General features: G+C 39.7%; 1 protein-coding gene across 1 annotated transcript; it reads right to left on the bottom strand.

Moving 5' to 3' along the window:
* Window positions 1-1,440: 1,440 nt before the first annotated feature.
* On the bottom strand, window positions 1,441-59,872 carry LOC120528092 (C-type lectin domain family 4 member E-like). The gene is made up of 5 exons (XM_039752115.1): window positions 59,703-59,872; window positions 15,902-15,991; window positions 15,148-15,299; window positions 11,325-11,452; window positions 1,441-1,756 (listed from the first exon to the last, which is right to left on the bottom strand). The coding sequence occupies exons 1-5, from the start codon at window positions 59,800-59,802 to the stop codon at window positions 1,561-1,563; spliced, it is 666 nt and encodes a 221-aa protein (XP_039608049.1). The 5' UTR covers window positions 59,803-59,872; the 3' UTR covers window positions 1,441-1,560.
* Window positions 59,873-72,089: the final 12,217 nt, after the last annotated feature.

Below are 72,089 nucleotides of genomic sequence, written 5' to 3' on the forward strand. Positions count from 1 at the left end.
CGATTAACTTCCTTTTGTTGATTATACCACTGTTTAAATCAACAAATAGTATGCTTGTCCTGTGCCTCCACTTGGTATTCGCTGAAATTCTTATATTTTCCCCCGTGCTTTTCCCATTGTCTTTTCACAGAAGGCTAAACTTAAGGGCGATTTATATTGATTTGCATATTCACAGAGGCATAATTCTGGGAGGAGTTGGGGCGGGACAAAAGGCGCGTGCACGAGCCTTACTTTTCACGCTGACGGGATTTATGAAGTAGAAGAACGTGAAAGTTTGAGTACGCACAAATTCCTGCATCTGGATTTTTCTGTGTGTAAGCACATTTCGGCTTTTGTGGCAAAGAGTTGTGGTACTCTGGAACAAACTACCGAGACAGATAATTGAAGAAGAAACCTTGATAACTTTTAAAAAGAATCTGGACGAGATTTTGGGACAGCTCTGCTATTAGCTAAAGAAACTAGCTTGATGGACTGAATGGTCTCCTCTCATTTGTCAAATTTCTTATGTTCTTATATTGTGCTATAGCCTCCCGCTTCTGGTGTCAGAAGCCTAAACTGTAAAAGTGTCTGCTTTTGCCAGCAGGATTTTAATATTTTGATGGCTTTGAGCCATTTTAAAGTTGCCTTAGGGACAAGACCATACCTAAGTATGGCTACATTATGTAAATTAGATCAGACAAGTGAGCTCTTCCAAGGAGAAGGGAGATGGTCAAACCTACTGCCAAGGCTTCAAGAAACTGTGCCACCTGGACACTGGCATGCATATTAGATGGGTTTCTGGTCTTCATCTGCTTACAAAACTACTGAACAATCAAGATTGTATGGTCTAAATTGTTACATTGAATTTGCTTTTGTTTATGGCACCCTTTATTTCAATCAAGCTTAAAGATTAAAACTTATTAAAAGAGCTTTCCTGTTTGCATATTCTCTATATTTCATCACTGGGTGCTGAAAACTGAGTTCATTCCTTTGGTGAGGTCAAACAGAAGTGTGGAACGAAAAAGTTATAGTGACAGTCACACCTGGGTGAAATCCAAATGAACTATTCAAACAAGGTATTGGACAATAGTTCTGAGTAGCAATGCATTGCAACCGTATATCTCCAAGTTTGGTAAATGTATGAATAGGCAAATTAATGTAGTAATAGTGAATAAAATATTATACCGTGGGTCCATATTTAAAAGAATCTGTGCTTTTGAAAAAGGATGCATGTTTTAAGGAGAGGTTTCCTCAAAGCCTTTCTAGAGTGCAACATTCATCATGATGTATATTTTCATTAAATAAAAGAAGCCATCCCCTGTGGATGATTCTGACATATTCAGAAAATTAACAACATGCCATAGTTCTGAGTATCTTATTAAACAAACTCAAATATTTATTTTTAGAAAAAAATTCAGTCAATAAAATATATATAGTAGGTCTTAGGAATTGCATTTTTTATCTTCACAAAAACACTACATTCACAGTAAACAATAGTCATTAGAAGCCACAATTGGTCAATTCAGAGAAGCCATTTAACTCCACTGATGTGCTGACTACTCAGCTGCTCCTGTGTACAATTCAGACATGGGTTGGCAAAGTTAATGCTGCTGCCTCACAGATCCTTTTCTTTTCTGATACACAGTTTTGATCATACCAGCCACTGTAGCGCTCTAATTTTTTTAGCTCCACACAGTCCTCTCCCATGTACCCATTCTTCCGATGAGTCCAGTTGTCTGGCTCTAGCCCATTGTCATTCTCTCTTCTTCCCCAGAACCTGCAAAAGAAAACTAGTTGTTATTCTGACACTTGACAAAAATCTATGCAAGACAAATACAGTTTGAAAAAAATGAAAGAAACAAGATGTGGGTAATGTGCTTAGCCTCCTTTCCTCAGCTGGTTATACCAAGGTGATGTGTTGTGAAGCCCAAATTTCTATTTTCAACTTCAAAATGTAAGAAAAGAAAGACAATGACAGAAAAAGGCAAGTCACAGAATTAACTAACAGTCAGTCATCAAGCTTCCAAAAAGTTATACATACAGCTGACTGCCATAAATGGATATTAAGACTAGATGACGTACTAAATGTACCACAGAGAGCTCAAGGAAAACCAAATTAAAGAAAGAAGTTTTAAAAAATTTAAAAAGAGAAAATCATAGGATTTCCAGTGATTGACCAAACCTCATTTAGCATTGGTGATGCCCAGGGAGAACAACGTTGAAAAGAAGAGCAGAGATGTCCATAAGAGAAACACTTAAAGTGAAAAAATAATGCTAAAAGAAATAATTGAAAACAAAAATAAAAAAAACAAATACAGCAGGCAAAAATAAGAGATGAAAGGCAATCACTGAAAATGAAAAATATATAAAAGAGGACTGTGATATACTGTATAAAGAAAGTGAAGGAGAAACAAGTAGCTGTTTATTTCCTTATATATATATCTAACTAGAGCTTTCTCTCACATTACATTATGCAGACAACACTTTTGGGGACAACACAACAGCAACCCATGAAGGTCAAAATATACATGAAAAGATATTAGATTATTTTAGAAGTCAGCTTCCAAGCCCATAGCACCAACATTTACAAGGAGTGGGATAAGAGCAATGCAAACATTTTAAACTGAGAGTGTTAACTGCTGTAAAGACAGACTGCTGATTATCAAAGTGAAAATTGTTATATGTTTTATATTTGGTAGCATTGTACTCCTCTAGTCTGTGTTCTATTAAACAGTTGTTGCCAATGTCCTCTACTTTCCTGCCGTGTGTTGGGGGGGCAGTATTATTGATAAGAACATGAAGAAGCTGGACAAGTTGGTAAAGTAGGCTGGCTCAGTGCTGCGTAGGACTTTGGAATCACTGGGAATTGTGGGGGAAAGGTGCATGAGGAGGAAGGTACAGGCCGTCCTTGACAATAGCAGTCACCCTCTACACACCATTTTGGCAGGTCAGAGAAGTAGACATGGCAGTCGTCTTATCTCACTCCACTGCAGTACAGAACACTTTAGAAAGTCATTTGTATCTACTGCTGTGAGATTATACAACTCTGTTGTCAATGCAAGTGATTCATGACGTGGGGCCTCATTTATAATGCTGTGCGTAGATATTACACTTAAACATGGCATATGGACAAAAGTGCAAATGCACGTACACACAAAAAAATTCAGATGCACAAAACCATGTATAAGTAAACTTCCATACCTTCCAGTCCATAAATCCTGGTCAGCACAAAATGTAACGCACTTGCATGCATCTGTTGCCCCACCCCGACTCCTTCCAGAATTTTGTATATTTTATTATGCAATTCAATATAAATATCACCTTCTGTTTAGTATTTGGTTAAAAGACAACGGCAAAACTACATGAAAAAAAGAAGAATATCAGCAAATGCGAAGTGGAGGCAAGGAAAAACGCAGTGATTTTTTGGCTTACGCAGTGGTATAACAACAAAAGTGTGACAGAGACATTCGAAAGTTCAAGTTCAGAAAGTGCCCGAAATAAAAAAAGAAGTGGTCAAAGTCGACATGAAAAGGCGAGTCTCAGCCTTCCGTCTGTTTATTCAGTTTCAGACAATATTGCAAAAGCTGACCCCCATGAGATTGTTGGGCAGTGATGGTGCTGCTGTGTTGAGTGCATCTTCGGGTGTTGGCTGCACACATACCTCTGCCTCGGAAACTGCTGGGCGACCATCTGGTGTGCGCTGACGGATACTGTTCTGAGTCACAAAATGAAATAGTGCTGTAAGAGATGTGACCAATGAACTAAGGAATATAAAGACTGCACTATGTGATATTGACCATAAATTAAATGAATTGGTTAAAAAATAAATGCTGCATCTGATTACCTGTTTTTACATTCTGCTAATTAATTCAAACAAAGTTGTAACGCTGTCTGATTTGGCTGATCATTTGGTGGGTCAGGTTCATCATACCGTATCTCTTCAGGTACAGGCAAGCCACAATTGTGTGCCACATCATGAAGCACTCTAAATGCGAGACACATTCTGTGCACTATAAAGCAGCACATTAATTGAGTGGAAATGTTTTCTATTTACATAAGCAAATTCATTCTCTGAAAGCACCTTTATAGTGTAGCATTGGCATTGAGCACCACAACAGATCAATTCTCTGATCTTTATCCTTAAAAGGACTTCTTGCCTAGTTGGAAAAAGCACCTGCCACTGTGCAGAGCTGTCATTTTATAGATTTTCCACCTATATATAAGGTGAGACACAAAAGAAAATGGCACTGGGCTTAGGTCTTTCCTGGAAAATCATCTAGTTGGCTGAATGTGAATCATAGAGCTATAGCCCCTCCTACACAACCTTTCAAAATGCAGACTGTCTAGGTATATCCTGTGAATAGCCCAGTCAGTATTTGCACAACAATCGCTAATTTAGTTGCCGCTATAATGTCATGTGAAAAAATCGACTCAACATGAAATTAAACAAAACGGCCACAGAAACTTATGAAATTTTAAAAACACTGTACAGTTTGTCTTACATACAAGTTTTTGATTGGCACAAATGTTTCAAGGAAGGACAAGAAAATGTGGAAGACGTTCAAAGCCCATTTCGAGAGCTTCACCAAGACAACGTTCCTGCACACAATGCTTTTTCCATAAAGCAGTTTTTGACTGATAAAAACATTCCTGTTCTCGAACATCTTCCCTATTCGCCCGATTTAGCTCCCTGTGATTTTTACCTGTTCCCAAAAATCAAAAGTGACCTGAAGGGAACACATTTTTCTTCAAATGATGAAGTGAAGACAGAAATCGCAAGCCTGTTGAAGAGCCTCAAGTAAGAAGACTTCCAGTACTGTTGCGATCAATGGAAGATATGTATGGAGCGGTGTAGAGATTGGGAGAGGGAGTATATAGAAGGCGACAATGTTTAGAATGCTGTAATTCATCAATAAATATATTTTTTCTTACCAATCCGTTTATTTTTGTGTCTCACTTCATATGATGTAATACCAGCTGTTCATGATTTATCCCTGACTGATGTAACTTGTACAGCGCTGTTGCAATAGCAATGTGTGTGCATTTGACCATTTCAAATACATTTGAAAAACCTGACATTACTGTGAATTGCACTTTGATCTTTCCCAGTTCAACTACAGTGTAAGAAAATCTCATATATCTGGATGACAAGCAGATAATACCATCCTATACAGTTGGCATGGTGTGACTCAGTGATGACTGTGAAATACACAATCAGTCAGCAAGTTCACACTGAAAAGCTCCTGTGTCTAAAAACCTGGGAGTGGACAGAAGCTGCAAAGGAGCAGGTAGAGCAAAATTCCTTAAAGTATGCTTTTGTAAAGCCGGTGCCAGTTCAGCACCCAGCAACAAGAGGAAAACAATTGGAATTCAAAATTGACTTAAGAGCTTCTCATCATCTTCTATAAATACTCTCTTGTAACAATGCTAAAGCAGCTATGGTATTTGGAATAGTTTGTCCATTCTGTGCACCATTATATTGTTACAGAATGATTATAATCAAATTAATTAAATTTGTAAATTATATGCAATTAATTTTGGTGTGTTTGATAAAACCTGCATCATACATGTGAATCTAAAAAAGAAAAGCAGACCACAGAAACAGTAGCACTGCTTTGATGCTGGGTACTGCCAGTTCACAAAATCCAGGAGAAACTGGGTGGAGGATACCGTGAAAATGTGCGTGGCTTTATGCCAAGTTTAGTTTTTATACATCTCGAAGTGAACATGGAAACGCGTGTACGCAACATTTTTCAGCGTGCACACCATTTATACATGAAGTCCCTGGTCTGACATTTTCCTACTACCTCCCGACATTATAACAATTGACTTTTTCCTATTTACAGTGCATCCAGAAAGTATTCACAGTGCATTACTTTTTCCACATTTTGTTATGTTACAGCCTTATTCCAAAATGGATTAAATTCATTTTTTCCTCAGATTTCTACACACAACATCCCATAATGACACCATGAAAAAAGTTTACTTGAGGTTTTTGCAAATTTATTAAAAATAAAGAAACTGAGAAATCACATGTACATAAGTATTCACAGCCTTTGCTCAATACTTTGTCGATGCACCTTTGGCAGCAATTACAGCCTCAAGTCTTTTTGAATATGATGCCACAAGTTTGGCACACCTATCCTAGGCCAGTTTCGCCCATTCCTCTTTGAAGCACCTCTCAAGCTCCATCAGGTTGGATGGGAAGCGTCGGTGCACAGCCACTTTAAGATCTCTCCAGACATGTTCAATCGGATTCAAGTCTGGGCTCTGGTTGGGCCACTCAAGGACATTCACAGAGTCGTCCTGAAGCCACTCCTTTGATATCTTGGCTGTGTGCTTAGGGTCGTTGTCCTGCTGAAAGATGAAATATCGCCCCAGTCTGAGGTCAAGAGCGCTCAGCAGAAATTTTTCTGTAACCTTCCCCAGATTTGTGCCACGAGACAATCCTGTCTCGGAGGTCTACAGACAATTCCTTTGCCTTCATGCTATGTTTGTGCTCTGACATGAACTGTCAACTGTGGGACCTTATATAGACAGGTGTGTGCCTTTCCAAATCATGTCCAATCAACTGAATTTACCGCAGGTGGACTCCAATGAAGCTGCAGAAACATCTCAAGGATGATCAGGGGAAACAGGATGCACCTGAGCTCAATTTTGAGCTTCATGGCAAAGGCTGTGAATACTTATGTACATGTGCTTTGTCAATTTGTTTATTTTTAATACATTTGCAAAAACCTCAAGTAAACTTTTTTCATGTTGTCATTATGGGGTGTTGTGTGTAGAATTCTGAGGAAAAAAATTAATTTAATCCATTTTGGAGTAAGGCTGTAACATAACAAAATGTGGAAAAAGTGATACACTGTATTTATGTTTTGTTCTCTTTACCTTTTTTAAAAATTTGAAACAGTTTTTTTACTAATGTTCTTGATCTACTGGAAACCGGAATTGTCCTGAGGGGATGAATAAAGAGGCTATTTATCTATCTATCCACCAAACCTCTCCTCGACTGCCTATCTGACATTAAGGACTGGCTGGCTGTAAACTTCCTTCACCTGAACGATTCAAAAACCGAGGTCATTGTTTTTAGTCCCGACTGCAAACAGGCTCCACCCCTTGGCCTCGTTTCTCTTCCCATTCCAGTAACTTCGTCTGTCTCCAATCTTGGAATCAAAATGGATACGTTCCTGAAAATGGATGCTCAAGTCAACAGCACAGTAAAATCCTGCTTTTTCCATCTAAGGCGAATCGCCAAACTCAAGCCTATTCTTTCTAACCACCTCCTGGAATCAGTAATTCATGCATTCATTACGTCCCGGCTTGACTACTCTAATTCCTACCTTTTTGGTATCAGTAAAGCCACGCTTTCTAGACTCCAACTGGCTCAAAATGCGGCTGCAAGGCTTCTAACTGGAAGTAGCAGAATCCAACACATTTCACCGATTTTGAAAACCCTACACTGGCTGCCGGTTAGATTCAGAATCGATTTTAAGATTCTCCTCCTAACCTATAAGGCATTAAACGGTCTAGCCCCCACCTATTTTAGTGTCTTGCTCCATTGTCACAATCCCCCTCGTGTTCTTAGATCCACAGATCAGCTGCTCCTAACCGTTCCCAAGGCACGTTTTAAAGCTCGTGGTGAAAGGGCTTTCTCCGTCTGTGCACCCAGGCTCTGGACCTCCCTGCCCTTAGTGGTTAGGCAAGCCACTTCAGTCGCCACATTCAAATCTCGCCTAAAAACGCACTTCTTCACATTGGCTTTTAATTCTTAACCTGTTTCATTTTCCACTTGCCTTTTGCTATTTTCTCTATTTTATTTGGTCCCTTGACCTGTTTTTAGTATCTCTGTTTTAATTCTCTCTTAATGTTTATTTTTAATATTTTGCTTTTAGTCCTGCTTGTTGTAACTGTACAGCGCTTTGGTCAGTTGTAATGCTGTGTTTTTAAACGCTCAACAAATAAATATGGTATGGTATCTATCTATCTATCTATCTATCTATATATATATTTATCTAGTAGATAATTATAAAAGTCAAGAAGCAAATAAACCCTGCAGTCAATACTCAGATAAGCTCAAATCATACTCTGTTTCTAATTGAATCTGCCATTTCTCAGGGCTCTTATTTGGCTTGTGTTGCTGAGGTTGATGAGGTGAAGTTCATTCTGATAGATTCCAGGATTAACTCTTCTTCTCATAGTTCGAGGACTATCAAATCAAACATTGTTATTTGTTTTAATTTTGACAGCACTTTACTCTTTTTGTCAAGCACTGCTGTGAAGTGAAATATCTGATTAGTCAGAAGGAGTTTGTGGAGCCCAGCTTATGATTGACACGTGTTGTGAAGTAGTTTGTCCATCTTTAACCATTATAATTAATATGCCTTTGATTCTGGCAAAGCAGCCACTTCCTTCAAGCTCATTGCAATAAAACCAATTCTGAAATAGTCAAATCTTGATCCTGTACTAATGTTATGTACTGTCACAACTTTCCTCTTCAAACTAAGGTCTTTCATAAGAGTCAGAAGAGGTCCTCTGCAGTTACAACCAGATTTTGACTCTGACTCTAAAAAGTTATATAAAGTTCTCTAGCCTGACTTGCAAGCATTCCACAATTCTGTATTACGTTGGGTTGTTAATGAGCTCCTTATGGCAGTCAATATTGGTAATCTTCAAGTCTCCTCATTTTATTAAATCTGAATGCTGTGATTTATTTGAATGGCTGTAAGAAATTGTAGCTGTTAGTACTGCTTTGGAGTGGTTTTCTTTTCAACTCATTGGTCAGGATAATATTGAACACTGCAGAAACACAAATCGGATCACAGTCTTGTGTCCTTTGAGTTCCTAAGGGTTCAGCATGTGAACCATCTTTTTTTTTGCTTTGCTCCCTCCAAAACCATAACTTACCATCTGTCAGGTAGGAGCGAAAGCTTTAGATTCGTGAAAAATTTCAATCTTCAGTTTTCAACCAATCTTGATGTTTCAGGGTACCCTGATACCAAAAATATCAATATCTCGATGATGGGTGTGTGTCTCTGTGTGTGTGTCTTGAGGACAGTCTAGAGCTAAAATGGCTGGAAGGAAAAATATCAAACTCGAAAACTCAAGCCTGTTATGAGATCGCGATGTGCTGATTAGTTTTTGAGCCAAATTGTGCAAGGTTAGGCACTCTAGAGGAACCCACAAATACTGTATTTGTGCAATTAATAATGAATTCTTCTCGTCAATTGCTATTTTAATGACCTATTTTATGATAAGAAAAATCAGAATGGTAAATAATGAATGAAATGTTATAGAATAGTTTGGGTAACGGTTCCTAGGGCGCAAAGCCTATTGATGCTCACGTCTGTGGAAGACGAATGTTCTCTTCGTTCCCTTGTACTAATTCATGTCTGAGAAGTAAGCTTTACAAAACCATGTAATAGCATGCTTTGTTTTAGCAAACAGAAAAATGTTTGTGCAAAGGACTCAAGGTCTGAGCATTCCACACATGAGTCTGCCTTATCACGTTTTCCCTTAGCTTACATCTGAACGCCATAACAAAAGGAGCCAAGAAATCAAGTTGCACAAGGGGCGTTGAAGGGGCTAAAGGTTTGTGTATAATAAATGTGTTGACTGTTACATTTTATAATGATATTAAATTACGCATTCTAGGGGTATAAAACTGGACCCCACCCAACAGGTGGGGTTCAGAAGAGCCCTGACGCTGTCATGTATATTTGATTGTCTGCTTTTCTGAAACTCTTCTCACCGTGACTCTGAAAATAAAGCTGCTTTATAACCACACCTGCTGTCGGGTCTGAGATTTCGTCCACACGTCCAAAATTTTTATCGATATTTTACACAAAGACAAAGTTCTATGTCAGCATATATGTCCTTTCCTACTGTGATGATGATTTACTTTTAGACATTTTCCAATGCATATAATGCACCCATGTCTTAATTGTGCCAAAAATAAATGAAATCAAATGACCAATCAATGTCAAGAGGCAGCAACAGGGGTTTAAGTAAAAACTTTCAAAGATTCTGCCGCATAGGTCAAGAGTTGATCAAATCATGACAGTATATTCAATAGTCATCAAAAAATACATGATCTGCAATAAGCAAACATTGTAAATACCCCAAAGTAACTGAAAACACAGAGACATTACATAGGATGCACAGTTTGAATCAAATCAGGCAAGGGCCTTCCTGGAACCCCTTTCATACAGGAAATGCTAAACTGCTTGTAAATACTAAAGCCATAATTTAAATCACCCATGATACAGAATAGTTGGGATTTATTGAATTTCAAACCGTGATGAATATTGTGTGTTACATTAAAAAGCAATGAATCATTTGATTAACATGGAGTATCATGCCAAAAGTAATGTATTTTACATGTTGGCTTTCATTTAATTACAGTACAGATGATTGTTCATAATAATACACTTTGTCAAGCAACTCAATGTCTGGATTACATCTTGCCTGAAGAAGGGGCCTGAGTTGCCTCGAAAGCTTGTATATTGTAATCTTTTTAGTTAGCCAATAAAAAATGTCATTTTACTTGACGTTTCTTTTCTAGTTAAAAACCTTAATGGGTAAAAATTGAAACAGAAGAAATGGCAGCATTCAAAATGTGTAGCAGTTTTGCAACAATGCACATTTGCACACCTTTTAATTTTGTAATGTTAAGAACACTTTATTAAAAGTCTTAATATCATCACTTTCAGAATCTTTTTATAGGTGGTGAACAAACACATGACCCTAAATGCAGTAGAAAATCTATTAAAGTCAATAGTGGGTCAAAACTAACTAAGGAAATGGCAAGGTAAAATCAAAATTTGGGAGCTGTATAAAGTATGGGATTTTTACATTTTTTAGTATTTGCTAATTGTATGACATGTAAGAAAAGTTACAAAGCGTCCTCCTGAATGCCTGAAATTTACTTTCTGATTTACTGATTTTAAAAACAAAACCTTTTTAAATTTTCATGCAAGTACACTGTAAGGATTAAGAGACTTTCAAAGTTAATCTCAGATGCTGATATATACACAACAACCTCTTATAAACTAGTGATGATGTAAAGCTTCTGGGGCATGTCCTCTGGCAATGGGATGTCATATTTTGTAAACAATGCTGAAAAATGTCAATGGTTGCAAGAAACAAAACAGCATTGTGTATATTGACAAAACCAAATGCTAATAAAAAAATGAAAAACAACCAGCTTTAAATACATAATGCAAACAATAATTCCAAAAAATTCTGTGATGTTAACAACCTCAGAAAATGTGTCTATGTAAAGTCAAGAAAAATGTATTTCGATCAGACAAGAAACAAAAAAGTAGCATAACCGTTTGCATTCTTACTCATTTTTTATGTCCAGAGGTTTATTGTCCACCCATAAAAATTGATTTTCGTTCACTTGATCTGTCAGTCCAATCCAGTAGGTTTTCTCTTCTTCACCTTCAATTTCCACCAATGCTGTTAAAAAATTCTGAAAAAAGAAAAAGGTTTATTAGTGAACCTAATGCCTGACTATGTAGATTTCCTGGTTATAATGGAGAGACATACTTCATGTTTGATTTATCCTCTTCCTCTAATCCTCATATTTTCCTCCTTTTTTTATTGTACATTTTCCATTTCTCTTAATTTCTTTATCAGCCTCCCTTTTTGCAAAACAACATAGTAAAGCCAAATTATTATGGTACAGCCAGGGTTGTTGCTGTAGCTTAAGTTTACTTCTTGTTTACTTGCTTCTTAAATTATTATTTTCTCATGTTTTTTATTATGTAAATATTGTTAATATTGTTGTGTTTATTTATTATTTTCTATTTATTTATTGTATATACATTTTATTTTCTTATAGTCCTTGTGTGTTTTAGGTGGAACCCCCAAGAGTAGGTACCACCCTGTCTTTGCTGCTGAAATACGATCCTCAACATATATATTTCCTACTGGGAAGAAGGTCCATCAGTAGTTGTAGTTGGAGAGTGTTAATTTGTGTGTGTGCTTTTTTTTGCTAATGATAATTGGATTATGATTTGGACTTTGAGTTGCTTTTTTAAGCAATTTTGCCATTTTTCTACAGTTTGCAATTTTTTATTCTTCTGCATAATATTAATAAATCCTTCATTTATGAAAATTCTATATTGGATGTCTCTCATAAGCTAGAGGTTTTATGATATTCCTCCCCCTCAAAAGGCATTCTTTTGTGTATTTTGGGACATTTAAGGTAATATTTGAACTTTAAAAGTGAGTTCCCCATTTTGGGCCCTTACAGCCTGAATCCTGATAGTGAAATTTTGGTTAAGGCTGCCTGGGGTGAGGCCTATTTTTAGGCAAGCCAGTGAAGGTTCTGGCCTGGTTTGTTTTTCTTATTAATGCCTTACATTCATTTTTGCAATTTTATGCTGCTGACATTAAAACAATGTGCCAAAGCTAACCAAAAATAAAAAGTGACATAATAGCTTATTACAAACTCAACCATGGATTTTAGCGAAAATGTTTGTAGATTGTAATAAATCCAGTCCTTGGTGGTGTGGTACAGTGGTTAAGACTCCAGAGGTGATGGGTTCAAAATTGCTTCTGACATTGTGAGGCAAACACTTATCTTGTCTTGGGATGTTTTCACAGTAACAAGACTATTGTAAGAGCCATTTTCCTAGTTCTATAAGATTCATGAATATTTTACTAGATGACAATGCATAATCTATGAGAGGTTCCTATAACCCCTGTAAATAAAATTGTATTGGTATATTCCTGCTATTTCTAACAGATTTGAGTAAACAATATTGTTCAGTTAGTGACAGCCTTGCTTTGAGTATGGTATGGAAGGCATAAGGCATCCATCCATTACATCTTGCCCAAACAAGGGGCCTGAGTTGCCTCGAAAGCTTGCATATTGTAATCTTTTCAGTTACCCAATAAAAGGTGTCATTTTGCTTGACTTTTCTCTACATTCATAATGGCTAACACGGTACAACACCCTAGTACTACAGTATTATTCCAAAAATGCACTCCAAGGTAGAGGGGAACTTTATAACCTCTGACTTAAGACCCAAGTCCTATGGTGAATTTTTATAAATGATTTACTTTAAACTAATGAAGAGCAAAAAAAATATCAAGAAAGGGAAATATCTATACTAATAAAAGGCAAAGCCCTCACTGACTCACTCACTGACTGACTGACTTACTCATCACTAATTCTCCAACTTGTTGTGTAGGTAGAAGGTTGAAATTTGGCAGGCTTATTCCTTACAGCTTACTTAAAAAAGTTAAGCAGGTTTCATTTCGAAATTCTACACGTAACGGTCATAACGGTCGACAACGTCCGCCATGTTGAACTTTCCAACGTCACTAATTCCCCAACTTCCCCTGTAGGTAGAAGGCTGAAATTAGGCAGGCTCATTCCTTAAAGCTTACTTACAAAAGTTAAGCAGGTTTCATTTCGAAATTCTACTCGTAACGGTCATAACGGCCAACAACGTCCGCCATGTTGAACTTTCTTATTCATTGCCCCATCTTCATGAAATTTGGTAGGCGGCTTCCCTGCACTAACCGAAACCAATGTACATACTTATTTCGGTGATATGACGCCACTGTCAGCCGCCATATTGAACTTTCCAACGTCACTAATTCTCCAACTTCCCGTGTAGGTAGAAGGCTGAAATTTGGTACTTATTTCAGTGGTATGATGCCACTGTCGGCCGCCATATTGAACTTTTCAACTGTCTTTGTTACTTATGGGCCCATCTTCAAGAAATTTGGCATGCGGGTTCCCAACGCTAACTGAATCCTACTTACGTACATATATATGTCAATAGCTTGCAGCTCGGTCACCGTGTGAGGCGGCGGGTCCCCATCCCAACGCCTCCCACGTTGTTGGCTGCCTGCCTGCCTATATAAGGCAGTCCATCGCTCCAGTCTCTACCTTCCCTTCCTTGCTTTGCCACGGGATTCACGTCTCCCTGCTGATAACTACAGCCTTTTTGTTTAATCCACGGCTTCTCCGCTATTTTATTGTTCATTTATTACGATTACAGTTATTGTTTAGGTATTTTAGACTCACTTTACATTGTTTAGGTACCCATTTCCTTTATCATTTCAACCATACCCCCATTAACATGTCTATTGAGGTGATAACCATCGATCAAAGAACTGTCACTTACTGAGTGGTTTCCATACCCAGAGATGGCACCTGCCTTTTCCATTCTCTTTGTTACATATTGCACGGCTATATCAGGCTCACTCTTGATATCCGGAGGAACATTGTGTCTTATGTATTGAATGACTGGGACAGGTTCAAGGTGTGGACTGATGACGGTACAGGAGATGATTATACTACACAGGAGCACTAGAAGAGTGAAATGCTTAAGCCCTTCACCTATGGTTCTGCATGTGAGTTGATGGCTACCGCTGAATTGTTCGGTTGTCGCTTTCAAGTGTACCGAAATGGCCAAATATTTTACACCTTTCAACAACCGCCAATTCATCTTAAACATCTTAGATTGACAGGTGACGATTTCAGTAGTGCACACTTTGATGTTTATGAATGTTTAAACTCTCAAAAGCTGGATGTGAAGTTATCGATGAAACCAGTTGTATACTTACAACGCTTGACAGATGCCGAATGTCTCTTCAACACAAGTCCTACAAATACTGTCGTAATTGAAACAAACCATGAAACTTAAACTGATTATGACAGCAGCAATCCAAGCTGTGAGATTTGAAACAAGATTACTGTTCACATGGCCAACTGTACGTTGCATGCTCAAGAGTAAACTCAGTGCACAGCTTGGTCATATTACAACCGGAGGGTCAAACTCACAATGTGGTATACAAAGAGATCCTTAACAAATAATTATTGGTATATTTTCCCTTAGGTTAAAAAGGTTTAATTTTCTTCTTAATAAAAATTTTAAGGCAGTACTTCGCTGCTGCGAAGCGCGGGTATTTTGCTAGTAGCAAATATAAGGCAAACAGAAATACAAAATTATTAATCAACAAAAAAAGAAGCAAAATTCAAAAAACCAGAAGAAATCCTAATAATAATAATAATCACACGAAAGATCTTTAGAACATTAGCAAAATCTATATAATAACAAAAACATATGTGAGATAATAATTGAACATAAATAAATAATTAAATTTAAGCCAGGGCAGTAACCCTGGTGAAACTATAACACATACTTGCTCCTTATTGCTCTCTATAATCACAAGATGTCCCCCAAGTAAGGTGCAGTTTTTTTGACTGTTGTTCCAGTTGAATTTATCAGTGGAGAAGAAATAACATTTGGAGTTAAACAGCAGCCAACCCTGTGGACAAGTGAAACATGTTTTACCTGAAAAAAGGAAAAAAATAAAGAAAGTGATGGAGTTAAGTAAACCACAGGCAAGTCTAATTAATACATATCTCAATACTGAAATTCATTTTTTTGACTGCATGAAATAAATGACTGAGATATTGATAACTTTTGTGCTTCCCTGGTGGAAAAAGATAAAAATACATAAATGGTGAGTCAGAGGACCTGTATTTTTATTTACACAGATGTTTCCTATTAATATATTTATTTTTTTATGTTAGCCATATGTTAGCTATTTCTATAATTATTTACTGCTCTCTTGCTTATCTTTCTGATCATAACATAGGTCATTATGATAGCAATTGACAAGAATAATTCATAATTAATTGCAGAATTACAGTATTTGGGGATTCCTCTAGAGTGCCTCTTTCTCTGGCACAAGACAGACACACAACCATCATTGAGATATTGATGTTTTTGGTATCAAGGGACCCTAAACGGTCGAGATCCATTGAAAATTGGCGATCAAAATTTTTGATAAATCTAAAGGTTTCACTCCTCCCCCATAGATGATAGTTTATGGTATATAAAAGGTATATATTTGCTACAAAAGTGAAAACTGAAATGGACGCATTACTTACCTCTCACCAATGTGTCTCTTACAGGACAGGATTTGTCCATTGCTGTTATTCTATCATTGGCAGAGAGTTTAGGACAGGCCAGGTTTACAACTGTACATAAAGGAACAAAAACTAATGTAACAATAAAATGCATACTAATGGAAATTCAAACCCAAAGTTTAAATGCAAAAGTAAAATGAGTAACACTTTTAAAGTAGCTTGCCTTAATACTAGATGTATCAAAAATAAAACAAGTAAGTTGGAGCTGTATAAAGCATAGCATAATTATAATATTATTGCAATAACAGAAACCTGGCTAAATAGCAATAATGAGGGTGTTTGTAACATAAAGGGATACACATAGATACAACGGAAAAGGAGGTATAGTTGCTGGTAATATCAAATAGAATTTAAAGTCCTCTTCAATTGTACGATGAGACCCATCTTAGTGAGGGCATCTGGCTTCATCTGGAAAGCATTAGGGAAAGAGGCCTTATTTTAGGAGTGTGTTGTAGACTGCCTAATGCTGACAGTAATTTCAATACACATCTTTTTAGTAACAATGATAAAACAAGTTTATGTGGTAATATTATAGTCATGGGAGACTACTACTACCCAGTTATTTACTGGAGATAGGAGGTTAGGAGCATCCATCACATGACAAACCAACTTAGGGCCCGAGTGCAGCCATGCAACAGGTGACATCTCAACACCACACTAGTTCAGATGGAATGGAACTAGTGTAAGATTTTTTATGGTGGCTGAAGTGCCAGTTCTGCCACCAACCCCCAAGTTTTTCCCTGCAGGTTGGAGGGCCTACATGCAGGGTTGGATGTAGATTAACATCATACACAGGACAGAGCAATTTCAGGTTAAAAGCCTTGCTCAAGGGCCCAATGTAGTAGAGTCACTTTTGTCGTTTGCAGGATTCAAAATGGCAACCTTCAGATTGCCAGTGCAGATTCCTACCTCTGAGCCACCACTCCTCTACTGGGCTAACCTTTAAATTAGAAGAGCACAAGAGCAGGAGTTTTTAGACATAATCAATTACTGTTTTTTAACTCAGTATGTTAAAGCACAAAAACAGGGGGAAGCCTATCTAGATTTAGTCTTTTGTAATACTCAGTATAGTATTACAGTGGCTGAGTTAGTTTATTATGCTTTATATTTTTTGAACATTCTGAAAACTATATTTTTTTATACTGAAATTCTTCTGTTTTATATATTGTGAATTTTGTTTAATGTGAATGCTATCATTGTACCTTTTGTATATAGTGGGGGGTGCTTTAATTTATGTAACAACCATAGGACGCACATGCAGTGTACAGCAGATGAAGTTTGATGACGCTTAAGGCACTACTCAATACTCTCCGTCTCTCGTGTAAGCTGACAAGTTTTGAATTAGTGTCTTCTGTCTGAAACCGCATGGGAACATCACGCAATATGGTTATTAATGTATTTTGAGGTTCTGTCGTCACTTTTGGTCGGCAGAAATGGATTTTAAAAGTGTTTGGTTTAATGGAGATCCAGCCTCATTAGCATATTGTTTGGCTTGTTATAGGAGACTGAGAAAGCGCCTGACGCTGCTTGTGCTAAATCTGCCCCTTACTGCTTGTTTTGTAGGTATGTTGCAACGATAATTATTGCCCTTCATTGTTATTGTTTATATGCATGTGTTACATTTGTATTTATTGTATGTGTGTGTATATATGTAAAAAAAAAGTTTGGTGACGCTTTTGCAGGAAACTGAGAAAGCGCCTGACGCTGCATGTGCTGACTGTGCCCCTTACTGCTTGTTTTGTAGAATAAATGGTAGAATCCAAATATTCCTTTAAAGCATCAGCAACCATTCTAAAGCCGCTACATAAAACTGGTGCCGTGACCCGGATTCACTGATCAGCCGCTGCTGATCGCAGAGGTCAAGCTGTGTGCTCGTGACATTGTGGGATATCAAGTTGGTGGAAGTGTGGATCTTTTGTAACTGCTGAAGTGGTTTTTGATGTTTTGCATAAGTGCAAATGTGGTTAATATAAGTTCATGTTAAGAGCTACAGTGACATAAGTTGACATATTTCATGTAAACTGCTTAATATTTCTTGCTCACTGTTATTGCAACTGTTTTGTTCCTGTCTAAGATATGGCAGGCAGAGGTCAACATACCTTTGATATTTTTACACCGCTCTCAGGCGGGGGAGGGGTTTGTTTAAGGTAGATGAGGCGGTTGGTAGGACCCCAGTGCTAACCCATGATTTAAATGAACCATTTGAATCAGAAATCATAAATGTTATACCTGTTCTTGAACCTCAATTCTCCACTCCTGTACAAATGACAACATTGTACAACAGTTACGTGTGTTAATTGGTGAGTTAGGGAGCCAGATAGGTGAATCCATAGCCAGCTGTTTGCTTGCTAGTCAGCATCCATTCACACCATGTCAGCCACCACCAGCTGAGTCAGCTAGGGTTGAACCACCTGACACAACCCTGAACTTGTCCAAAATGAGCTTAGTAGTGAGGCCAGATATCAAAGAGCCCCCGATGTATTGTGGCGATGGTGCAGACAGATACTCCATTCAGGAGTGGATTGAGCTGATGGAGGTGTACCTGAATAAAAAGGGCCTTCCAAATCAGGGACAGGGAGATGAGGTCCTGAACCACCTCCTTGGTAAGGCAAAAGGTATAGTCAAAGTGGGACTGAAAAGCAACTCCTCACCTGGTGTTACTGTTAGCCCTGAGACAATCTATGCAATATTGAGATGCTACATTAGTGAGAGCCCTGCTTCATGTCCACCACTGGTCGATTTCTATGCCACCCAACTGACAGTAACAGAAACGCCAATAGATTACTGGGTCAGGTTGAACACAGCTGCTGAAGTGGCCAATAGGCACTTGGGACGTCAGGGTGGTAAATTTGAGAATATGGATGCAGAAATAGCCATGATGTTTATCCGAAACTGTCCTGACCGTAGTCTCGCATGTGTGTTCAAGTGTAAGCCTACAAGCAAGTCGTCAATCACACAGGAGCAAGAGGCTATTGATGAGCATCAGTGAGAATGCCGAGATAAAAGATCAAGTGCAAGCATGACCAATTCACATGCTATACAAGTGGCCACTGCCGTAATGAGTAGCAGTTTGCCAGAACCTGAAGTTACATTTGCTCATGTAAACCCAGCCAGGTGCAGCCCACCTAATCCAACCAAGTCAACTGAGGCAGTCATTTCAGAGCCAAATGCTCTGGTATGTGTTCTAAGTATGCTGGAGAGAGTGTTAAAGCGTACCAGCCAGCCTGTTCATGCTACACCTAGATCACAGGCTTCAATCCCAGCACGTTTCCCTCCATGCCAAGTCTGTGGGGATGCCTCTCACTCAACACAAACACATTGTATGCGGGAGAGGAGATATCTAACCTGTCTAGAAATAGGGCATCAGCGGAGAGACTGTCCCAAAGCCATTATTGCACAGAATGTTAGCTCACCTGATCAGGGAAACTAAGTTGCTCACACTCGGGAGGGGACAGTGTGAGTTAAAATGTTGAAGCCCTCAAACTTGATGAAGATGTGCAGTTTATGTATACGAAGTGCCTGAAATCTGCCCCACCTGGAATTACTGTACTGTTTCAGAACATGATTAGACTTGATAAAGCTGACAGTCTTTTTTATACCAGTGCAAAGGTGGGTGATAAAGTCTCACTACAAGTGTTGCTCGACACTGGCTCTATGGCTTGCACCATTAATGAAGAAGCAGAGCAGGCGTTAAAGAATGCTGGATTGGCTCTGGAGACTAACAGTATCCAGACTGATGTTGTGCTCATTGGCTGTAGTGGAGTTCAGGTTAGGCCCAAAAGCATTTACAATTTAAGGATGGAGGTGTATGGATGTGCATTCATTGTGCCTGCCTTGGTGGTCCCTGGGCAAAAATGTTATAAAGTACCTTCTAAAGCAGTTCAAACAGTCTCCCCAGTTCTGGCATGTTGTAAGCAAACCTGAGTCCACTAAAGCACCTGGAATAATGCAGTTTCTTAATATGCTGTCTGGCATTAACAGGTGGAGAGGTGAAACAATCCCAGATACCATTGAAACTGCCAGGTTGGCACAGGCAGTGACTCTTCTTTCTAAACAAGAACACCTGGTTTGGGCCAAATTACCTGCAGCCTCACCTCTTTCTGAGAGCAGTACCATCTAAGGCACAAACTCACAAGAAAAACATCATTGTCTGCAGGTCTGTATGCTCCATGAGTGGTGATAAGTGGGTCCGAGTAAGTATTTTGAACACCTCTGACAAACCTATCATCTTAAAGCGCAACACCAAGGTTGCAAATGTGTCACCCTGCATTGTTGTTGATGATCTGGATGTAACCACTGGGCAGACACCAGCCAAGGAGCTTGAGTTGCAGAGAAAGACGCTGTGCGATGCAGTGGTGAGCAAGCCAGGCAGCCCTCCTTGTCCCAGTTTTCATGACAGCCTACACAAGCTGGGGTTGGAAGATCTGGTATATTGACTCCTGTGAGGTGTCCCACCACTGGAAATCTGAGATGCTGCAGCTGATGCACAAGTATGAGGATGTCTTCTCAAAAAGTAAGCTTGACTGTGGGATGGCTAAAGACTTTGTTCACCACATCCATCTGTCTGATGATCGACCCTTCAGACATCCATATCGACGTGTCCCACCAGGGCAATATCATAAGCTTCGTCAAGTGCTCACAGAGATGGAAGAGCTTGGGATCATCCGCACGTCTAACAGTGAGTGTGCCTTCCCACTAGTGCTTGTCTGGAAGAAGAATGGTGATCTCACGATATGTGTGGATTATAGCTGGTTGAACATGCGCACAGTCAAAGACGCACATCCCTTGCCACACCAATCTGACTGTCTTGCAGATCTGGGAGGGAGTGCCATCTTTAGTGCCATGGACCTTACCTCTGGCTTTTATAACATTGCTATGGCAGAGGAACACACAAAACTAACAGCTTTCACCACACCTATGGGGCTGTATGAGTTTAACAGGCTCCCGCAGGGGCTCTGTAATAGCCCTGCAAGCTTCATGCGCCTCATGATGGGTATTTTTGGTGACTAGAACTTCCTGATGCTGCTCTGTTACTTGGATGATGTGCTGGTGTATGCACCCAATGAAGCTGAAGCCCTCAAGAGGCTGGAGATTATCTTCAGCTGGCTGTATGCTCATGGACTGAAACTGGCCCCAAAAAAATGCCAGCTGCTCAGAAGAACTGTGAGGTTCTTGGGACATGTTGTGGATGAAAATGGTGTCTCAAATGACCCTGACAAAGTCAAAGCTATCACTGTTACGACAGAGACCGACCTTATGATGGAGGATGGCTTAACATCATCACAGAAGAAGATCAGGGGCCTCAAGTATAACGCCGTGCGTAGAACTTGCACTATAACATGGCGTTAGCACAAAAGCCGAAATGTGCTTACGCACAGAAAAATCCAGATGCAGGAATCTGTGCGTACTCCAACTTCCATGTTCTTCCGCTACATAAATCCCGGTCAGCGTGAAAAGTAACGCTCGTGCACATGCTTTATGTAACGCCCCAACTCCTCCCAGAATTACGCCTCTTTGAATATGCAAATCAATATAAATCGCCCTTAAGCTCAGCCTTCTGTGAAAAGACAATGGGAAAAGCACGGGGGAAAATATAAGAGTTTCAGCGAAATACCAAGTGGAGGCAAAGGAAAAACATACTACTTGTTTAATTAAACCGTGGTGTAATCAACAAAAGGAAGTTGATCGAGTGACATAGCGTGTTGTAGAAACTTGAAAGCTCATGTTCACAAAGTCGCACAGTGCCGGAAATAAAACAGAAGTCACATATCAAAGTCACCGTGAAAAGGCGAGTCGTAGCCCACTGTCTGAGTGTCATATGAAAGCTTTTTAGGGTGCAGAGAATAAAAGGCACAGAGTGGGGAAAAAAGCACGAAATGTCAACTTCAATCTCGAAATTTCCACTTTAATCACGTAGTTTATTTTGTCATTAAAGTAGAACATCATAAACGTCGTCTTAAAATTGTTTAATTAACCAGTTTCTCAAATCACATCGTAATTAAAGTAGCACGTTAAATGCTTTGTTTTGTATGTGATCTTCTATGTGCTCTATGTGTGCGGATCACTACTTGCTTCTTAAACTGGCTCTCTTCCTCCAACTGGACACAGAATCCATTACATTCGTGATATTACAGCTCTCTGAATAACTAAAATACTGAGATGTATACGTGATATCATTTTCATGATGATAGGAGTTAAAGCACGTTATTAAACATGGGTTTCACACCGCAGTGATTGTCCACGACCTTCGATTAAATTATTTATTGCAGCAGTACTCAGGGGGTGCTCTAGGCTTGTGGCGGCCCTGGGTAGAGAAAGAATTGGTGGCCCCATCACCCGCCCATGTCAATATGGTATCTTATGCACGGCGGATGGCCACGTCCGTTGCGGACACTGCATAGCCGCCTCGTGCTTATGACACAAGCCTTTAACTTTTGTCGAAATTTGCCACTGCGTTTTTAGCGGTGTCGTTATTTTCTCTTTCTGTTTCAATATATTCAATATATATTGGCGTGGCCGCCCCTGCAGTTCTTGCTTTTCCTTCTCCAAGTAACTGATCGCCACACAATCAGTTCTGTAATAGAAGTTAAGCCATCTGTAAGCTTAGAGCTCTGATTCTTCAAAACATTTAAGGAACATTGAAATATCTTCCTAGTACATGTTTAATTATTCTATCCTTCACGCCAGTCCCAGTGAAGAATATAGATTATTTAAATGAAGTTAAAGTTTTACCTGTATAATATAATAAATATATTTTGCTGCATTTCATCTTAAAAATGATATCGTCATCATATGTATATACACGCTTTATAAAGTGGCTCAGGTTGTGCGATATTATAACTATAGTGCAAGTTTACAGTGAGGTAATTGTACAGTACATATATGTACAGACAGGTCTACAAGGAGCACTTGATTGAGTGCATTTAAAGTTCTTGGGATGAAACTGTTTCTGAACCGCGAGGTCCGTACAGTAAAGGCTCTGAAACATTTTGCCGTGGCTGAGACAGCGTGTTCTTGAAGCTGTATACCGATAATTCTCTTTCCGATCAGCTGCTGCTGTGACTCACACTCAGATACAGTGATATAAATACTCCGAATGGTGCAGTGAGAGTAATATGGAAAAAGATGATCCGCTGTGGCAAATGGGAGCAGCTGAAAGAAGAAGGTGCAGTGAGAGTAACAACGCTAAAGCAGTTATGGTATTTGGAATACTATGGCTGTTCCCTGGACCATTATATTGTTACAAGTTAATTACAATCAGATGCATTACACTAATAAACAATATGCGGTTAGTTTCAGTGTATTTATAAAGCTGCGTCAGGAAAATAAGGAGTAAACACACAGGAACAGTAGCACTGCTTTGACGCTGGGTGCCGCCAGTCTGCAAAACCGAGCGGAGAACTTGCGTACGACAAGGTATGAGGTACCGTGGTAAAGTGCGTGGCTTTACGCCAAGTGTAGGTTTTATACATCTCGATTTGAACATGGAAAAATTTCTTACACAACATTTCTGTGCGTACGCACCGTTTATACATGAGGCCCCTGGTCATTCTTGGGCATGGTCATGTACTATCAGCAGTTCATCCAAGATTGTTCCAGTATAGCTAAGCCCTTGTTCACCCTGACTGCTGCACCTAAGGGGAGGAAAGGGAATGCATGAGGTGCTGCTTCGTTCAGGAAACAACACCCAAGTGACTAGAGACAGGAGCAGCGTGACTCGTTTGAACAGTTAAAATCTGCTCTCTTAGACTCTGTTGTCCTCGCACACCCTGATTTCAGTCAACTATTCATCTTGTCCACAGATGCCTTGCAGGATGGATTAGGAGCTGTGCTATCACAAGTCCAAGAGGGTGAGAGTAAGGCATGCCCTATTGCCTTTGCCAGCAAGGCTCTCACTATACAGCATACCGTCTAGAGTTTTTGGCACTGAAATGGTCTATTTGTGATAAATTTAGCCATTGGCTAAAGGGACACAACTTCACCGTCTGGACAGACAACAATCCGCTAACCTACATTCTCACAAAGCCCAAACTCGATGCGTGCGAGCAGAGATGGGTAGCCAAACATTCCCCATACAACTTCAGAAACAAGTACATCTCTACCAGTAAGGACATTGTTGCAGATGCCCTAAGCAGGCAGCCCTTTGTCATAAACCATGTTTGCCAGAGACTCATTAAAGAGCTGTACAAAGCACTTTTAGAGAAGTCAGAGCAGGTTAGAGAGGGAATGGTCCAGGATGCATTTAGAGTCAGTGTTAACCACCAGTGTCAGGTGCTCATCCCCACCGGAGAGCCTTGGACACTGCTCTATGACAAGTGGTGAAGTGTCTGCGGTCCCAGCAGGTCATATGGAATGGGACCAAGGATCCAACCAGAGGGTGGTCACTTGGTTGTTTCAAGACCTGGAACAGCTAGTCCCACCTGGCCAAAGTGCCTTGCCTGTCTTCTAACTCCAAGAACTCCAGGATGAGCAAAGGAGATATGCTACATTATCCCAGGTTATCCCATTTGTTACCCGAGGGAGGCAGCCATCAAGGAGAGAGAGAGCTGTACTGTCGCTGAAGGATCTTAAGACCCTGAAACAATGGGAGAAACTGAAAATGCTTGATGGTATATAAAGACTTACTGACTAGGAAGAAGTGCCTCCAGTACGTGACACCTTCCTCCCTAGTCACACATGTTCTTTGTTCTTTTTCAGAGAAAACAGATCACAGATTAAACAAAAAATTTACACAGAGCGGCGCTAATAATAATAATTTAGTTCCTATTCCAAATAACAATAACGCACATAGTACTCATCTCTGCACCTCCGAAACATTAAATATGGCACTATTAAATGTCAGAGCTTTAACTAACAAAACGTTTTTTTATCAACGATCTTATTAGTGATAAAAAATAGATCTTATTGCACTAAATGAAACGTGGCTGAATTCAGATGCCGCGTCAGTTTTAATCGAATCTGCGCCTCCGGATTACAGTTTTACTCATGCAAACCGCCAGGGAAAAAGGGGGGGCGGATTGGCTAACATTTACTCGAGCCGATTAAAATGTAAAGATGTCAGTTTTGGTAAGTTCAAGTCCTTTGAGTATCTCGCCGTTGTTATTCATGGAGATTCTCAAGTTCTAATACTATCCGTGTATAGACCTCCTAAATATAACACGTCGTTTTTTGAGGAATTCTCTGACTTAATGTCAATTTTAATTACTAATTATGACACACTCCTAATAGTTGGCGACTTTAATTTTCATATAGATAATCAGTGTGATCTAAAAGTAAAAGAATTTATGAACCTCCTGGATTCTTTTGATTTGAGACAACTCATAAATCAGCCTACACATAAAGCAGGTCATACATTAGACTTAGTGATTACTAAAGGACTGAAAGTTGATATAAAACAGATCATTGATATTGGTCTATCAGACCATTTTCTTCTACTTTTTAATATAGAAATAATGATAAAAAACACTCATGAGAAGCATATTGTTAAAAAACGCTTCTTTGATTCGGCAGCAGCTTTAAAACTTACAAACATTTTAAGCAATCAGTCCGTTTATAGTGCCAGCTATAATAGCGAGGACAATGTAAATAGTAAGGTGGAAAGATTTAATTCTAAAGTGAGAGCTGCTGTTGACATAGTTGCACCTGAAAAGACAGTGAAAAAATCTTCTAGCATTGGTATACCATGGAAGACCCAAAGAGTGTCTGATTTAAAGAGAACATGCCGTAGAGCTGAGCGTCAATGGAGGAAGACTAAACTTACTATCCACCACGAAATATTAAAAGTCAAAATAACAGAATACAATAACACTGTCCGTCTTGAGAGACGCTGCTATTTCTCCAAGATTATAAATAACAATGCTAGTAATCCTAGAGTCTTATTTTCAACAATTGATCACCTACTAAACCCAGGTAGCTCAAAGGAATGCCTCCTAAGTGCTTCCAGTGAAACCTGTGAGGCTGTCGCTGTATTTTCAATCAAAAATTAATGATATTAGAAATAACATAGTATATCTCCCCAACACTAAGGATCCCCTAAACCCCAACATCCTGTTATAAACAAATTAAACTCTTTCACTAGGATAGATTTACCTGATTTACAAAAAATAATATCTCAATTAAAACCCTCCACCTGTCCTTGACCCGATACCAACAAGGTTTTTCAAAGAAGTATCAGGCGTGCTAATTGATAATGTTCTTGACATAGTAAATTCGTCACTAGATACTGGGGTCTTCCCAGACTGTCTTAAGACTGCTGTAGTTAAACCCCTACTTAAGAAACATAATCTTGACCCTCGCTCTTGAAAATTTTAGACCCATCTCTAACCTGCCCTTCTTAAGTAAAGTTCTAGAGAAGGCAGTCATTATGCAGTTAAATGACCACCTAAATAAACATGCTATTCTTGATAAATTTCAGTCAGGTTTTAGAACAAATCACAGCACAGAAACTGCACTCGTTAAAGTAGTAAATGACTTGCGGGTAAATGCAGACAGAGGCCATTTATCTGTTCTCATCCTCTTAGATCTGAGTGCTGCATTTGACACCATTGATCACAACATTCTTAGAAATCGCCTTAGTCAATGGGTGGGCCTCTCTGGCAGTGTCTTAAATTGGTTTGAATCCTACCTGACAGGGAGAAAATATTTTGTTAGTTGTGGGAATTACAACTCAAAGACACATGATATCCAATATGGTGTTCCACAAGGCTCTATCCTGGGTCCGCTGTTATTCTCAATCTACATGCTTCCGTTAGGTCAGATTATCTCAGGGCACAACGTGAGCTACCACAGCTATGCTGATGACACACAGCTGTACTTATCAATAGCACCTGATGACCCGATTCTATTGATTCACTAACACAATGTCTGACTAGTATCTCAGAATGGATGAATAGTAATTTTCTCAAGTTAAATAAAGAGAAAACTGAAATTTTAGTGATCAGCAATAATGGATACAATGAGGCTATTAGAAATAAACTGGATACATTAGGATTAAAAGTCAAGACGGAGGTAAAAAGCTTAGGGGTGATTGTTGACTGTAATCTGAATTTTAAATCACATATTAATCAGATCATTAGGACAGCATTTTTCACTTAAGAAACATAAGTAAAGTTAGACCTCTTATATCACTGAAAGATGCTGAGAAATTAGTTCACGTGTTTGTTTTCAGTCGACTAGATTACTGTAACGCACTCCTCTCAGGACTACCCAAAAAAGATATAAATCGTTTGCAACTAGTGCAGAATGCAGCTGCTAGAATCCTAACTAGGAAAAGAAAATCAGAACACATCACACCAGTCTTAGCGTCACTACACTGGTTACCTGTGTCATTCAGAATTGACTTTAAAATTCTGCTTATGGTTTATAAAGCCTTAAATAATCTCACCCCATCTTATATATCGGAATGTCTGACACCTTATATTCCAAATCGTAACCTCAGATCCTCAAATGAGTGTCTCCTTAGAATTCCAAGAACAAAACTTAAAAGAAGTGGTGAGGCGGCCTTCTGCTGTTATGCACCTAAAATCTGGAATAGCCTGCCAATAGGAATTCGCCAGGCTGATACAGTAGAGCACTTTAAAACACTGCTGAAAACACATTACTTTAACATGGCCTTTTTATAACTTCATTTTAATCGTAATTTAACTTAATCCTGATACTCTGTATGTTCAATTCATCATAACAACTATTCATGGTGGCTCTAAAATCGGTACTGACCCCTACTCTCTTTTCTGTTTCTTTTTCCGGTTTCTTTGTGGTGGTGGCCTGCGCCACCTCCACCTACTCAAAGCTTCATGATGCTCCAACAATGATGGACGGATTTAAAGGAAGAAGTCTACGTGACCATCATCATCATCAAGCCCTTCCGTGAGAATCCTAAATCCAAAGAGGACTGTTTCATTTATGTTAGGTAGAATGCCCAGAGGGGACTGGGCGGTATCATGGTCTGGAATCCCTACAGATTTTATTTTTTCTCCAGCCGTCTGACTGTGCCCCTTACTGCTTGTTTTGTAGAATAAATGGCAGAATCTGAATATTGGTGTGTCTGCCTTCCTTTAAAGCATCAGCAACCATTCTAAAGCCACTACACTTAGATTAAATAGGCTGAACTCAAACAAATCACCAGGGGCCTCATGTATAAATGGTGCATATACACAAAAATGTTGCATACGCCTGTTTCCACACTTACATCGCGATGTATAAAAACTAAACTTGGCGTAAAGCCACACACATTTTAATGCTAGCTCAATCCTTGGTGTACACAAGTTCTCCACTCGGTTTTGCAATCTGCCGGCACCCAGCGTCAAAGCAGTGCTTTTGTTCCAGTGTGGTTTCCCTTTCTTTTTTAGATACACATCACTGATGCGGATTTATCATATACACTGATATTGTTTATTAGTTTAAGACATCTGATTGTAATTAACCTGTAACAATATAATAGTCCACGAAATGGCCAATCTATTCCTAATATCATAGCTGCTTTAGCGTTGTTGCTCACACTGCTCCTTCTTCTTCTTCCAGCTGCCCCTGTTAGGGGTTGCCACAGCGGATTATCTTTTTATATATTACTAGCAAAATACCCGCGCCTCGAAGCGGCGAAGTACTGCCTTAAAATTTTTATTAGGAAGAAAATTAAACCTTTTTTAAACTGAGGAAAAATATACCAATAATTATTTGTTAAGGATCTCTTTGATCCACATTGTCAGTTCGGCCCTCCGGTTGTAATATGACCAAGCTGTGCGCTGAGCTTACTCTTGAGCATGGAACGTACAGTTGGCCATGTGAACAGTAATCTTGTTTCAAATCTCAAATCTGCTGTCATAATCGGTTTGAATTTCATTGTTTGTTTCAATTATGACAGTATTTGTAGGACTTGTGTTGAAGAGACATTCGGCATCTGTCAAGCGTTGTAAGTATACAACCTGTTTCGTCGATAACTTTACATCCAGCTTTTGAGAGTTTAAAAATTCATAAACATCAAAGTGTCCACTACTGAAATCGTCTCCTGTCAATCTAAGATGTTTAAAAGGCATTGGCGGTTGTCAAAAGGTGTAAAATATTTGGCCATTTCGGTACACTTGAAAGCGACAACCGAACAATTCAGCGGCAGCCATCAACTCACATGCAGATGCATAGGTGAAGGGCTTAAGCATTTCACTCTTATAGTGCTCCTGTGTAGAATAATTATCTCCTGTACCGTCATCAGTCCACACCTTGAACCTGTCCCAGTCAATCAATACATAAGAAACAATGTTCCTCCGGATATCAAGAGTGAGCCTGTTATGGCCGTGCAATATGTAACAAAAAGAATGGAAAAGGTAGATGCCATCTCCGGGCATGGAAACCACTCGGTAAGTGACAGTTCTTTGATCGATGGTGATCACCTCGATAGACATGTTAATGGGGGTACGGTTGGAATAATAAAGGAAATGGGTACCTGAATAATGTAAAGTAAGTCTAAAATACCTACACAATAACTATAATCATAATAAATGAACAATAAAACAGCGGAGAAGCCGTGGATTAAATAAAAAGGTTGTAGTTATCAGCAGGGAGATGTGAATCCCGTGGCGAAGCAAGGAAGGGAATGTAGAGACTGGAGCGATGGACGGCCTTATATAGGGGATGTGGGACCCAACGCCGCCTCACACGGTGACCGAGCTGCAGGCTATGGACGTATATATGTACGTAAGTAGAATTCAGTTAGCATTGGGAACCCGCGTACCAAATTTCTTGAAGATTGGCCCATAAGTAACAAAGACCGTTGAAAAGTTCAATATGGCGGCTGACAGTGGCATCATACCACTGAAATAAGTACCAAATTTCAGCCTTCTACCTTCACGGGAAGTTGGAGAATTAGTGACGTTGGAAAGTTCAATATGACAGTGGCGTCATACCACTGAAATAAGTACGTACATTGGTTTCGATTAGCGCAGGGAAGCCGTCTACCAAATTTCGTGAAGATCGGGCCATGAATGAGAAAGTTCAACATGGCGGACGTTGTTGACCGTTATGACCGTTACGCGTAGAATTTCGAAATGAAACCTGCTTAACTTTGGTAAGTAAGCTGTATGGAATAAGCCTGCCAAATTTCAGCCTTCTACCTAAACGGAAAGTTGGAGAATTAGTGATGAGTCAGTGAGTGAGTGAGTCAGTCAGTCAGTCAGTGAGAGCTTTGCCTTTTATTAGTATAGATTCTCACTGCTCCACTCGGAGTATGTATATCACTGTATCTGAGTGTGGAATCACAGCTCTACGTACAGCAGCTGATCGGAAAGAGAATTATCGGTATACAACATCAAGCACACACTTTCTCAGACATGCTGTCTATTTGAACTGCTCTCATGCGACAAACGCTTCAGATCCTTTCAAGTATGGACCTCATGGTTCAGAAACAGTTTCATTCCAAGAACTATAAATGCACTCAATCAGTCCATCAAGTGCTCCTTGTAGAACTGTTTGTATTTATAAATACAATTACCTCACTGTAAACTTGCAAGTAGTACATTAAGATAGTTAGTGTCAAAAGAGGTGTGAATTTGATTGATGACTTTAAGCCCCGCCCCCAAATATGATGGATGACATTAAGCCCCGCCCCAATATGAAAATATGAAATATGGAAATATGAAAATATGAAAAATGAAAATATGATTTATGAAAATATAATTTATGTAAACATGAAAATATAAAAATATGAACTATACCCCGCCCCTGGGGGGTTGGACCACCGTCATACTTGATCATCTCTAAACCCCGCCTTTTAGGGTGGTCTTTCAAAACCGGACACTTATCACTCCCCATTAACAATACTCACGCCCCCGAGTTACGCCTTTATCTCTCTATCCGCCTATAGGGTTAGGGAGAGGCATATCGCTCCACCCCTTCCCAACCCCGACTGTGGGAGGAAATGAAAGAGTTCTTGTATAAAATTCTACTCACTTAGTGAAAACGCTACGACACACAAAAGCAGACAGAATGGACGGTCTTGTGAACGCTCCTAAGAAACTGAAAGCCAACAGGGCCTTACGGGAGTTACGGGAACCACGCTTCAGCTCTGTCTGGTACGATTCTAACTGTGCTTTGTGCCGGGTAGAGGTAAAAGAAATGCAGAGGGACAGCTCACGTTCGCCGTTTCCAAGAAGGAGCCTATCCTACCCGAATATAACGATGCCGGTCACGAAGAGGAAGATAAAGAAAATGTGATAAAGGATCGAGTGAGTGAAATTAATTTTTCTATAAAAGACTGGAGTTTTTTTAAAGCTCTTATGCCAAATATTGATGAAGCTATTTATCAAGGAAAACTATCCGACCAGATGAAAAGAATTAAAAGAAAATTGGAGGAGGAGTTTAGCATGTTGAATAATTCATGCTCGGAGGAGGAGGAAGAAAACTGGGAGTCAACCGCCCCCTAAGTGAGTGGAGATAAATACAGAGGTCTTTTCCATAGTCTACATTAACCTAAAACCTTATCGAGATGTCTTCAACTAACTACCCTTCCGAAGCTGGTGCTAGCTGGGCCGGTCGTCTCCCTGTTCTCTCGGCCTCTGAAGTGGCAGAAGTCCTCAAGCTCCGGGGGTATGGAACATACGTCCGCCGCTGACTACCCGTTTTGGCCGGCTAACCTTCAAACCAACACCGTCTACTCTACTCCTGACGAAGTGAACGACCCTAACCTACAGCCCGGCTACTCTGCGGCAGACCAGATGCTGACAGACAACGATGTGTTTTGGGCGGGTAACAACCAGCACCCTGCCGGCTACGTACCTGATCAGGTCTGTTGGTCTACGGAACAGACAGCGGCAGTCAACGACCTGTTTTGGCCCGACGACATCGTACCTAACTCCGGGTACTCTGCTCCTAACAACTCACCTTCAGACCCACCGTCTTGGCGGATCTTCTGATGCCCTCGAATGACCAGATCTATTGGCCCGAACCTCAGTTACCCGCTCCTGATGATATGTACTGGCTGGACAGTCTCCTGGAGAACCGTACAGGACCTGAATTTTTTGTCCCTGCTGAGGATACTCTGGGAGCCTGACGGGCGCTGAGGAGATAGCCATGCAGACCATGCATCAAGAAGAGACTGTGGACGACTTGGTAGAGGCTCTGGCCTCTTGGAAGCTCGTCCCAGGATTCTGATTATGAGGGCATGGACATTGAACAAACTGACGGGGCTCTGGGTGAAACACTTCGAAAGACTCTGAAACTGATCAAGAGTTTGATTGCGGCTCTGCTGGACATAATAGTCGATCGGGACCTAAAAAGCACCTGTCAAGGTTGTTTCATAGATCACCCCAGCCAGACGCAGCATACGTGTCTGTTTGAACCGGACTCTGTTTATCGGGTTGGCCGTTTTCAAGAGGTTCTGACTGTTTTCCGAAACCGTGGCTCAGGAGCCTGGTCATAAAGACTCTGGGCTGCTTTAACATCTTTCCGCCTTTTCACAAGGTTCATTCATTTGTTCAAAATGCTGTAGATGAACTGGAAAATGAACATTCTATTAGCGAGGCTATTGTACAGGCCTTTCACAACATGGACGATCCATCTTACTCTAAAATACGTGAAATAGCCGATGCTTTCTCTAAAAGGCATTTTTCTGTACCAGACATGACCGATGCACCTTTGGGGTTTTACGGGGAGTATGATATAGAAAAATCAGACGAAGTGTCTGAACTCAATGTGCCTGTACTATGAAATGTTTTAAATGTTTTTAATACTGCTGTTTTGAAAATTACCAATAAATCCTCCTTTGATTTTTAAACCATTGACATTTTTCTTTCACCGTCGGCGATGGAGGGTTACTTGAAAAAAGTTTATTATAGCCCGGCAAATCCTGGTAGCTTTGGGGAAAAGACTCTTTGAAAAGAGCTCTTGAGGTTTCGGGTCAGAAAAGTAATGACCAACAGGTGTCGGATTGGTTATCCGGTCAATATGCTTATACAATTCACAAACCCGCTAGAAGGCATTTTAGGAGAAATAAGGTTTATGTATCCGATATAGACTCACAATGGCAGATGGATTTAGCGGACATGACAAATGTGACCGAGCATAATCGGGTTATAAATATTTGTTAACATGTATCGACGTACTTTCTAAGTGCACGTGGGTACGACCCCTGAAGAACAAAACGGGTAAGGAAGTGACGAGCCTTCCAAGACATTCTGAGCGCCGGGCGTACTCCAAAGAAACTCCAGACCGATAAGGGGAAAGAGTTTTTCAACCGTGATTTTCAAAAGCTGTTAAAGAAGATCGGGATAAAACATTTCACCACTGGAAACGAATTAAAGGCCTCCGTGGTGGAGAGATTTAACCGGACATTAAAATCTAAAATGTGGAAATATTTCAGCGCTTATAACACGAGAACCTACATCGATAAATTGCCTGATTTAGTATACTCTTACAACAAAAGTTATCATCGAAGCATAAAAATGGCTCCTTCCGATGTAAACACGTTAAATTCTTGGAAAGTTTTCAAAATTTATACGCGTCGCAAACCCCAGGCCCGCCATTGTTTAAGTTTAAAGTAGGAGACACGGTTAGGGTGTCTAAAACAAGACATCCTTTTGAGAAAGGTTATGAACAGACATTTTCAGATGAAATCTTTACCGTATCTGAACTTGTACCTAGGGCCCGGTGTACAAACTGAAAGACTACGACGGTGAAGAGATTGTAGGTTCCTTTTACGACCCCGAATTACAGAAAATTAAAGTCGGGTCCACAGACGTTTACAGGATCGAAAAAATACTGGCCAGGAAAGTTAAGAATAAAAAACGACTCATTTTAGTCAAATGGCTCGGCTGGCCAGAAAAATTTAACAGCTGGATACCGGAGAGCCAGGCCCAAGATGTTCAATAAAATCCACAGGGCTCCTAATCGACTCTTCATTCTCTAGCGGTATACGATGGAGCGCAAAAGTTTTTTTGTGACACTTCCGAGCAACGCTTCCTCAGACATTTTCCCTAGCAACACCATTTCCAATTTCACACGAAGCTTGCTAAACCCATAGAATTAGAAGGTTCTTGGGAAGTCGGTCTAGCAGAAGTTCAGTACCCACATACGTGGAATACCATAGACAAGCCAGATAATGAATTCTACGTTTCGGCCCCCGGTGTAAAAAAACATTACTACATTCCATGCGGCTATTACGAAGGTATTCACGACCTACTGTCTTTTATGAATTCGACAACCTTAAGCCTGCCCACTTTGACCGATGTTGCAGCTGGATTTGCCCTTCTGAGAACCCTGCGAAATTCAGTTATAATGCTGTGGAACGAAGAGTCTACGTGGTACCGGGTGAAAAGGATGAAACTATACACTTAAAAGGACAGCTGGGTCGAATATTAGGAGCGCATCCTGATCAGACTCGGGTTTAACTTATAAGGCTCCTTTCCCGCCGACATCAGGGCCGGCTTTTACACTTTGTATGCGTGTATGGAGATATGGTATCTCATCAGAGAGTCGGAGACAGCTACGCACCCCTTTTGAGGTGTGTTCATATAGAGGATCAGGCGAATAAAATTACAACCATCACATATGACAAACCGCATTATGCGCGGTCAGCAAGAATCATTTTGACACTGTGACTATTGAAATAAAGACGGACCAGAACAAAAGCGTGCCATTTCAGTTTGGTAAGGTGATAGTGAAGTTGCATTTCAGACCCGTCAGGCATTGTATGCACGACTGATACAATGAGGTCTTACCAGGACCCGACACCTTACATCCAATATTATCAGACCCAAGCGGGTAACGGCTTACCGGGATTCTCTGGATCCCCTGTAATGTATGGTGGGGGGATTGGAGGTATATTTCGAGGACTGTTTAGAAGAGCTTTACCTCTCCTGAAAAAAGGCTTTGACATCGCAAAACCACATATCAAATCCAGCTAAAAATATTGTAAAAGATGTGATCACGGGCTATATCCAGTGCTGCAGGTGGAGTCCTAGAAAACAGGAGGGAGCGGGCTTGATGGTCATGAGAAAGACAAAGCGCAAGAGACCACCGGGTCGCGTCAGCCCCGACAGCTAAAAGGCCAGGCGCACTATTTTTGCAGCATTCTCTAAACGTCGTCAGAAGAGGAACAAGAGTAAAGCCCGCAAAAGAAGAGAGACATTTTTAAGAAAAGATGGCTTTCGTACACAGAATGTCCGAAGAGTGTGTCAAATCTGAACTGGATCTGTTTACGGTGCCTTTCACTCAGACGAGTGTAGATAAAAGTATATACGTTGAAGTCCCACCACTCTCAGCCCTCTCTGAAGTAGCCCCGCTAGAATTTCTCATAGCCGGAAATGGGGAAGATTACCTGGATTTGAATAACACTCTTCTACACCTAAGGGGAAAGATAGTGAATGCTGACGGACTAACATACCTGCGGGGCAAAGGTCGGATTTGTCAACTACCCTATAGCCAGTTTGTTTTCCCAAGTTGATGTCACCCTCGGGGACCGTCTAATATCCCAGAGTTCAAATTGTTATCCTTACCGAGCTGTCTTAGAAGGCCTGCTAAATTACAGCCAAGAGACTCTTCATTCTCAGTTTGCTACAGGACTTTTTTACAAAGATACACTTAACAAATTGGAAGAGACAGACCCCGACGGAGAAAACATCGGTTTTAAAAACCGAAGCGCCTATACAGCCGGTAGCAGGACTGTTGAACTTCTGGGGCACATACATACAGATCTCTTTTTCCAGGAAAAACTACTATTGAACGGTCTAGGTGTGAAGATTAAAATGGTTGAACAAAGATGAATTCTGCTTAATGTCCGGTGATGCGAGCGTTACAGAGTAATCATAACATCGGCCTCCCTGTTTGTAAAAAAAGTAAAAGTTTCACCGGCCGTGAAATTAGGACACGCTCATGCCCTTACCTCAGCCAATGCTAAATACCCTGTGGAAAGGGTGAATATGAAAGTATTCAGTATGCCCACGGGGATCCGAGTATGCAATCAAGAAAACCTGTTTCTGGGCCAACTACCAAAGTATGTGGTGATTGGCATGGTAGATAATGAGGCCTTTTCGGGTCTTATACACGGAACCCGTTCAATTTCAAACACAATGATGTAGAGTTCCTGGCTCTGTACATGGACGGTGAACAGATTCCTGCCAAACCCTTTCAACCAGACTTTGTAAGCGGCAATAGTGCCAGAGAATATTATAACCTGGTATTGGCCACTGGTAAGCATTTGAAGGATCAAGCTCTGGCTATCAGCCGTTCAGAGTTCTCGCAAGGATATACTCTTTTCGCTTTTGATCTAACCCCCGATCAAGAATGCGCGATCATTTTCATTAGTTAAAACTGGAAACATGAGATTTGAATTACGCTTCCGCGTCCCTCTCCCTCGGACCGTCAATCTAATAGTATATGCGGTCTTTGACAACATCATTGAAATCAACCAGAGACGTAATGTTCTGTATGACTACTAATAAACACCATGAATACAAAACAATTAACAGAACTACTGTCCCAAGACCCCTACACCGAAAGATATTTCCGCGGTGTGTTGGCGTGTGATCAACTACCGGAAAAAAATAACGGCTTGCCGGCCATGTTTGTAGTGAATACTCACCGTCAAACCCAACCCGGAGAACACTGGCTGGGGATTTACCTCACAGAAGACGGAAAGGGGAGTTTTTGATTCCTATGGAAATCCCCTGACTTTATCTACTTCGAAAGACATTTACCATTTCTTAAGCAAAACTGTAAACAAATCATTTACAATAACCGACAGCTTCAAAGTTGGTTCTCGGACAAATGCGGTCATCACTGCCTCTTCTATCTGCATCAGAGAGGAAAAGGTCTCCGTACACCTCTGTAATAAAAAGTATTCTGAGGACGTGAACAGTAATGACTCTATGGTCTCTAAATTTGTTCGTTCCTGGCTTCCTTCACCGGGACTCTGTTTTTATCAGTACCCTTGCATGCAAGATCCGAGACCTATAAATATTTCAATAGACGGTTAAAGGATGACGACACTCTGTAATGATATAAAATTGTATTTAATAAACAAATAATTTTACAAATTAATAAGCAATCCATTCCAGTCTTTTTTTTCTCGGTTTCAGTCGGTAGGGGCTAACTTCTGTTTGATGAGCAGGGAGGGGCGGCGGGTCTTAAAACTTTCAAGGAGTTCTCTCGTTTCATCATTAGGTACGACAGAAAATGGAATGTTCAAACCGGCCATGGCGTTTACAAATTCCTTCCACCCCCGCGGTCTCCTATGTTCAGGTATTGTATGAGAAGCGGTCAGATTACGGACCAAATCCACCATGTTGGATCCGACCAAAGGTTTACCTTCTAACAACAGCTCTCCACGATCATTCCAGAAGGCGTAATGGGGATTAACGGACATTTTATGTAAAACAAATTCAATATTTTTTTTGATTTTACAGGCGCGCTTCTCAAAACCTCTTGCCAAACCTTGTCCTCAGACACCTTGACTGTTCCGGGGCCCCCCTCGCCACTTTCTTCTTTTGGTAATATGAGCGTCAGACTGCCAGCTTCTTTATCGGCCTTTTTAACTAGAGTCAGATATCTCTGCAAGATGGAAGTGTAAAGCTTCACCTTCTCGTCAGCCCCTATATCACAGCGTTGCAGGATGTTTCTCATTTCTTTGTCCAGTTCAGTTTCCGTGGCACTCAAGAGTTCGTTCGGGGTAGCACTCTTTTGCTGAAAAAGAGACATTTGTTGCTGCGGACCAAATACTTTTTTGAGCGTATTCCATGTTTATGCTCTAGAAGCTAGTAAACTGGATATGAATGGCACGGCGACGCTTAAAAGAGCTCCCAAAAAGCCTCCTTTCTGGTTCAGAATAGCTTTCTTCTTTTTTAAGGTTAGTTTTTGTCACTTATTTTTCGGACAGATGTTTTATGCTTCTTGAGTCGCTTAAACTGTTTGGGGGAAAGAGGTATATTACCTTTTAAAGTATTACAGGCTATCTCGGACAAAGCATTAATTAAATCGTCAGAAGAGGCGTTGATAAGATTTTTACGGCGGCGACAAGAACAACGGAGTAAGACCTTGAGAGGCTTTAAGTTTCTGCTTATTCTGGCCGACATGCTGACGGAATATGTAACTTTGACTCACAACACCTTCTTTTATCTTTTCACGGTGTACACGACAGGCCAGTCGGTGGGAACAGACCTGTTCTTAATCGCAGTTCGTCGGGGTCTGCGCCTTTAAATCCACTAAGAGATAGCCGTACGGTAGTTTTGTAGCATCTTCGAAAGCCTCCAAAAAGAACTTAACACGCCTCGGATACATTTGACGGGCCAAGGTAGTAATCTGCAATTTGTCCCTGGGGTTTTTAAAAAGAGTAATATAATTGGCGTTAAGATTAATCGTTCGGCTTTTCTTTCCTTGAAAAAATAAATTTTGAACCAAGTAAATGATAGACAGATTCCGATGATGAGTATATTTTGTGAAAGCTTTTTCTATTTCCTGGCTTTCGCTAGCCGCTTCCATCAGATCATCTATAATGACCAAATTTATTTTCTCAGGAGGGAGAAGTTCGTCGTCATAAAGACTTTGGGAGCCCCTCAATAAATTTTAATTGCTGAAATTTAGCCGACAGCTCGTCGTACATTTTCTGCCAACAACTATAAAACCAAACGATATTTTGAAAAGGGTGAGACACGACGTGATTCGAATGTTCCAATAATTTTTTCACATAATAGGATTTACCGGAACAAGAGGGTCCAGAGATAATTTTAGCGAAGGGGTGTTGAAGGCGGGCAATCTTTTAGTAGCCATAAGGTCTTGTGTTGTAATCTTTTAGGAGAACCCTCTTGTTATACACCACTCTGAATTTCTTCCTGAGTGGTCTGTTTTCTAAAGTGAAAAGTTTTTTATTTCGATGGATCTGCTTACCGTGAACCAGTAACTCTTGAGTAGGGGCTTCATGAGACGTCACAAAATTCTGAACTAGATTGGTTAGTGACTCGAGGTTTATAATTTTACCGGTTTCGTGATTGATGGTGATACCTTTTACCTTCATACATGTTTTGCCTTGTGCCGTTTTATACCCGTCGTCTTTGGACCGCCTGAAGCAAATTCAGTAATATAATCACCAGGATTTAACTCACTGGTGAGCTCTCCTAAATAGTCACCCAGAGGAGGATTGTACTGACCAGGCTGAGAAGTAAAAATGACCGAGTCGGTGTCGTGGTACAACACCCTTTCTCCCAGACTGTCCAGTAAATCGTACAACTCTAACCGTGCATAGGCCGTGGTGAAAGCAGCAATGACAACATTAACGCTACCAGGTAGGGTATACTTTTCATCGGTGTACTTCCATTGTATTTGAGCAATCTCATCCGATAAATTCAAAATAAGAAACATTATACTGTTTGGAGAAAATGTATTGCAAGAATTCCTCACCATCCTTGACTAAGCTAGTAGTGAGATGGAGAGGTTTTGCCCAAATTTACCCCAAAGAGAATTTAAAACAACTTTGAAATCTGCCTCTTGGCTGGATTTACGGCGATGTTATCGCGTTCCAATCGTACACCTTCCTTCTGATAATAATCTAAAATATAACGATGGGAAGCTTCATCCGTACACCAGGCAGGATAACCCGAGGCCTCCTGCTTGCCTTTTAGATGAAGCTTGATATAATCTGAGAATAACTCAGAAGTACGTTCGGGGTAATGCCAAATCTCGTATACTTTTGAAACTTTATACCCTTTGTCAATGGCCTTTGCTATTTCCACACTGCACCAAGTACCGGTTAAAGCTCTCTCATCCTCTGTGTGACGACAGTCCACAATCTGAGCTTCTGTCTCAGCAGGTGCGACAGAGGGTGAACATTAATTTCCCACAAAACCTGAGAGGCAGGACTGGAAAATTGAGACCACGTGGAGGATGGACGGTGGCTTTAATTAATCCAAAATACTGCCCGAGATCCCCAAACTGCTGAAAAATGATAGTGGGGTGACCGACCGGGTACATTTTGTTTTATTCACAAACGGGTACAAGCTAGTGAAATCATAATAGTGAATCTGTTCGGGCCCCACCGCCTTGTGGTACAATTTTATGGCGTTGGTACGTCCGAACAAAGAGTCCCTGGGTTGTATACGTTGAGGGAAATCACAGTGTTTTAAGAAACTTTGTAGCCTGAGGTCTTGTTTTTTCATACTCTCCCAAGAATGCTCCCAGAGCACGCGCATCTAGATTAAATTTTGTCCTAAGTATTTCCAATTTTCTCATAAACTTTTGATACATAGCCGCACAAGTCATACCGGTTAAAGGATGGGTACTGTTTAAATCATAACATTCGGGACAGCCGTGATAAAACAACCAGCAAATTCAAAGGCGTGGAACACCTTTAACTACGGCATAGCCGTCAAGATGAAAGGATCCCTTCTTTACTTCCCCAAGATTTAGAGCGTGTTGAATGTTCAATTTTTCTGTTTCACAAAGATACAATAACCATTGAATAGAGCGTTGAATAGTTTTTCTGACTACTACTGTAATGGTCAGAAGGAATTATACCTACAGACTTTGGAGGCATGCAGTTTTGCCTGTACATGGCCATACATAGAGATGCCAGGGTCATGCATTGAAACGGGTCAATGTTGCCAATTTTGATGACCTCGTCTCTGAATTTAATGCACGCTGTTCTAAGAATTTCGATGTCATTTTACAATAAAAAGCCATCTCCTCTTTAAAATTAAAAACACCATGCTTGACCCCGTCGTACCATGTAAAAATTCTTCCTTTTCTTTGGTCATCATGCTCTGAATACCGTAGCATTCAGGTTCGGGGTAGGGGCCGATATAATTCTGGTTTTCAGCTGTATTGAAGAAATGGGGGAAATAACCTTTATGGCTTCAAACCCCATGGCTTTAGGCATGGCACTCAATTTCATTGTTAAAAAATTCAAAGAATCTATAAAACGTAATTTATAACCATCATCTGTGAAACACATCAGCTTATTTCCTTGAGTAGTAACACTAGGGTTCACACCATTTTCAAGCAGATACTTCATTAAAAAGTACCCATCGTAACCTTTTGAATTGTGAGCTATGAAGGTATAGCCATGATACTTGGGCGACGGTATCTGGCAAAGAACTGTTGTACACAATCTTCACCCGCCCAGAACCAGGATTTACCCTGTAAGGACTTACAGTATATGTAATTAGGAATGTGCACCCCCGTTTCTTGCCGACTTTCAAAATCATAAAACACGTATTTCTCACACGATCCTCAGACTTCAAGGTTTCTATAAAGCACTGATGGTTTTCCGCATCATTTTCAATTTTTGTTTTACAAACACGGCATTCTTTGGGCCGACATTTATGGGGTTTTGAGGCGGCATTCACTGTGTAAGTTTTGTAACACAGGGGACACATTTTGCAGTGTCACAGGCCGCTTCCATATCGTTGGTCTTGTCGTTAAATTTAGGAATCGTATGCTGAATAAAACAAAATTGGGACCGACAGTAACGGTTGCAATCACCACACTTGACAAGTTCTTCAGGGATCGGACGGCAGTCGGGGGAGAAACACACGTTGCAATGGCCTTCACAACGATGGCTAAGGATGGAGTGGTAGCTTGTGTAACAGTAATCGCACAAGTATTTAACCCCCAGGAACCCCTTTAAATTCAAAATACCATAGTAATGGTTGTCGTGTAAAAACATAAAATAGGTTTTGGGGTTTCTACCTCGGGAGCTTTCAAATTTTAAAAATTTATCATTTCTTAGACACCTGTACCAGACAACAATTTTAATACCCAGCAAGTTTTCAAATTTATGCAAATCCGAAGGACACTTTTTCATGCTCAGATAATCCAGCCCTGCTCTGAAGTTTATACGCTTCACGCATGCATAACTGGGGCTTTGCCTGTACCGGTCTTCCATTAGGCTAAGCAGACAAAAGGCAAAACAGAGCTGATTCCGTAATTATAAGAAATAATTAAATGCTTCATTTTCTTTCTAACTATTTCATGGTTGAGTAGAGATGATACCTTGCGGGCGCCATGAGCGCCCCCACTAGGTGACCGAACAATCTGAGTGACTAGCATCAGAGACTCATCAGCCAACACACTCGCATGACTCTGAAGAAGATTCTCTATCTGCTGAAGAAAACCGTCTACATTAATATTAGAGCCAGTCAACTGTATAAAAACGCTGATGGGTAATGAATCGGCACGCAATTCTAGCTGTACGACATCTTGCGGATTTAAAGTTCCTGAAAAACTATCCAGAATTCTTTGCAACGTCTCATGAATACTGTTAAACACCTCCTCGTAAGACTCTAGTTCATAGGCATCTGCAAAATTTAAGGGGTGTCTTATTTCAGTGTTGTTAAAAGCAGGTCTGTCGATCTGCTGAAAAATGTCCGGACCGTCATTACTAGAGACAGCAGAGGGCCCGGCCACGCCTAAAGTAGACGAGGGTGAATGTTTAGATACCACAGAACCACCGGACATGACTGGCGCGATTGAGGAGGTTGAAGGGGTAGCTGTAAACGGCTGTGTAATAGGGGCTGATGAAGCGGTGACTGGAACAGGGGGCAAGACTGAAGCAGAGTGCCCCGAAGGGGGCATGACTGGAGCAGAAGTGGGAGCTACAGGGCCAGAAACAGAGGAGCCAGTGCTGGGGGCAGAGGGGGTACAGGGACCTACTAAAGTGGAAGCTATAGGGCCAGAAACAGAGGAGCCAGTGATGGGGCCTACTAAAGTAGACGGTTTGGCCCCAGAGGGGCTAGCTGAAATAAACGAGACTGAAGCAGAGTGCCCCGAAGGGGTCATGACTGGAGCAGAAGTGGGAGCTACAGGGACAGAAACAGAGGAGCCAGTGCTGGCGACAGAGGGGGTACAGGGACCTACTAAAGTGGAAGCTATAGGGCCAGAAACAGAGGAGCCAGTGATGGGGACAGAGGGGTTACGGGGGCCTACTAAAGTAGACGGTTTGGACCCAGAGGGGCTAGCTGAAGCAGAGTGCCCCGAAGGGGGCATGACTGGAGCAGAAGCGGGAGCTACGGGGCCAGAAACAGATGTAGCCAAGGGAGTAACCGAGACTGATGTGGCCATACTGTGAGAGGGGGCAGCATTTACAGAACCCGGCATGTTTGTTAAACCATGACCCGTTTGAGCATTCACATTCTCGTTCAAAGACCGCTGAACCCTTTCTAACAAGTTATTTAATGTCTGCATTTCATCTGGGGTGGCTACTGGACGTAGGGCTTCTAAAAGGCTGTCAAGCTGGTCAAAGTCGATGGGAGTGGTAACAGGTGAAGGAGCTCTCATGGTCGCTATTATATTACTCATTTGGAACAGGTTTTGATTTTGCCAATTAATATATTCCAATTCATTAAAATATCGGGGTGGTGGAGTAGGCATTTTTGGGGGCCGAATCGAAAAGTTGAGCTCATCCGACATGTCATGCAATAAACCAACATTTTGAGCACCGCTCCCAGCGTCCAAGTCCTCACTTGCACGCCTTTTGCCAGACATTATTTGGGGAACAAGTTTTCTAAAATTGCATACAATAAAATAACCTTTTCACGTATATCCGGAGACAGGGGTAAAAGGTCCGGTAATGCACTTTGAAAAATCAACAGCACTCGTTCGATTTCCGCCTTCAGCTCAGCAGCCTTAGCAGCGGGATCCAATCTTTCAGGTTCACCAATTATTTGGGTGAGAAGTCCGGGTGATGATGCAAACGGCGGTGATCCCCCGAGTATCTGAGTCAGTAAGCCAGGAGAGGCTGGTTCTGAAAAAACAAGCAAGACTAAGTTTTCTTTAAAAATAAACATTTGTTGCGCGCTCGCGCAAATAGTTCAACTTACCGGGCGGCGTGAATGAGATGTTCAATAATAGACTGTCCGAGAGCCTTTGCGCCGATTCTAGATGCTGACTGGAAACTTCGGAAGAAAACCCGCTCTTTGGAGGCGTCGAGTATTCTGCTAAAAAGTACATATTTAACCCCAACGCCTTATTTTCTTCCCCACACACACAAACACACACACACGCACACACGAGCCCTGAGTGGAAAGTGATACTTACTTTCTGGGGACTCTTTGGCTGAGGCAGGATTTTTATTCTCAAAAAGACAATCTGTTTCAGCTATTAAATCCTCCAATTGCGAACTAGTCAGATTTAAAGAATCAAACAGTTCACCCTCCGATTCTAAAATATAAAAGACTAGGTTTGTATGCGTACTAAAGACCATTGCATTAAAAGTAATCAGCCGGAACATTCTTATAAAAGTAATTAACATTAAAAAGTAATACGTTTGTACATACTTAAAGACGTTAAAAGTTTTAAACCGGCGCGGTCTTATAATCAACCTTTCGATTTATAAAAGGTTAGTCTGTATAACTACTATAATTAGGGTTAGGGTTATTTGTACTTAAAGACGTTAAAACAAAATTTCGATTTATAAAAGGTTAGTCTGTATAACAACTATAATTAGCATGAAACTTACATTACCATTAAAATAATATGTACATACTTAAAGAAGTTAAAAGTTTTAAATTGGCGCGGTCTTATAAACAATATTTCGATTTAAAAGTACGGCCGAAAGAAGATCTGACTAACTTTTTGAACAGCCAACCGGCCAGAAACTACAGCCTTCTGAAATAAGAAAAATAATTCATTTATAAACTCGGGGCGTTACGACTAGATACAATTTTTTCATTTAAAAGCAGAAAACATACCTCCGAGTGAGAGGCTGCTTTGAGATTGCTCTTCGTCGCTGGAACTATCTGATTTGAAAGCGGATATAGAAGAAAATCATTTCAACAGTTTGATGAGACGGGCATTAACGGCATATATTTCTATAATCTACACTTACCCTCAACCACAAAAGTATTTTTTGCCATGCCAGCCATTGCGGAAGAAAAAGCGAAAATGCCTACCTTATGGCAAGATCTTGGAGACACTCGTAATGTTTGAATAGTTATTGTAGTAACACCGCGAAGCAGAACACTTTATGCTGCACATAGGGACCCGTAACGCCTTGGAAGGGCGGAGCGAAAAGCGCGGGACGTTTGTGAGAAAGCTCATAGGTTCAGAGTTGTTGATGTTCCGCCTCTAAGGGGCAGTGACCCTTTCTAGCGGCAAAGAAGCCTCATTCAAACACATGCCGCGGTAAGGTTCAAATCTAAGCATATACTTTGTTTTACCGAGAGATCGCCACACGTATTTTAAAGTGAATATACTGTAAATGTGAAATAAAGTCAATTTTGACATTTACACAATTAACACGCTAAAATAAAGTAACGGAAAGACCCCATTCTTAGATCGCGACATATATTTTAAAGTTGACATACTGTAAATGTAAAGTAAACTGTATTAACACGGCAAAAATACATTATCAGAAAGAGCCCTTTCTTAGTTCGCCACGTGTACTTCTAGGTTAATATATAGTACTGTAAATGTGAAACGAGCTCAATGTCGACATTTGCCGATTAACGCGGCATATAGAACCCTTTTTAATAACTCTTCTTGCGAGTTTGTAAAGATCATTGTGAATATAAGAGAGTCGCTAGTGGAAAATATTTCATTTAATAACTTTGTTCTTAGACCATAGGAATGTAAAAAGTGTTGTGCTTAAGTTTGCAGAGCCAGTGCTAAAAAGCGTGTTAAGAATTTTATTAAAGATCAGAAGGAGTGTATATATTCTTAATCGCTTTGATTCGGGTGAGAATAAGTATTTTACTTTATGATATAAAAAATTGAATACGTTTAAATTAGATTAAGACTTTTGTTAATTGATAACATGAAGGGCGCCGACTCCCTGGGGGGACCTAATTGCTTCAACGTCTGGCTAATGTCTAAAGCAGCCTGGTTTGTCACGGTATGGTAAGTAAATGAGACAGGCCGTGATCGATCATATTTGGAGCATTCCGATGGGGGAGGTACGTAATTTTCAAAGAGGCGTTCAGGCATTAGGAGTGGCCATGTATTTTCGTGCTTTTGATTCTAATGCAGCTTATGACGTTTTTAGAAATTTGTATATTTATTTTCTTACTATTAGTTTACAACTTAGAGGGGAGAGTGAAAATCGTTTTTAGTTAGGGCGGTGTCGTGATCTTGTAACTTAGTCTGGTTTGAGGGGGTGAATATTTCAGTTATGACTGTGCAGGAAAAATAAAGATGCGCGTCGTGAACTTCTAACTTAGACGCGGAGTGAAAATCGTTTTAGTTATGACGGTGCAGGAAAGACGCGTGTCGTGAACTTATAACTTAGAGCAGAGAGTCCCTATCGTTTTTAGAAAATTGTATATTTATTTTTAGTGGGGTGTTCAGAGACAGTGCTGAAAAGCGTGTTAAGAATTTTAGTAAAATCAGAAGGAGTGTATATATTCTTAATCGCTTTGATTCGGGGTGAGAATAAGTATTTTACTTTATGATATAAAAAAATTGAATACGTTTAAATTAGATTAAGACTTTTGTTAATTGATAACATGATGGGCGCCGACTCCCTGGGGGGACCTAATTGCTTCAACGTCTGGCTAATGTCTAAAGCAGCCGGTAAGCATGTAATCGGAAAAGTCCTGGTAATTAAATTAAGAGACAGGCCGTGATCGATCATATTTGGCATTCCGATGGGGAGATGCGTTCGTAATTGAAAAACAAGTCTTTTTTGAACCGGTGAAATTTACAAAGAGGCGTTTTTCAATTACGTCTGTGCCGTGAGCTTAGTTTGGTTTGAGTTGGCTGTGCGGTGAACATCATTTCAGTTATGGGGTGAAGGAAAGATAAAGACGCGTGTCGTGAACTTAAAACTTGGAGGTGGAGTGAAAATCGTTTTTAGAAAATTTTATTTTCTTGTATGGGAGTAGGGTTTTTCTTTGTCCTGCCTACGTTGTGGTTGTCAGCTTGTTGAAGTAAGAAGGAAAGTGAATATAAACCATTGATTAGTTCTTTTATTTGATAATTTACTAACACTTGCCCGTCTGGGAAGGGATATTACAGTATATTTATTTTCTTGCAATTAGTTTATAACTTAGAGCGGTTGTGTGAATATTTTATAGCGTTTTTATGTAGTCGTACATATGCGTGGCTTTGCACGCGGGATAAGTGTATATTTAATTTTATAATATTAGTTTTGAATCTAATGCTTATAAAATGTGTCCGTCGCTTATATCTTAGCGGGCCTGTGAATATTTTCAGAAAGTTTACACATAGCTATGACGGCAAGACATGTTTGTATTTAATTAATTAATATTTAATTTTGAATCTAATGTTTATAAAATGAGGTCGTGAGTTTATATCTTAGCGCGGGTCTGTGAATATTTTCAGAAAGTTACACATAAGCATAGCTATGACTGCAAGATAAGTGTATATTTAATTTCACAGTATTAATTTTGAACCTAATGTTTATAAAATAAACCCACGTGTCCTAAGATTATAAATACATTTTCATACTTTTATAGTTTCATATTTACATAAATTATATTTTCATAGTTCATATTTTCATATTTTCATATTTCATATTTCCATAAATCATATTTGGGGGCGGGGCTTAATGTCATCAATCAAATTCACACCTCTTTTGACACTAACTATCTTAATGTACTACTCTTGCAATACAGTTATAATATTGCACAACCTGAGCCACTTTAGTGCATATTTACATATAATGATGATATATTTTAAGATGAAATGCTGACAAATATGATTTTCATGTTAAAATGTTAACATCATTTAAATAATCTATATTGTTAATAATTAAGCATGTGAGGACACAGTGTTGCAATGGTAGCAAGGAGCTGGCGCACCGTTCAAGGATTACTCCATCCTCACACTGTATTCTTGCTGGGGCTGGTAAGACACTGGAAAGTTAGATGGATGGAATAATTAAACATGTACTGCGAAGATATTTCAATGTTCCTTAAAAGTTTTGAAGAATCTGCGTTCTATGCTTAAAGATGGCTTAACATCTATTACAGAGGTGATTGTGTGGCGATTGGGTACTTGGAGAAAGAAAAGGAAGGACAGGATTTGGGAGTTAATACGTTTGAAAGAGATAGTACTGCTGCAATAAATTATTTCATCGAAGGTCGCGCACGGCGCAGTAAACTTCTTGCGGGAGGCAGAAACAATCTCTGGATGGGGCGCTAGCTCGTCACTATCACTGTGCCACTGTGTTCCCATGTTTAATAACATGCTTTAATTCCTATTATCATGAAAATGATATCAAGCATACATTTCAGTATTTCAAATATTCAGAGACCTGTCATATCATGAATGTAATTAATTCTGTGTCCTGTCAGAGGAAGAGAAAGCCCGTTTAAGAAGCACATAGAGCACACAGAAGAACATATACAATACAAAGCATTTAATGTGTTACTTTAGTTACAATGGTATTTGAGAAACTAGTAAATTAAACGATTTTAAGATGAAGTTTATCATGTTCTACTTTAATGACAAAATAAATATGTGATTAAAGTGGAAATTTCGAGATTAAAGTTGACATTTCGAGCTTTTTCCCACTGTCTCCCTATTTTTTTCTTTTCTCTGTACCCTAATAAGCTTTGATATGACAGTCAGACGGTGGGCTATGCCTCACCTTTTCATGGCGATTTTGATATCTGACAACTTTTTTATTCAGGGTGACTGTGAACTTGAGCTTTCAAGTTTCTCCGACACTATATGTGACTCGATCAACTTTCTTTTGTTATTTATACCACTGTATAGTAAAAAATAGAAAAATAGTAAGTTTTTCCTTTCCTCCACTTGGTATTCGCTGAAATTCTTCTATTTCCCCTGTGCTTTTGCCATTGCCTTTTTACAGATCCCTGAACTTAAGGGCTATTCATATTGATTTGCATATTCAAAGAGCCGTAATTCTGGCAGGAGTTGGGGAGTAGCAGCAGGCGCATGCACGTGCTTTGCTTTTCATGCTGACCAGGATTTATGTATTGGGGTAAATGGGGTAGAGACTGGAAAATTACAACTATTATCCCGTTATATGAAAACATTGACTGGTTAGATTCAAGCAACTACAGCATATGCCAGTAAGCTTACAATGCATCACAAGAAAATTATTGGAAAAAAGTATTAAGGACAAGATTAAGCCACATATGGAGAGAACAGGAGTTGTATTGATCAGTCAACTTAGGTTCAGAAGTGGGAGGTCATTTTTTACTAACAGGCTGGAATTCTATAAGGAAGCATGTATCTTCACTTTCAGAAAGCATTACATAAGGTGTCACATGAGAGGCTATTTAGTTGAATTATTACAGACGGCCTTTGACAGTATACTGTACATGCTTGGGCAGATTTGTGGCAGATGAAATTTAATATAAGTAAATATAAAATATTAAACGTAGGAATTAAAACTGTTAGGTTTGAATACAGAATACGAGGTCTCAAAATAAAAATTAACCTTATGAATAGGATTCAGGAGTCATAGTGGACTGTCATCTATCGACTGCCAGAGAGTGTTCATAAAACATTAAGAAGGATTAACTGAATTTCAGGTTATATAGTGTCTTGATGTGCAGAGTACAAGTCCAAGGAGGTTATGCTTAAGCTTTATAACGCACTGGTGTGACCTCATCTTCAGTATTTTGTTTAGTTTTGGTCTCCAGGCTACAAAAAGGACATGACAGTACTAGAGGAAGCCTAGAAGAGAGTGACTAGGCTTATTTCAATGCTACAGGGAATGAGTTATGAGGAAGGATTAAATAAGATGAACCTTTTCAATTTAAGCAAAAGAAGATTAAGAGGACACATGGTTGAAGTATTTAAAATTATGAAAGGATCTAGTATAGTTGATTGAGACTGCTACTTTAAAATGAGTTCATCAAGAACATGAGGTAAACTTTGGAAACTTGCTAAGTGTAAATTTCACACAAGCTTTAGGAAGTTTTTCTTAACACAGAGAACCATAAATAAGCGACCAGGTAATGTGTTAGACTGTAGGATTTTAGGGACTTTCAGAACTATGGTAGATTTGATGTTAGTTTAGAATAATTAAGTGGATAGGACTAGAAAGCTTTTTTGAGCTGGATGGCCTGCTCTCGTCTAGATTGTTATAATATTCTAATGAGCGATTCATATTTGAACAGCAGGTTAAAGTGGTTCTCAATCAGCTCCTCATACTGGGTGTCTAACAGTGTTTTCTCTGCACGACAGCACTGTTTTAATCCAAGGGCTTCTGCATCTGCTCTGTCGGAAGCTGTATTGTGTAAGATCAGGAAATTAGACTTGCATCAGCATTAGAAAGGGGGAACTGCTTTCAGCTGATAAGAATAGAGCCTGAGAACACAACTGACAAATGTCTACCTCAGTTAAATGCTGTCATCCAGTTTTATGTCTTCCCCAGTTCCCTGGAATTAGTTTTCGAATGTGTTTAACATGTGAAATATTTTCATAATCATGTTTGACAGTACAGTAAATAGATGCTAATGTTATGGTGAATATTTTGGGATTATTTTCAGAGGAGTATGCTACTGATGTAATATTCTCCAAAAGCATTTTTAAAAATTTTAATGTTAATGAAGCAGACACCATGTATTTTCTCAAGGGCTATGTAAAAGTTTATGACACAGATTTTACTTTACTTTCTTCCTCTTTATTTTTCCTGACATCAAATTAAGTGGTGTTAAGTCTTTTGAGGTTTATGAGGGCCACATTTTGTTCCTTTTGATAAGGTCTGATCTGTTACATTAAGTTAGATTCTTGTGACATTTGAATGCGCAGTAGAAATAAATGTAACCCACTCTTCCAGAATATCTATGTATATTGTACATTTATAGTCTTCTTTATTTTACCACTTTTTATAACTTTATTCCATGTTAATGTATTTTATTTTGTGTTTGCCTTTAATAAATGGTTAGTTATTGCCAGGTATGCATGATTATTTGCCTTTTAACATTAAAATAAATACAATGAATATTACACACTTTGGAACTAAGCTTCTGAGGTTCACAATGTAAAAACATTTAATTCTGGTATATTCATAACTGGTACTTTTTAATAATTAGACTTTGGATTATATTTAATATATTAAGTTAGCTACCTAGCCTCTGAGGAAATGAAGCTTAGCATTTGTGATTACATGTGAAACATTATTTATATAAATCACACTAAGTTAGCTACTTATCCTTAAATGGGTTTTATTATGAAGCTTGGGTTATGTAAATAGCACTTAACCTATGAGGTTACATATGAAAAGTAACTGCTGCTTTACACCTACTCTTTTTAGTCCTACTTCTTTGTCAACACTAGCATCCCTGAAGCCTAGGAAAAAACTTGTAATCCTGGCGCACCTTAAATCCCTTTGCACCTCTCCATCAGCATCTTTTGTGTTGTAAATGTGTTGATCAGCGCAAGCAATCTGATGTCCCATCCCCCACCCCTTGATGAAGTGCAACTCGGGCTAAAAGTTCTTCCAGCTCAAGCCATGGCTCCTTTTCTGTGTGTGAGGTTCCTGGAGTTGTAGAGGGTAAATAATACAGTTTATTGTTATTTGGAATACATGCATTTCAAGTGTGTTCCATGTCTACAATGATCTGGGTAAGTGTAGGATGAAAGGAAATGTGAAGCAAGAAATCCTGAACAAATACCTAAAGTAGAAAACTTTTTCCATATTATACTAATAACTAGCAATATACCAGCGCTTCACAGTGGAGAAGTAGTGTGTTAAAGAAGTTATGAAAAAGAAAAGGAAACATTGGAAGCAATGAATAAATATAGTCTCCCCTGAACTAGTTCCAGTGAAGACAGTTGCCTCAATAAGGTTCTTGTGCAGATATCTGCTCTGAAGCCTAGTGCCATTACAAAGTTTTGGTGGTTGTAAGTTTCGTAGTAACATAATTGGTGCACCGACCTTCAAAGGCAGAGTACAGTATGTGAAGGCATGCATGGAGGGTTAAGAGTGTGAAGAAACTAAATGAAAAGGCAGGAGTCAACAGCAGGAAGACGTGAAGCAAGGTGAACAATAACAGGCTTGAAACAGTGGACAAAAGAAGAAGGGAGCAGTGAATATGATGAACAGCTGAGGAAAGTAAGGAAGCGAGTGAGGAGGCACATGAGCGTGGGATGTCATTAATGTATATAGGTAGGGAGCCAACCACGTGGTAGGTGCGCAGACGGTGGTTGTGCGGAAAAAGAAAGGAGGAACGGGGGCAGCCCTTGTGCATCTCTGCTGTTAAATAAACCTTCTGTTAACGGAAATAAGGAATGAAACCGCCAAAAGGAGAGGTCAGTTCCGAAAAAGAACAAAAAGTTCCTTGCAGCATAATGGTGAGAATGACCAAAAAGAAGACGTTACTTTCAAAAGTTTGTTACAGGGCACGGCGCGAAATGAAACATACTTAACATTTGTAAATACAGTGTAAAGAATGAGTATGGGAAATTTGGCCTTCCTACGTATTTTGGAAGTCGCAGAAATAGTGAGGATGGGTTTCCCCTATCTATATATACAGTTTAGAGAGTACACCCATTTCCCCCCTTGGGTGTTGCAATAGGAAATGAAGCATACCTAACTTTAGTAAGTACACTGCAAAGAAAGAGCATGCAAAATTTCAGCTTCCCACCTATATGGAAAGTGGGAGAATTAGTGATGAGTCAGTGAGGGCTTTTTATATATACAGATGACATGAACAACAACAACAACATTTATTTATATAGCACATTTTCATACAGACAATGTAGCTCAAAGTGCTTTGAAGTGTATAATGTGTGAAGACTTTAGTCCAAATATCAAATAAACGTGCACTTTTATTCAATAATATAACCAAAAAAAAAAAAAATGATTTAAATGTTGCTGTCAATGACTTAAAAAGCCAAGCTCAAATGTCATTTGACAGGGAATTTATACATATTCTTGAATGTTGCAGAGGTAGTGATGAGCAAACTGTGAAAATTTTTTAGCAAAATCACAGAATTCTTCAGGAACTTTGCAGAACTTGTGAAGTGCATTTTTGTCAATAAAGAGAAAGGAGTATAATGGTTCAGTGGTCTTTTAAGTGATTCTGAGGGCTAGGGAAGCACTTGTCAGCTATACTGGGATGGTTATTGTGGTCAAAAATATGATCTTTACTGGGAAGCAGTAGTGCTAACCACTGTGCCTCAAATAACAAAAAATGCAGATGGAATGATATCCACAAACAGAATGCATCTAATGCCCACAAACTTCCAATTGATAAATAAAATAGAGATAATTACACTGTGTTCCAATTTTGAGATATACATTAAATGTGCCAGGAAGCAAATGTGTGGAACTGGCATGTTCCATTGTTTGAAGCCATGGTTCTGGGCAAACATGGAATATTTTTTTTGTTTCATATGGTGTATCTGTGCAAGTGTGTCACACATTTTTCTTCTGTCAAGAAGAAACACCTAGTAAATACTAATAAATATTTTGTTATTACTATCATCTCTCAGAGTCTCCTGTGTTTTCTTTAAAATGAATGGGGAGGGCTTCTTTAAGGCTTATTTTGATTTGTAGCTGTGGCACATGGCTAATTATGCATGCACAAGGATCAGTGTTGCAGATCCAGTTATAGGACTCATAATAGTCAACTAAATACCCCTCAAATGAAAATACTGCAACTTGTTTTTTTCCCATAAATGTATTGGGTTGGAAATTTGTCTGGAGTACTGATCAGGTTGTGATATCACACATACATGGAGCAGATCGGCAATGATCTTACAGTACACATGTGAAACTTCTGCATATGGCTGCTACAGCTATGTGATGTTATAGTGGCCTCACAAAACATCATGGGGCTCTGGGAATAAAATGTTCATCTAAGTTAGCCACATGGCAAAATTCCAGGAAAATATTAATTGAACTAGATCAATAGCATATTTAATACAAAAAACGCTTTGGCGAATTTTGCTGATCAACGCTAATGAGTAGGACTATAACCTGTCCTGTTCCTCTTTATCCATCTGACATATTTCTCAACATTCATGTCACACTCAAACTCTGTACATAAGAAGAGGCAGGTATAAACCATTTGCACTCCAACAACCTTCTGTATAAAATAATACTTACAGGAAATAGTGAGTCCAATCATGACAACCAACTGTAAAATACCCAAGTACAGCAGCGCTTTGAACTGCCAGCCTTTGTTAAATGCATTAGCAAGAGGAGCTGGAGAAACTGAAAGACAAAAAAACATAGTGTGTGGAAACAACAAGGATATATCAGTAAAACACTAGCCATCTACTGCAACATAAGTGTATTTCCAATTACAATTTGCCCTCTCTAGTTTTACCTGCTCATTTCTTCGTATTTTTTCCTTTAATTTTTTTTTATTTATTTAAAGCATGTAGCATTCCATACAACCAAATCAATCTTAACAAAACTAAATTCAATTCAATTAAATTTTTTTTCTGTCCTCTCAGCCATCTCACTCTATCACCGCACTTATCCTTAGAAACTTATATCATGACATCATATAAAAGGTTGCTACTCTTGTAATTGATATTTATCTGTTTTTAAGAGTGTTTAGATTCAGCTGTTTTTATTTCTATGTCACTTATTCTTTAATGTTATTTCCTAGTATTTTTTGCTTTTCTTTTCTTGTAACTTTCTCTTTGACATCTTGTAAAGCACTTTGAGCTACATTGGTTGTAATAAAATGTGCTATAGAAGTAAATGTTGTTGTTGATGACAAGAATCCGAGAAAACAGGCAATAATGTCACACTACTAGTGTAAGGTTAACATATAAATGTACATCCATCAGTGTATTAAAGTGTCAGAATCAGGCATAAGGCTGAAATACACTATAAATACAGAATGAGTCCAGCTCTGACATACTCATACCCAGGGTCAGTTGACATTTTCAGACAAACAAACGTTTGGTCTTTCATATATGGGTTTCCTTTGCTCAGGCACTTGCTATCTTTGCAAGGTTTAGACAAATGGCACCCCTAGTCCCACTTTGTTATGAATAGTCTTTCATTTATTCAGTCCTGCCCCGGTTACCATTTTGAAATAGAAAAGATTGCTCATAACTCCCCTTTAAGTAATTGGGTCTCTACTAAACCTCAGAGGTTACCGCCAGGTCGAGCAGTAAACCTGATAAAGGAAGCAACGAGTAAGGGTGTGCTAGGGTGTTTAAGACAGGAATAGACATCTTGCCATTGGTTTCTTGGGTGCACATAAGCCAAACCTTTAAGGTTGACCATTAGTGCAAAGTTTTGTCCTTCAAGGTTGTCAGTCCTTGAGTTGTAGCTGTTTGTCTGAGACAGATGTTTAACTAGTACCACAAGAAGATGGCTCTGAGATGTCACCTGATGAATGATCATCTAATGAAGGCTGCATTCCAAAGAGAGGTCCACTGAAAAAGAGACTGATATTAAGAGGGGCTGGCAGATTAGAGCTAAGCTAGGACTTGTGTTCCATCTTGCAAAGTGTATAATGGTAATGTGGCCTACCGTAGAGAATCCGCAAATGTGTCAGATCACAGTGGCAAAGAAGGGACAAAAAAATATAACTGTTGCAACAAGTGCAGTTTTCCACTCTAGTATCTGCACGTAGAAACCTCTAGACACAAGAAAAGAGCCAGGAGTGGTAGAGTGAGATGTAGGGAATTTTGAGGTAAAACATGCTTTTTATATTTGTTTCAGCATTCTCTAAAAATATCAGATTTATATCATATAAAATAAAAAAAAATCCAAATCAAGCTGCAGTGTAAAAGGAGTCTTAGCGAGAGTTATATGCAGGAAGGAAAGCACTAAGTATTGTGGGGTTGTCCATTGAGTAAGTTAATGAAGAGCAAAGAAACTGAGCATTTGTAACTTTTCTAGAAGTGTGTGTTCAGGAAAAAATATACAAATTGAGCTCTTTTTGACCTTACCGAGTGGCATTGTGTTAACTGAAATAAAACGTACATCAAATGAAGGTAAGGTAAACGGCAAACACAAAGAACAATTCAAAGGCAAGACCAAACCTGAGTGCTCCATACCAGTTGACTGGATAACACTTTCTGTTCTTTTTGGCCTTTGGAAAGAGATAGAAAAGGACAATTTACAGTACGATAAGGTTTGTCCTGACTTTAATATTGTGAATGGTGTGGAAGACAATATTGATTGAGGAGTGTATTTTTATGTAATAGCAGAGATTGTGAGATAAAGATTGATATTAGAGACAAACAAATACATACCAGTAGTTAATCCAAGATCTTTACATTGAAATCAGGCCTAAAATTGTTCATTTCTTATTTTAAGAATTGTATGACCTTTCTCTTGCTAATAATTTCTTTAGTCCTGTTTAGGTCATTTCATTGGGACTCTATATCGGTAGTTATTTTCTATACAAGTACTCTATAATGCTGTACAGAAATCTGTAGATACATTCCTGGCAATAGCCTTGCAGAAAATATAAAGCCTGTTAAAAATTGTACAAATTTGTACATGCTGTATGAGAACCTTTAACTAACAAGAATGTATCTTGCATCCAATTTTAGAATCTTATGCAGAAGAAAACTGAATTATGAAACATAAAGGATTTTAATAACAACTTTCCAGGCCAGGGTGACTTTTTAATGATATACACATTTTTATTCAAGTTCCAAATTGTGTAGTTACATGTTTGTTTTCACTTCCATAACGGTTTGTATAATGCCCACTGAGACTTACTTTCAACCATGAACCAGCATAATACGTTGATTAGACCTGTGGTGGAGCTGGTTTAAAGTAATACACAACTTTAGTTCCCTTCCTTGGTTCCCAAAAGCACAATATAATGCAATTAATCTTAATCTGCAGCTGAAAGTACACTGCAACCTTAGTCTTATTACCATAAACTCAGACTAAGTTTATCTCATGTCGCTACTCTTCTGAAAGCACACTGCAACTAACCCATAATAATGATGATGATGAATGTGTTTGCTTTATGTTTAATATAATTCTAAGTGTGTACAGAACTCTGGAATTATTAAGGGAAATGTAGTATATACAAATAAATTGAAATTTGTGATTTTACTTCAAGTTATTCATATTTTCAACTCTCCTGAAAGCAAGCAGTTGTTTATTTTTATGTTTATGCATAGATTTTGCATGTTTTTGTACATTTCAGTAAGGCTGCATATTTATAAGTTTGCTTAAAAAACATCAATCTGTCTTTACTGAAGAGTGCTTATAAAAATAAATTGATTTAGTTTAAATCTTTGGCTTTAATTGTAGAGGTCTCTTATAAAAAGGGAGCAAAAGTCAAGATGCTATTGAAAGGCACTTTACATCTTTTTCATATCCAATGCAATGATTGTGATTTCTCCTTTTTAAAATAGAAAAAATGCAATATATTATTAAACAATTTTATTTAACTTGATTCCTCTGTCTGTTTGTTTGTCTGGGTCAAATCTTGCAACTGATTTTAAACCCACTTTTGACAAAGCGAATTCCTTCAAATTTTGCACACGTGTTCAGTATCGATGACAATACACTAATCTGTCAAAACCGATGCAATTACTTAACAAATTTTGCTGTGGTCAATGGTTATGTGATTCCTATTAACACACACACAACAATGACAGAGAGAGAATATAGTGAGATATAGGAGCATACAAGTGAGAGCCGCATCGGATTGCCCCCACTTGTCTCTTCCAGTGAGTGGAGTGGGTAAATACGCGTGCCAACTTTACTTATTTACTCTTGTGAAGGAGTATGTAAGAGAAAAATGTATATATTAGCATAAATAGCCATAAAAGTAATTAACAGCTTCTGAAGCATTAGATTTAGCATAAAATAGAATGTCAAGCAAATAGTTAAAACATTAGTCATATTGCATTATTTTTAAGCCTTACCAATATTGGAAAAGGAAGGACAGAATAGAAAGAGAATGACACACAGAAACTATCGAGAACAGAAGAAGGGGGAACATGTACACCTGTTGTTTGAAAGTTAGGAAGCTGAGGAACGATACCAATGACCTAATGCAGAAAAATGGTCCCAGTAGGCAAGTGTGAAGCCATCTGGAATAGTGAATCAGCAGAAACAGCAAAAGGCATTGCTACTAACAAGGTTCAAGATTATGTAATGCATGAAAAATAAAATTAGTATATTCATGTACTAGTATAAATAAATATAGAAAAATATATAAGCATTAACAGTGCAGAAATTAATGTGAGTCAGGCATGCCAAGCAAATAATTAAATAGAGGCACATGCCATATTTTTTGTTTTTAGTAAACCTTAGCTTTGGGCACCAAATAAACTAGCTTGAAGGCCAAGGAAGGGCAAGTGATAAGAGAAAACCCGTAAATGGAAGGAAGGGAATGTCTGTACCGGCCTGGGCCAATAAAAAATAAGCAAAACAGAAAATTAAGATGGACAATAGATATCATAAAATATAAAAAAATAAACATCCATCCTCTTCCGCTTATCCGAGGCCGGGTCACGGGGGCAGCAGCTTGAGCAGAGAGGCCCAGATTTCCCTCTTCCCGGCCAATTCCTCGGACCGAACAGCTCTTCTCAGGGGGTCCGGTACCCCATACTCCCGGAGCACCCCTCACAGGATTCGCAGAGGGACACGGTCGAATGCCTTTTCCAAGTCCGCAAAACACATGTAGACTGGTTGGGCAAACTCCCATGCACCCTCCTGGATTCTGTTAAGGTTGTAGAGCTGGCCAACTGTTCCGCGACCAGGACGAAAACCACACTGTTCCTCCTGAATCTGAGGTTCGACTCTCTGACGGATCCTCTTCTCCAGGACCCCCGAATACAGTTTTCTAGGGAGGCTGAGGAGTGTGATCCCTCTGTATTTGGAATACACCCTCCGGTCCCCCACCACCCCGGTCTGCCAATCCAGAGGCACTGTCCCCGATGTCCGTGCGATGTTGCAGAGATGTGTCAACCAAGACAGTCCTACAACATCCAGAACCTTGAGGAACTCCAGGTGTATCTCATCCACCCCGGGGCCCAGCCACCAAGGAGTTTTTTGACCACCTCCGTGACTTCAGCCCCAGAGATGGGGGAGCCCACTTCCGAGTCCCCAGGCTTTGCTTCCTCATTGGAAAGCATGTTAGTGTGATCGAGGAGGTCTTCGAAGTACTCCCCCCACCGATTCACAAAGTCCCAAGTCGAGGTCAGCAGCGCACCATCCCCACCATATACAGTGTTGACACTGCACTGCTTCCCCCTCTTGAGACGCCGGAGGTGGACCAGAATCTCCTCGAAGTTGTTCGAAAAGTCATTCTCCATGGCCTCCCCAAATTCCTCCCATGCCGGCTTCGGTGGTTGCTGAGGCAAAATAAAAAAAACAACTTTGTAATTCCCCACCATGCTAAACAGTTGCCCCACAATTTTATTTAGTCACACATAACCACGAAAATTGTGATTAAAGGAAAATGTATTTTTTGCTTTTAACTGCATTTATATCTAAAGTAAATATTTTTTTTTATTTAAAATATGTATATATTTTAATATTTAACAGTGTTAAAAACAAAAGTTCAATGCGGAAAGTGGACAAATCAGATTTATTAATATGTAAGCCAATATGCAATGAATTAGATGCAAGGTATATTTGTAAATAAATAAATACAGCTGGCTTGTTTCAGACACATACATCTGATGGAAAGCCTCTTTATACAGCGAAGCCACGAGTATCAAGAAGAGAACACAATGACCACCTGGTCAGCTTGAATGTGCCTGCCTTTGACAGAAAAACAGACATGATGGACAAGTGAAGAGCAGCGAAAAGACACCCACAAGCCAGTATAAGGAGAAATAAATGTCTGAGTTCAGCTTTCATTAAACAAATAGGAATTCATTATGTTGGGTCCAGTAATCTTTGAACATTTTTTATGCTCTTGAAAATATTTCAATCATAACACATCTGCTTAGCACCTACCTTCCAGGTGTCTAGCTTTTCTGTCCTTTGCTGGTTCTGCAGTGATATAAGTATCTTCGGTGGGCCTATCCAATGATGTGTACAGGCTGCCAGTTTCCATGTCTGCTACTGGCTTCTAAGTGAGTGAATCTCTTTGTATTTACTAGCCTTTACTGGTGAGAAGAGAGAGGCTGTTCTTTCTCACATCAGGGAGGCACCACCAGAACTGACTATACAAAGCCGGATGACAGTGTTACAATTCTTGAGCTGAAAATGAAAGGGGAAGTATAGGATGCAGTAGCAGAGGAAAAAAAAATGTATTGAAGCCTACTTATAGTAAAGGTACTGACAAAGGTACTTGTTTGCAGAGCAGAGTTGAGAAATTTAAGAAAAAATATTTTGAGTGTTGCTTTCTGTTTTAATTTCATTTGTAAGCTTTCCTAATTACACACTTTAGCACACTTTGATAAATTAATGAGTCTGAGGACATTGAGTGTGGTACACTGAACTGTCTCTTGAAACTGTTGGATCTAGTTGCTCTTGGTCAATGATGATTTAGACACAGTTATGAAAAGCCATTCTTAAGCTCTATAGCAATCAGTAATCACTGCACACTCATCCTCATAGTATGTCTTGTATATAGCAATGTTTCATTGCTTTTATTTTAAAGGGCCTATAAACATCCTTGGCTTCAATTGCCGTTAGAAAAACAGACTCAGCAGTGAAGCCATGAATCGGCCCTTCTTTGACTGGAATGATGTCAGAAAGGTCAACAAACAAAATCCAAAAAAGCTCAGGTCCAGACAAAATAAGTGGGAGTCTGTTTCTCTGTGCATATCAGCTTTCTCCAATATTCCACTAATTATTTGAAAGAGCTTTGGATTTAGAGCAAGTACCCAGCTTATGGAAAGACTCAAATGTCATTCCATTCATAATAATAATACATTATATTTATATAACGCCTTTTCTATGCTCAAGGGAATTTTTCATTAGTAAAAACTACACACCCCAAAGTGTTAAGTGATTTAAGACCAATGGCCTTAACTTTTCATATGAAATAGTTTGAGAAATTAATTGAGAGGCATCTGCTTAACAAAACTCAGGCCTATCAGGACACACAGAAGAGTGGAGAGGAGCATAAAGCAGCGAAATATCTGAATGTGTTGTGTGAGCACTTGAAAGGACCAAAAAAAAAAAAACCCCAAGAAAACACAGGATTACTATTTTTAGATTTCTTGCACCTACAGTGTCCATTTCAGGACACTCCTCCCTCCAACAAAACTCGCTCCAGTCCTACTATCCCCACAAAGGCGGGATCCATCCTTCAACCAAATATTCATCCTCTCTGAGTGGAAAACTCTTTCAGCTCTCCGTCCTCTGACAAAACTCCATCTCCCATCCTATCTCTGACCGCTTACCTCCTCCCTCTCCCTCCACCAGACATTTTCTGTCTTCTGCCGTCTGCTCTCTGTCTTCAGGCAAAACTCCGCCTCTACCCAGTACCGTAAAAAAACGCAACAGCTTTGCTAAGGAAGTGATACAAGATTCCCAAGTCCACCTCCATTACAAGTTGATTTGCCTAATTATTTGTCAATTATTTTTCCCAGTATGAATTTACAGCATGACTCAAAGTAGGAACGAAGGTAAATATTTATATGTCTTTGTGTGTATGCATACATATTAAAACATCCAGATGTGTGAATTTACAGGGTGATTTAAGCCTTTTTTAGGCTTAAAAACAAGCTCACCTTTTATTAAAAAGATCAACGCAGACTTTTTTTTTTTTTCATTCTGAGGGGCATAAATCAGTTTGGATTTCACCCATTAAACACATGAAATTCCTTAGCAAAACTACCACTTTTTTGGTAAGAGGCAAACAGAGTTTTGCCTGATGGGCAATGAAGAGTGGAAGGCAGATGAAGGAAAACAGAAACTCTCTCCGTTTCTATGTGTGTTTCCTATAACTGACCCAACAAAAAATGAATGCATTTGCTTTCTGAATACGGAGCTACTCACTGTTGGACTTTCCAAAAGTATTTTATATTGCACACTATATTTAATTAGCTGCTGCAACTGAAGCGAGTTATGCTGAGTTATGCTATATTTCAAACTGGGGGTGAAACTTTTATACTTTTATGAAATAAATCACTATGACCAGATAATATTTATCCTTCAGTGCTTAAGGAGGTTAGCGAGTACATAAATAAACTCTTGACATATATTTATACATGAACTGATTTCATCTTTACTACATTATCATCTGTACATTAAAATAAATACTTGGAAGGAAGAAGTCTTGGACACAAGTGAGGAAAGCATCTCTAAATACACCATGCTCTGGATGTGTCTGACCAGGACATCATTCAGTTACTATCAAAGTACAAAAATGAAAACTGAAAAAAAATAAAAAGGCATATTAAAAACTGGAGTTAGAGCAGAGTCTCTATGCCCTTACTGAGTTGTGTTGACATCCTTACACAAAATGGATGAATCTGCCAATAGAGTCACTATATCCATGACTTTTTGAGAGTCAATGATTGATAACACAAAGGTGCCAAAGTGTGTGCATATAGAAGACTGTGGTTTAGCAGTCAAAAGGTCTTAAAACATTTGTTTATGAGGAAAACAAAGAATCACAGAAAAACAGAATCGTGCAAAGAAGGATCAACTAATACATTCAAAACGTGTAATGATTTTTTCAAATACTACCAAATTACAACATTCTAATTGAGAACAGAACACTTCATTCAGCCCAATAAAGCTTGACAGAAAATGTCTTAATGTTTGTACAAAAGTTACCCTTGACTATTTAATTGTCTCCTGGTTCTGGTACTCGTATTGTGTATTCCAACCTAACATTTTTCCTTCCTATGAGTAAAGCTTTACATTTACTTACATTAAGTGTTATCTGTCACAAATCTGCCAAAGCATGTATGCTGTCCAAGGCCCTCTGTAATGATTCAATGTATTCAAGACTATCTGCCAATCCATCAAGCATGGCATCACCTGTTAACTTAATCAGCTGGTTTCTTATATTCCTATTCAAATTGTTAATATTAATTAAAAATAGAAATAGCCCGAGTACTGACCCCTGTGGAACACCACTCTTAACATCGGCTAATTCTAATTTGGTTCCTCGCACCATCACCCTCTGCTATCTGTGTCTGAGCCAATTCTGCACCCATCTACACACATCACCATGAACTGCCACTTCTTTTAGTTTGATGCCCACCCTCTCATGTAATACCTTATCAAATGCTTTATGAAAGTCAAGATAAATAATATCATATACTCCATTTTGATCTTAACCTTTTGTTGTTTCCTCATAGAATTCCAGCATGTTGGTAAAACATGACTTCTCTCTTCTGAACCCATGCTGACTGTTCGGTAAAACTCCTGTTCTTGCCATGTGTTGTTCAGTTTTTACCTTAATAATTGATTTCATGAATTAACCTGAGATGCACATTAAGCTTATAGTTGCCTGGATTTTCTAGATCACCCCTTTTATATAATGAGATGCTATTTACCAGTTTCCAGCCCTTCAGAATTGCCCCAGTGCGCAGTAACTTCCTAATAATATATGTCAAGAGTTTATGTATGTATTCACTAACCACCTTAAGCACTCAAGGATAAATTTTATCTAGTCCTAGTGATTTGTTTGACGTCAACCTATTTAATCTTAGCAGCACATCTCCCTCTACAATTTCACAATCATTCAGTATCCCCTTAGTCACTTTTACTGCTAGGAGGTTTTCCACTTCTTCACATGTGAAGATCTCAGAAAAAAATGCAAGTTTGGAGCATTTGCTTTTTTACTGCTTGTATTTTTTATTTCCCCATTACTTTTCCTGATGCACTTCACCACTTCTTTGACTGATCTTTTACTAGTAAAATACTCACATTATCTCTTTGGGGTCTTTCACCTTATCTTCTGTTGATTTTACTAGGGTGTAAGGAATTTTTTCATTTCACTGCTTCAAGATATAATGGAAGTATATCCTTGTTTTCTATCCCAAAAGACCTTTAAAACCCCCAAAACTGGCAGCAAAACTAATTTTAGAGTCTGTATGTCTGTATGTGAATTGCAATTTCCCTGTTTTGCTCATCAGCAGTACTGAACATCAACTGGGTTAAAATACAATCGAACTGGGAAATGGAAAGCAGGGCCCTTATTACAATTCCTGTATAAGGAACCAATTTCTTTTTGAAAATTACTTAAAAAGTTTAAAGATAATTTATTTCACATTTTATTTTTGCTTTTTCTGAGCAATACTTCAATAAATGACTCATATTGTAATCTGCGATTTTGACTTTTATCAATGCAATTTCAGTAACTTTCTGATCAAAATTAAACGTCTAGTGTTTCAGTTGCTTTTTAGATTCCAGTAAAACAAGTGATGATATATTTAAGTCAAAAAATCAGTTTTCAATTTGGTACGAACAGTGTTATAACAGAACCCACAAGAAGACACTCTTCGATTTGAGTGAAGCACAAGGCTAACTCCTTTGCAGCTGCCTTTTACAGGTTGGATGTTGCTGCTTCACAAATTCGTTTTTTATGCAGACTACAGTTTGAATGAAAGTAGCCATAGTAGCTTTGTAGCTTCTTCAGATCCATTCAGTCCTCTCAGGATAGACTGACCTTCTCATTAATCCAGTCATTTGTCTCTGTTCCAGTGTCATGTTTTATTTTCACTCAGAATCTGCAGGATAAAAGATTATTCCATTATTACAGAATCAGCCCTGCATCTGTTATTGTCTTAATGGAACCTGGGTGACACAAATACACTGAAGAATGTTTACCACAACAAATTGAAAAAGCAAGTATCAGTTACATTTTCTGTATCCATTGAATGCTCTGCTTTCAGCCATACCTACGCCCATAGTGCTCCTTTGGTCCATTGAGGATATTTTAAAAGTGAACTGCATTTTTGTAAAGTGGAGAAACTAGGTGGCCACTTAATTTAAATTCTGGTTTATTGGAATGACAAAGGTAGCCACTGCTTCACTATTATCTACATGTTTTTTTTTTTTGTTTTTTTTTTGTAGTGCTTTTAATTTAAATATGAAAATACCCGACAAGTTAAACAACTAGTAAATTCCTTTGAACATGCTGACTTAGGGTATGGAGATTACTGGAGGGAGAAAGAGAAAAAGAGAGACTATAACTTTAAAGACTGCAAGTATTTAAAGAACAGGTAAAAGAAGATCCCATTTTACTTTCCAAAAAAAAAAAAAAAATATATAAATAAAAAAATAAAAAAGAATGCCTGCAACATTTATTAATAACCAAAGCTTAACATGAATTTAACTCCCAAGGATGTGTGTCCTTTTCAGCAAAGTCCATGTAGATATTTTATTTTGCTTATCTTTTGGTTTCTGCATTTAACAATATTTATGCAGTTTTATGCGGTAAAGTTGTTTATCTTTTTTAACTTCGAAGTCATAGTTTAAAGGAAATTAGGTTAGGTAGCTCCCTGATGTGACATTTAGATACCGTTTGTTTATGGTTAGAAAAGGATGTACCAATTGAGTCAGCTTTTTCCTCCTTGCCTTCTAATATCTCACAACGTATGCTTAAGCTAAAAAATGGTCTCCTCTATTGGAGAAGTCTAGTTAAAAAATAGTAAATCCATATAAAAATGGGAATAGCTAGGAAAGAAGAAGATGACAAAGAAGCTAATATATGGTATTTATGATATGATTATAACTGTTGTATTGTGCTCATCCAAATCATTTTGTCAACTCTACCATTTAAGAAAGGCTAATTTTTAGTTGTCAGCATCTTCTTCTTCTTTTGGCTGCTCCCGTTAGGGGATGCCACAGCGGATCATCTTCTTCCCTATCTTTCTGTCCTCTGTATTTTGCTCTGTCACACCCCCACCTGCATGTCCTCTCTCACCACATCCATAAATCTTCTCTTAGGCAGATCTATCCTTAACATCCTTCTCCAAATATACCAAGCATCTATCCTTTGCACATGTTCAAACCAATCTCACCTCTCAAGGCATTGTCTCCAAAACAACCAACTTGAGCTGACCCTTTAATGTACTCATTTCTAATCCTATCCATCCTTGTCACACTTAATGCAAATCTTAACATCTTTAACTCAGCCACCTCCAGCTCTGTCTCCTGTTTTTTGGTCAGTGCCACCGTCTCCAACTCATATAACAAAACAGGTCATACTACCATCTTGTAGACCTTCCCTTTCACTATTGGTACCTATCTGTCATATATCACTTGTGGAGCCGACCCTGACACAGACAGGCGGACATGTTGTTAATCACCACCACACATATTTATTTACAATAATATTTACAGTTTTACCGTCACTAAGACTCAGTCCATGCACAAATACCCCAACACACAGTCCTGGCCACACAAATGCCTTCTCTTCGGGCCGCCTCCACACACTCTTCTACCTCGTTCTGCTTCCACCCAACTCCAGCCCTGAATGAAGGGAGACGGCCCCTTTTATCCATGACCCGGATGAGCTCCAGGTGTTTCCGACACTCCCCCGTTGTCAACGCCCCAGCGTGGCGGAAGTGCCGGCTGTTCTCCCGGCAGCTCTCCGGGTGTCTTTTTAATTCTTCCCCCCAGCACTTCCTGGTGTGGCAGAAGTGCTGAGGTAACAGGTCCCCAAGGCATTGGGGCGCCTCCTGGAGGTGACCACGGGCCCCTATAGGGTGGGGCTTCCATGCCCTCAACCCGTGGCCCTCAAAGCAACCAGGATGGCGGCCCCCACGTGATCCAGGGTGGGTGCAGACCCACATCCGGTCCCTCACGGCGTCCCGGCTGGGTCGTTGCCCCTGGCATCCCTGACAGTGCCCCACAGCCAGCGAAGACCACTTGGGAAGAGCGACACGTCCCACTAGAGAAGCACACCCCCGAAGTGGGTCCTACTCCAGGACAGCCGGGGTCCGGTCCTGTTCTCCAAACAGGAATAGGGGCGGAGATGCGGCCTGAGCACCAGCCCTTGGTGCCCTCCTGTGCCTCTCACAGGTTGCGCTCCCCCATCTTACCGGCACCCTGGGGCCCCCTCGTTCGGCACCCCTCCGAGGCCTCCGCGCCCCTTTGTTAGGAGTAACTCGCTCCATTGCAGCCTATTCCAGCCGTGGTGGCACCTGCACACCAGCGGAGAGATCTTGTGACCAACGGTCCAACTTCTGAGGGCAGGTCCCCGACGAAGTGCGTCCTACTGCATGTCCGGGGTCCGTCGCTGTAATAATGAGAAACACAGGGGCAGAACTGCTGCCTGGGCACTTTTCCTGTGCCACGCACTGGCAGCGTTCCCCCCTCCATTCAGCACCCCAGCACTTGCCTGTTCGGCACCCTCTCCGCGGGTTCCATGTCCCTCTTGGTGGTGGAACCGCCGGCACCGCCTGTACTCTCTCCACTGGCCTCAGGGATTCCCTCTGCTCCCGCAGAGGTCGGCCAGCACCTGGTCGTGTGCACCCAGCACCATGTCCCATCTTATCAGAGGAACCGGCACTCAGCCTCCCTTTCCTCCTGTCACTCTGGGACGCTCTGACGGTCTGAGTCTCCTTATTAGAAAGAAAGAGCCTCTTTCCCGTCTGCGTCCCTACAGAGCGGTGCGAGACCACAGCTGACTTGGGGTGGAGGGCGCTAGGACCCGGGGCACTCAGCAGCCCGTGTCCAAGCAGCGTCCTCACGGACTCCCCCCTCGCCGCGCGCACAGCCCACTGTGCCGCTCCTCCTGTCGGAGGGCTGCTTACTTGAAACTGATCTTTTGAATCACAGCCATGTTCAGCAGACCCTCCCTCATGCTGTACGGGGACGGTGAAACCTACCTTCCCAGCCGTGCACCCCCGGCTTGAGAATCCATCGCCGTGCCGTTGGATCGCCAATCGAAGCTCTTCTATGGACACGACTGCCTTCCTCTCCAGTACCTGCATCTCTGCCCGGAGGGCACATAGCACCTGAAATAAACGCTGCTCCGCAGGCTGAAGGCAAGCCTCCAGCTCCGACAGAGCAGCCAGCAAAGACAGGAAGTTAACCGACGCGGAGCCTACCTGTCTGTCAGCCTCCGATGCCAGCAACTTCCTGTGGGCCTCCTCCTCTGACCCAATCGGGTCGTTGCCCCTGGCATCTCTGACACACTCCTGACACTCTTGCCCACCTATTCCACCCTGCCTGTACTCTCTTCACCTTTTCTCCACACTCTCCATTACTCTGTACTTTTGATTCCAAGTATTTAAACTCATCCACCTTCTCCAACTCTACTCCTTGCATCCTCATCATTCCACTGACCTCCCTCTCATTTACACACATGTATTCTGTCTTGTTCCTACTGCCCTTCATTCCTCTTCTCACTAGAGCATATCTCCACCCCTCTATGGTCTCCTTGACCTACTCCTTACTCTCGCTACAGATCACAATGTCATCCGCAAACTTCATTGTCTAATCTCGTCTGTCAACGTGTCCATCAACACTGCAAATAAGAAAGGGTTCAGAGTTGATTCCTGATGTAATCCCACCTCCCCCTTGAATGCACCCATCACTCCTACCAGAGACCTCACCATGGTCACACTTCCCTCTTAAATATCCTGTACAACTCTTACATATATCTCTGCCACTCCCAGATTCCTCATACAATACCACAACTCCTCTCGAGGCACCCTGTCATATGCTTTCTCTAAGTCCACAAAGATGCAATACAACTCCTCCATCAACATCCTCAGAGCAAATATTGCATCTGTAGTGCTCTTTCCCAGCATCAAACCATTCTGTTGCTCACTAATCATTACTTCCTTTTTTTATCCTTGCTTTTATAACTCTTTCCCATAACTTCATGCTGTGGCTGATCAATTTTATCCTTCTGTAGTTGTCAGCATATTCAGTGTAGATATTGCCACGAGCATTCACATAGGAGACAACTTAAGGGATTTGATGGTGGTAAAATCCCACCGTACCAGGGGCTAGTGTTGTATACAAATGTCTTCTCTTCTTCTACCTCTGCAATGGAAGACGAACAGCCACTGCATCTGTGACATCACTTCTGTGTCCATTTGACCGGACCTGCCCTTCCTGTGTTGTGAACTCACAACTCAGAAATTGGACATCTTGAGTCAGTTCTGTTATGAACCTGTGTCTGTGAAGATGTTTTCGTAATTACTACTTGTTTTCTTTTGATTTAAAGCTTTCAGTTATACAGGGTAACCAAGATGGCGCCCCAGATCTTTCTCATTGTTTGTCCTATTTTACTATGTGTATATAATTCATCTGTTATTCTTGATCAGTCATTATAGCTCATTATATTATTTTTTTATTAATTAAAAGTATACTCCATGTGAAAATGATATTTTTTGTATCTGTTAAACAACCTGTGTTGTTTGCAGTAACAGCCAAGAAAACTTTTTAATCTCATTTCTTTATGGAGAAGGGAGATAGAAAAGTTTTGGACACAAAAGACTTTAATGGAGACCAACACATTATCCACATGGCAGATATCCATCGTATTCTGACATCCCACATATATGTATCTTTGCTTAAATAAATGTTAAATACACCACTTCTCGAAATTCCTCTCGTGGACATTTGGGTTAGCATGCTTAAACAAGAATGACCTTTTGAACTGGTGACCAAACTCATCTATTGGTCAGGCATCCTGCTCAGTAACAGCGCATTTATTGGCTACCTTTCTGACCATATCTTGTCATCATTGTAAACGTGATCTGAGAGAGGAGTACAATTAAGGGAACAAAAGTTAAAAACTGACTGAAAACATTGTCAGTTAAGAAATATGATTCGTAATTATGCTACAACAAGCAGAAGTCATTTCAATAGTACAATTGCCACTTAAAAACACAGTACTACAGCACTGTGAATTAATGATTAAGGAATGGGGGAGAACACATGTCTTTGTTTCAAAAGTTCAGTCTAATTTGAATGCTATTAATATATCTGGGACATTGTAAGCATGCAACTGGATATCAGTTATACGTAATATGCAACACAAGTAAAAGGAGATTTTTTTTCATGGACATTTTAATGTAGTTTTGGTCAATATTGATCTCCAATTACACCTGTTGTGTTAGGAACTGTGTTATCTCCTTTCTCTGTAAACACATGAGATTAATTTTTTTACCATTACTACAAAAAAACATGGGGTAAACAGCTGATAGAAAATTATTATTAGTTTTTGGTGTAGTGTTCCTTTAAAGTCAGTTTAAGTTAGCCTTTCACAGAAAAGATTCAATCCTAACACACCTACCTAAAGAAAGCAAAATGGTTGATTTAACTGAAATGAAGGTGAGTGGAAGACGTTGAGAGACTGTAATATAATGTGAACAAGCTATGCCAATACACAAATAAGAACGAAACAGGCAATAAAACATAAAGTAGGTTTTCTTACAAAACATTGTTATTAATATGATGATACCAAAAGTATATTGAAAAGACAAAAAAAATAAAACTTATAATCTATGTATGCATATAGTGCTCCTTGACTACCAATAGGAGTGTCTGACACCCTTGCCTATATATGTAATAGGTACACCATACAAACAGGAACTCCACCAAAGCTCCATCTTCTTTTTCTAAAAATGGGTCTCTCTCCTTCTTACCAAATGAAACCTCAGCAATGTCTTGCATTTTGTGGACTGGCTAGGGGAGGCTTTTAGGCCCTGGCCTAGAACTGCTTCTGGGCATGTGAGGAGATAGCTGTGATTAGGAAGGGTCTTGGGAACTCGTGGAGCCATCCTTCTGGAACACCTCCCAGTAGATTCTTTTTAGTCCCAGTGCTCTATTATAGAGTCAGGCAATTTCCATGTTTCGTGCCCACTCAATTGCCTCAAGGGGACCATGGACCACAATGTTTCCATATATTGTACTGAGGGACTTCTGTCTCCATTCTCCATCCTCAGCCCACTATGCAGCTCTTTCCTGAGTACATGAGGTTGTTTTCACTTACAAGGGACAGAGTAGACCCCTGTCATGAAATAGCTACACAAGTAACCACTGTCAGTGTGGTTTTCACCAATTCCTATACTGTGGTCTCTAAATTGGCTGTGATTTCGCTCCTGGCCCTGTCCAGTATTTATAAGCAAGTGTGGTTTGTCACACTGAACAAAAAAACATTTGTATATCATTTTAAAATGGCAAGATTGCGACTCAAAATCACTGAATACAACTGTAAACTATTAAACAGGTAATAGGCCAAAAGCTGAATTTCTCTTTGTACAACAAAATATCTTTTAGTCTTTCCTTTATTATTTTAAAAAATGAGCTGCTGATGCACAGGTAATTGTTATATACTGTACAATGTCTATTTAGAATGTTGCACACATATGTATGCAGAAACAAAATGAGTTTATTTCAATTCAGTGACTCTCATGAAAAAGGAGGCTGGTGGCATCACCAGTAAGTAACAATTGACAAGACAATGTATACAAAATAATAATACAACCAATTTGTAAGGCATAATCTGTCAACATTAAAGTAGTCAAAATGAAAACAAAATTGCAGTATATCCAGAGCCTGACATTACCAACATTGTCTTAAAACACAGCTGACGACTTCTCTTATAGCAAGAGTCCCCAACTTGGTTGGTCCACACCCTAAGAGGGTATGAGGTAGCATTTCAAGGGGAAAGGCTGTGTTTGTGATTTGGCAAAATTAAGTGAAGTGCATTGTGCAACTGGTGTCTTACAGTTTGCTGTTATTTGTAGGTCATTTATTAGTCAGTGCTCATATTCCATGATATGAAAAGAATCCAGCATTGTACACACAATTGTCACCTGTGAATGAACCGCAGAAATGTGCAGTCTTGCAGGTTCCTTGTTGCGGGCGGATTGTTTCAAAAGGTGAATAACATTTTTAAAAGAATGTAATTTGGACCTTGCAATGATCTTATAGAGAAGGGTGAGGTCAAGCATTGATTTCTGTGCAAGCCCTGATTTTGAAGTTTGATTGACATGTTTGCCAGATGGACAAGAGGAACTGATTTGGATGTAACACATGCTACTTATTCTCAGCCCATCTCTTCTGCTGCTGGCCCAGACAATAGTATTGATCATTGGTTTGTGACATGCCAGCACCCATTGCTTCACGGGGAATCCCCGACACCCCTCAACCCTTGTTGATTGTGTGTCATTTCTTTGTGTGGTTTGATGCTTCACAGGATACTCCAATCTCCTGGATCGTCAATAGAGTGTTTAAGCTTCACAGGAACACCACTACAAGATTGTTAAGATTTAGAAAGGTAAATTGCCCAATTTATGTTTAAATTTTATGCACTGATTTAAAAGTTACTTTTTCTAGTTCAATTTGTTCACATGCAGTACTTTATATGGTTTAATCTGTGGTGCTTCAACTTCACATTTGTTATTTCTTTAGTAGGGAGGAACAGGCTAGGCAATGGCACCTTGACTACCATTAGGTATTGGA

Source organism: Polypterus senegalus, chromosome 4, assembly GCF_016835505.1.
Source record: "Polypterus senegalus isolate Bchr_013 chromosome 4, ASM1683550v1, whole genome shotgun sequence".
NCBI classification, from domain to species: domain Eukaryota; kingdom Metazoa; phylum Chordata; class Cladistia; order Polypteriformes; family Polypteridae; genus Polypterus; species Polypterus senegalus.

What these genes read in the sequence shown, in the direction of transcription:
- LOC120528092 (XM_039752115.1), bottom strand. Translation starts at nt 59,802, where the DNA reads ATGGAAACTGGCAGCCTGTACACATCATTGGATAGGCCCACCGAAGAT. An exon ending in AAAAGCTAGACACCTGGAAG is followed by an intron (nt 15,992 to 59,702) that starts GTAGGTGCTAAG and finishes CTTTATGTACAG; the next exon opens with TTGTAAACCTGGCCTGTCCT. An exon ending in TAGAGAGCAATAAGGAGCAA is followed by an intron (nt 11,453 to 15,147) that starts GTATGTGTTATA and finishes TTCTTTTTTCAG; the next exon opens with AATTTTTTAACAGCATTGGT.